The sequence below is a fragment of the Myxocyprinus asiaticus genome, chromosome 7 (assembly GCF_019703515.2).
Source record: "Myxocyprinus asiaticus isolate MX2 ecotype Aquarium Trade chromosome 7, UBuf_Myxa_2, whole genome shotgun sequence".
In the NCBI taxonomy this organism is placed as follows: Eukaryota; Metazoa; Chordata; class Actinopteri; order Cypriniformes; family Catostomidae; genus Myxocyprinus; species Myxocyprinus asiaticus.
The window spans coordinates 29596780-29660539 of record NC_059350.1 but is presented as its reverse complement, the minus strand read 5'-3'; the positions used below and the strand labels follow the sequence as shown (position 1 = coordinate 29660539).

Sequence of the window (63760 nt, the reverse complement as noted above, 5' to 3'; positions counted from 1 at the left end):
TCGTGGACTGCACCAGATTTGCCAGTTCTTGCTGTGAGATGTTACCCACTCTTCCACCAAGGCACTTGCAAGTTCCCGGACATTTCTGGGGGGAATGGACCTAGCCCTCACCCTCCAATCCAACAGGTCCCAGACGTGCTCAGTGGGATTGAGATCTGGGCTCTTCGCTAGCCATGGCAGAACACTGACATTCCTGTCTTGCAGGAAATTATGCACAGAACGAGCAGTATGGCTGGTGGCATTGTCATGCTGGAGGGACATATCAGGTTGAGACTGTAGGAAGGGTACCACTTGAGGGAGGAGGATGTCTTCCCTGTAACGCACAGCATTGAGACTGCCTGCAATGACAACAAGCTCAGTCCGATGATGCTGTGACACACTGCCCCAGACCATGATGGACCCTCCACCTCCAAATCGATCCCGCCCCAGAGTACAGGCCTCGGTGTAACGCTCATTCCTTTGACGATAAATGTGAGTCCGACCATCACCCCTGGTGAGACAAAACCACGACTCGTCAGTGAAGAGCACTTTTTGCCAGTCCTGTCTGGTCCAGCGAAGGTGGGTTTGTGCCCATAGGCGACATTGTTGTCGGTGATGTCTGGTAAGGACCTGCCTTACAACAGGCCTACAAGCCCTCAGTCCAGCCTCTCTCAGCCTATTGCGGACAGTCTGAGCACTGATGGAGGGATTGTGCATTCCTGGTGTAACTCGGGCAGTTGTTGTTGCCATCCTGTATCTGTCCTGCAGGTGTGATATTCGGATGCAGGGCCGGAGTGGCAATCGGGAAGATCGGGAGAATTCCCGCTGGGCCGGTCAAAAATTGGTCCGGTTAGGTCCGCATGTTGATTGACAAACTTTCATCATATGTCGCATAACAATTGCCAACAGTCCGTAACATCCGGTATTTAAAGGATCAGAATTGCGTTCTGTATTATAGCGGACGCAGTCTGTATTTTATCATCTCACACCCAAACAAATGAGAGAGTAACCTGTAAGAGACGAAACTGATGTTGCGCCGCTTCACTTGACAGTGCGGGAAGGATCACGGAAGATCCATCGAGAACAGATAGGCTACTAATAGCTGAATGGATGAACATGCTTCAGGTGGCCTACAAGATCATCACAAGTTTAATACTGACTGCAGTCTCACAATCTCAATCAGTCTCTGAATCCTCTTTCCTAGCAGTGCAGAATGATAATAGCAAAATTATTTTTTGTCACAAAATAACAGAATACTTAAAGTAAATGAATACAGATGCAACAGCACGACACGGTACGAAAATAATGGGACTATACAGCTCTCAAAAGATTAAACTCAACGAAACAAACTGCACAGAGTGCCTTCAATGTTGTATAATGCGATAAATCCCTCTTAAAGAGACGGTAACCATTTTGCCTTTGTCCGGAACATTTACATTCCAAGTAAAAGAAAAGTACAAATGTGTTATTTTTAGACTTTTATTTCACTCTTATCATTGTAAAATGGCACATTTTTGAATGGCGTGTAAAAATTTTAAAACAATCACTCAAACCTTAATTGTTTCACTGGATCTGTTGCTATTTTAATGATCTAAAATACAAAGCACTGACCATTTAAAGTGTGAGCCTGTACATCCTGAAAGAGTTACAAACATTTACAGTTCTATCGTGTTATTATGTGCCTAGATAGTCTTTAAAATAAACTTACTTTACCCAAAAATGAAATTTCTCTCATCATTTACTCACCCTCATGCCATCCCAGATGTGTATGACTTTCTGTCTTCTGCTGAACACAAATTAAGCTTTTTAGAAGATTTTCTAAGTTCTGTTGGTCCTTTCAATGCAAGTGAATGGTGATCACATAAATCACATAAATGCAGCATAAAAGTAATCCATATAACTCCAGTGGTTTAATCTATGTCTTCAGAAGCGATATGATAGGAGTGGGTGAGAAACAGATCAATATTTAAGTTTTTTTTTTTTTTTACTATAAATTCTCCTCCCTGCCCAGTAGGGGGCAATATGCTTATGTAAATCACCAAAAACAGAAGAAGAACTTTTAAGAGAGAAGAGTGCTTATGAAGTGGAGATTTATTTATTTATTACTCATTTACTTGCATTGAATGGACCAACAGTTCTTCTAAACATCTTCATTCATGTTCTGCAAAAGAATGTCATACACATCTGGGATGGCATGAGGGTGAGGAAATGATCAAATATCCCTTTAACATTCACTTATTTTTACAACACATACAATGATGTCTTATGACAAAGTGAAAATCTTAGTGAATGCCGTATGTGGTATAATGACATGGAGAGCTTAAATAATTTTCAAGTAATAACATAAATTGCATATTTTTGCTGTGATCTTGTTTTATTGTTATCATCTTCACTTCCAATCCCCCTTTTGGGTGTGGGCTGACTTGGACATGACATCCCGGGCTGAATATGAATCCCACTCCGGCCCTGTTCGGATGTACCGATCTTGGGCAGGTGTTGTTACATGTGGTCTGCCACTGCGAGGACAATCAGCTGTCCTTCCTGTCTCCTTGTAGCACTGTCTTAAGCGTCTCACAGTACGGACATCGCAATTTATTGCCCTGGCCACATCTGCAGTCCTTATGCCTCCATACAGCATGCCTAAGGCATGTTCATGCAGATGAGCACGGACCCTGGGCATCTTTCTTTTGGTGTTTTTCAGAGCCAGTAGAAAGGTCTCTTTAGTGTCCTAAGTTTTTATAACTGTGACCTTAATTGCCTACCGTCTGTAAGCTGTTAGTGTCTTAACGACCATTCCACAGGTGCATGTTCATTAATTGTTTATGGTTTATTAAACAAGCATGGAAAACATTGTTTAAACCCTTTACAATAAAAAAAAGTAGTTTTGTTCATTTTGTAGGATACTTTTACACAATTACTGCTTTGTTCATCAGTATGCCTCTTATCTCTTTTTCTGGCAGTGAAACGGTCGAGCCCCTTGAACGGCATGTCCAGCACTGAAGGCCTTGTATCCCATACTAGGGCTGCAACTAACGATTATTTTGATAATCGATTGTGGCATTGGGGGGGTGGCGTGGTCATGTGTCTGTCTGCGGTAGAGGGAGAGCGGAAGGCTCGTCACCTCGGTCGTAATTATCTCTAACACCTGTCTCTCATTATAGTGATGGTGGAGGGAGACCTGATAAGGCATGCCAAAGCATCAGTCGGGGAGAGAGAGTGACCGGCAAACCAACAGCCAAGCACAGAAAGTGTTTTGACCATTATTTTTGTGAATGATTTATTTTGAATTGACGGTTACCGTCAAGTGCCTGAAAAGTTGAAGATTAAATGTCTGAGCTTGAACCTGCTTCGTTGTCTCCTGACTCCTCCATTGCCCATGAACTGAGATCATTTTACATCGATTAATCTAACGATTATTAGAATGATTATTCGACTATTCTGCAATTATTGCAATGATTAATCATTAGCTCTAACTGATTATTCAGCTTGTGCCCCAACGTCAATGGTTGTATTAAACGTGCTTGCTAACAATAAAAAGGACAAAATCATCTTTTAAAAATACCTCTAAATGACATATAAGATAAGAAATGCAAAGTGACATATATTATGATTCAATAAGCCATAACATTATAATCTAGCTGCATTAAGCATGTGTGCTTGAGGGATGTGTGTCCCTGCGACAGAGTGAGCATCAGCCGGGTGCAGTTTCAATCTCTCCCCCTTAGATCGGGACATTCGCGCACCAGTTTTGGAGTTTGTAGTTATTTACATGATCTGCTTCCGTATTATTTGAACTTTAATAAAGCTATAACGCATTAAATATAACTGCATTTAAGATGTAACTCCGGGGTGTTTCCTTTAAAGACGCTCGACACGCAAGTTTTGCTCCAGCTCCACTTACTCCACAATGAGAGTGCTTCTGTATTTACTTATTTTGTATTTTTGCATTATAATTCCCTCATACTTTGCGATCTACATCACCTGAAGCTGTTTGGAAAATTTAGATTGCATCTGGACTGTGAGCTGTGTAATTATTCCTCTCCTCAGTCAGGCGCGAACTGCAGTGCTGCTCTCGTGCGTCATCATTAGAGTTTAATGTGATCTCATGTTACGTTAAATAAGATCAAAGGACTATTCAACAACAAAAAATGTTGTTGATAATTTTGTATTAGACTAAAACGTCGACTGATCATTTCAGCCTCTGAAAAGGAGATGCCATTCTCCTTCATTCAGCTGCTCTGCCTCTTGTTGTTTTGAGCACAATCACGTCATGGACGCTTTCTTTCGCACATCTGCACTATTGTTAATTGTTGTAAACATGAACTAGATGGACGTCTTTGAGCGTTTCAGTGTGTTTCTGGCAATGTGTGCCTACAGTATGTGTGTGTGTCATTTCAGCATGCTTTGGACTATGTGTGTGAGTTTTTTTCAGCATATGTCAGCATGGATTGTTTGTGAACCAGTCATAATATGATTCAAGCTAAAGGAAATGTTATTGAAGAATGGGGCGGTTAAAAACACTTGGAACATATCAAAAACATAAGTAAACTGTTTAATTCATGAATATTTCAAATGTCATGACTGTTTAATAGTTTATGGTGCTGAGTTTTAACAGTTGTGCTTGAGATGAACAGTTTAATATATTCAGATTTAGTTTTAGAATGTTGTGGGGCTTGTTCATTCTCTTCCGATTGAGTTTCAAATGTAGCTGAATTTGAGGGGCTGCATGATGTTAGCCAATCATAACAGTGGGTGTTTTCATTGACGCGGGTGCAGACGGCATTCCGAGCCTCGTCATCAGAGCGTGCACGAACCAACTGGCTGGTGTTTTTACGGACATTTTCAACATTTCCCTCTCCTTGTCTGTAGTCCCCGCATGCTTCAAAACATCCACCATTGTGCCTGTACCAAAGCAATCCAAAATCACTTGCTTAAATGACTGGTGTCCTGTTGCTCTGACCCCCATCATCAGCAAATGCTTTGAGAGGCTAATCAGAGATTACATCTGCTCAGTGCTGCCTCCCTCACTGGACCCATTGCAATTTGCATACTGCAACAACCGCTCCACTGATGATGCCATTGCATCTACACTACACAGTTCTCTCTCTCACCTGGAAAAAAGAACACTTATGTGAGAATGCTGTTTGTAGACTACAGCTCAGCATTCAACACCATAGTGCCCTCCAAGCTAGATGAGAAACTCCGGGCTCTGGGCTTAAACAGCTCGCTGTGCAGCTGGATCCTGGACTTCCTGTCAAGCAGACGCCAGGTGGTTAGAATGGGCAACAACATCTCCTCATCACTGACCCTCAACACTGGAGCCCCGCAGGGCTGTGTTCTCAGCCCACTCCTGTATTCCCTGTACACACATGACTGTGTGGCAACACACAGCTCCAATGCCATCATTAAGTTTGCTGATGACACGACGGTGGTAGGTCTGATCACTGACAATGATGAAACAGCCTACAGAGAGGAGGTGCACACTCTGACACACTGGTGTCAGGAGCACAACCTCTCCCTCAACGTCAGTAAGACAAAGGAGCTTGTGGTGGACTTCAGAAGAAAAGACAGAGAACACAGTCCCATCACCATCAATGGAGCACCAGTGGAGAGAGTCAGCAGCTTCAAGTTCCTGGGTGTCCACATCACTGAGGAACTCACATGGTCTGTCCACACTGAAGTCGTTGTGAAGAAGGCTCATCAGCGCCTCTTCTTCCTGAGACGGCTGAGGAAGTTTGGAATGAACCGCCACATCCTCACACGGTTCTACACCTGCACTGTGGAGAGCATCCTGACTGGCTGTATCTCCGCCTGGTACGGCAATAGCACCGCCCACAACCGCAAAGCACTGCAAAGGGTGGTGCGAACTGCCAGACACATCATCGGAGGTGAGCTTCCCTCCCTCCAGGAAATATATACAAGGCGGTGTGTGAAAAAAGCTCGGAGGATCATCAGAGACTCCAGCCACCCGAGCCATGGGCTGTTCTCACTGCTACCATCAGGTAGGCGGTATCGCAGCATCAGGACCCGCACCAGCCGACTCCATGATAGCTTCTTCCCCCAAGCAATCAGACTTCTGAACTCTTGATCTCTCACGATCAAAATACATCAGCACTGCACTTTATTACCCTTACTCTTATATCTCACACCAGACTGTCATAAATTATATTATTATTATTATATTATGTTCTCTCTTAACAACTGACTATCAACCGACAGCCTGAATGTCAATACAGTACAATACTGTACATTCTATATATATATATATATATATATATATATATATATATATATATATATATATATATATATATATTCTTTTTTATATATTTTTATTTTTAATTTTTATTGAATAATGTGTATCTATATATAAAAAAAAAAAAACAAAAAAAAAAAACAAAACAAAAAAACAGCGTATTGTATACTGTACAGTGTATGTTATTATTTGTATATTGTTGAGTGTAGTTATGTGTATAACAGATGTTTAAATTGTGTTGTGTTAATTTCATGTTATTGTAAATTGGTATATGTCTCATCACTGTCACGACTGCTATGTTGATCGGAACTGCACCCAAGAATTTCACACACCATTGCACTTGTGTATATGGCTGTGTGACAATAAAGTGATTTGATTTGATTTGATTTGATTTGCAGCCAAATATATTCCATTTACTACTTTATTATAATTTTCTTCAATATTACTATCCAAATTCATGTTACAAAATATTTCTTCACAAAGCATATTACATTTCCCCCAGTTCGCTTTCTTATAGTTCCAACTTATACCAAAATTATTAGTATGCTGTTGTAGTTTCATCTGTAAATCACATGACACTGGGAAGTGATCACTACCCATATTATTATCTACAACTGACCATGTATATTTGCCAGCTAATGTTGCTGATACTATTGTTAGGTCCAGGCAGGATGATCCTCCTCTGACTATATCCATTCTAGCTGGTTGTCCATCATTCAGACAAACCATCTCACTAATTTCCATAAATTCTTCAACTATCTCCCCATTTTTATCAGTATCCTTACTACCCCATAAGCTATTATGTGCATTAAAATACTATAACTTTATTTGACACATCTCCAATCACTGCTATTAACAGATCCATATTAATATATATATAGCACATCCACATCCTCTCCCATTTTGTTGATCTTTCCTTACCACTTCATGTCCAGAAATTTTAAAACTTAAGAACTTGCATAGCCAAGTTTCTTGTACACATATTATATCTGGGGGATTATCCAAATCTTGTTTACACTTCTTACATTCTTGTCCATTTGCGATTAGACTCCTAGCATTCCACCAAAATATTGAAAATGGCATCATATAATACAACTCTGAGAGGTTTCAAGATGTGAAGACTTACTTCCCTCTATTAAAATGAGATATCTAGCTACACATCCTACCACTACTTTCAGCTTAACAGATTTCCTTTCTACTTGTGTTGTTACATTTATTACTGCACAAATGAATGCCACAAAGTCCATGTAACAGCTCACAAATAGAAGGGAAGGAGAACACAGGGAAGCAGGTTTTTCCAGGCTCAGGTAGGACTTTTAATCAGCCACTTCAATGCTTTACAACTACAAACTTGTCAGCTTCCCAGGCACATAGACTTAAACACATCAGCTTCACAAACATAACAGATTAAACATAGCAGCTTCAGGAGCACCGTGGCCTTCCTTGTGCCAGACTCTCTCACTCTCTGCTGGTGGTGTGGCTGCTTATATGCCTGTGGCAGCGGGGGCGTGGTCAACCATTTCTCCGGAGAGAGAAAAAGTGGTAAGGGTGCTTACACCTGAGCTAAATTATGTCTAACACCTGTTTCTAATTTCAGTGAGCACCGGGAGAGCGGCTTAAAAGAGCCACGACCCCGGACATCCACACGCCATTGCCCCCGCCTGCATTACAGAAGATTGGGACGGCGGACGACCCCGAGGTGTTCCTCTACTTGTTTGAACGCACCGCCGAGATCTGGGGCTGGCCGCTCTGCCAGTGGGCGTCTCGACTTATTCCGCTGTTGTCCGGGGAAGCCAGCTCACGGCTCAGCAACTGCCGGCAACAAGCCTCCTGGCTTATGGAGATTTGAAAAAAGCCATCCTACAATGGGTTGGGCGGAGTCTGGAGGAGAATCATCAACTCTTCCGGAACCCGAAGCTGGAGAGCTCTGACCGCCCGTTTGCCTTTGCCCAACGGCTCCGTGATGCCTGCCGAAGATGGTTGCTAGCGGGGCATTGACGGGATCATCGACCAGGTGGTACTGGAGCAACTAATACATTGACTGCCAAAGGGGACGGCGGAGTGGGTCTAGTGCCACTGCCCGGCGTCACTGGAGGAAGCCGTCCGGCTTGCGGAGGACCACATGGCGGCGATCCCGAGGGCGGAAGAGCCCTCCTACTCTCTCTCTCTTCCCCCTGTCTCATTCCCCTCCTCTCTCTCCTCTCATTCTGCTCTCTCCCCAGGGCCCGTTCCTGCCCCACACAGATGTGGAGGACTTCAGCCATCGAGACCAGCTCCCTGGGCATGGGAGGCAACACCTTTCCCTACCCTGATGCCCCGCCGCTCTCCCTCTCGGGGGGGCGCCTGCCGACGCAAGTGCGGGCTTAGCGCCTGGGCCAGCCTACTGGAGGTGCGGGGATCCGGACCACTTCCGGGATCAGTGCCCTCTGATGGAGCTGGGGACAGTGGTGCATGTCTCGGACCTCCCGCAGGCTGCCCCCGACCGGGCCGGAGCGTACCGGATACCGGTAAGTGTCAAGGGGGGTACTCACCAAGCGTTGGTGGACACCGGGTGTAATCAAACCACTATCCACCAATGCTTGGTTCAACCCGAGGCTTTGGGCACAACTAAAATGGTTAGGGTGAAATGTGTGCACGGGGATATTCACAAGTATCCGGTAGTAACCATGACGATTAAATTCCGGAGGAAAAAGCATAGAGTGGAGGCCGCGGTTAGTTCCTGCCTCACCCATCCACTGATTTTGGGGACTGATTGGCCTGACTTTAGAGTTTTATCAAAGGGAATTTGTGCAGATGGGTCCTGTATGAAATTAGGGAGATGTGCAATGTGCGATGCTCTGGCAGGGGAGGCGGAGCCGGGGCTGTCCTCGACAGCGCTACGTCATAATGACGAGAGAGGGGGATACAGACTAAAGAGGATACAACCCAACTTTTGATTCCACGGAGCCGTCAGGAAATGGTATTCCAGGTGGCTCATTATAATCCCATGGCGGGTCACTTATGAGAAAGGAAAACACTGAACCGTCTAATAGCCCGCTTCTATTGGCGGCGATGTCGGCGAATGCCAGCTGGTTAACCCACCGGCCACCCCAAAAGCACCATTGCACCCTCTTCCGTTGATCGAGGTCCCCTTTGAGAGAATTGGAATGGACCTCGTCGGGCCATTAGAAAGGTCAGCATGCAGACATCGCTTTGTATTGGTCCTAGTGGACTATGCAACGTGATATTCGGAAGCAGTGCCTCTTCGCAACATCTCAGCATGCAGTGTTGCGGAGGAACTCTTCAAAATAATCTCCCGGGTGGGGATTCCGAAAGAAATCCTCACCGATCAGGGCACAACGTTTATGTCACGGACACTACACGAGCTGTACGAAATGTTGAATATTAAATCAATTCGCACCAGTGTGTACCATCCTCAAATGGATGGCCTGGTGGAGCGATTTAATAAAACTCTTAAAAATATGATTCTTGAGTTTGTGCACGACGATGCTAGAAATTGGGATAAATGGCTCGACCCCCTGTTATTTGCAGTACGAGAGGTCCCGCAAGCCTCCATTGGCTTCTCCCCATTTGAGCTGCTGTATGGGCGACGCCCACGCGGTGTGCTTGATGTATTGCAAGAGGCCTGGGAGGAGGGACCTTCAAAGAGTAAGAATGAAATTCATTTATTTTTTGAGAGTGAATGACTGAACTGAGAACCCTGAAAGAGTAAATCTGTCGCACAGAAGAGAATAAAATGCCTACCTGAACCAGGAAACCTTGCTTCTTGCTCCTCCTTCCATTGAGAAGTGTTATAATGCCGCTCTCCCCATGCTCACTGGAATTAGAGGCAGGTGTTACACATAATCTAGCTCAGGTGCAAGCGCATTTACCGCTTTCTCTCTCTCCGGACGGACGCTCGACCACGCCCCCGCTGCCACAGTCCAATTTCTTCACAATAAGGGAGTCTGCCGAGTTTGTTTCAGATGATTCTACTTCACTCACTGGTTTGTCTTTATAAGCCAATTTAGGATTATCTTCATATCTATTCTGCCTCTTCACATCTTCCATTTCAGTACTTCATTTGACTCTACGAGCAGCTTCTGCATATGTTAAGTTTTGTGAGGTTTTTACTTTTTGAATTTCCAGGGCCTGATGTTGTACTGGACACCCTACATATGCAGCGCTATGTCCACCCCCACAGTTGTAGCACCTTACTTCAGCTCCCTCCTCACATTTTCCATACTCATGTTCACCCCCACACTTTGCACACCTCATTTTCTCTTTGCATACAGCCGCAGAATGACCCATGCACTGACATTTATAACAACGAAAAGGTGGAGGAATATATTCCCACACCAGAAAGCTTATGCACACTGATTTCACTCTTGTTGGCAGAAGAATTTCATCAAATGGAATCACCTCTGAAAGGCTCTCACATTTTTCTTTATTCACCCATCTCATTAATCTTCTTGCTGAAGTAACTTTGCCCCCAACCAAATTTGTTCTGATATCATCCATAGTAACACTGAGAAGCACCCCAGAAATGACCCCACTCTTTTTCTCTTCCACTTCCTTGCAAATTATTTTACCACCAACTTGTGTCTTTATTTTCATAATCTTAGCTTTCTGCTTGTATCTTTGCATTTAATTAATACCCTTCCATTTGTGAGACATGCTGCTGATTTCACCACACCTATTTCTTTCTCAATCGCCTTTGACAGTCTAACCGGGTGCATGAATTTTTCTGCTTGTTTAACGAATGTTATCATAACTTTAATATCCCTCATCTCAACCTCATTAACTGCACCCATCATATCCCTAGGCCCACAATGATAACTTTGTTCTTAATCAAATTCATCTCCCATGCTACTTGCTTTTTTTCCGCTTGTGGTAGCGTACTTCCTGAAACTCCATTTCTGTCTCACTTTCCGATTCTGCCATCTCTTCGGGCTCGATTGCCGATCCTCATGGAAATGGTCTCCAAAGCGTTGAAGTTGCCAAAGGATTGGTTTATTTACACAATGAACAAAAAAGGGTTTGAGTGATTAATAATCATTATAATCTTATCTGCGTGTTTTTATGTCCATCTACTGTATTTGTATTGCTTATGGATGTTCTTGTGTTTTTAAGAGATTTCTTTCTTGAACATAATCGTTAAGTACAAGTGTCAGCACTATGTGGATTTAAAATGGAAAAATCTCAAACAGAAACTTTAATCAAATTAACAAAATTGTATGTTCTCATTTTATTTTTGACATTTATTGCATCACACTGAAATATAGCAGAGATCAGATTCCCTTTCAGTGGACTGTTGAATGATGTAACCTTACGTGATGCTTTAAAAAGACAAAAACAATAAATAAAGTGATCCAGCAGTGTCATACATTTGTCCAGTCTTTCTGAATTGGTCATAACATTCAAGATATGATAGATAAAACATTTTTTTTTATTTCAGTTTATTATCTCATTGTTAACTTGTTAAAAATTATTTAGCTAAATAAATAATTTTGGCTTGCATTAAATACACATTATTACATGCATCATATGTACTGTAAAACATCAGCGAATCTCTGCACGAAAGACCCGCAATCTTTAACGCCATGCTGCTTCTTCTCTCCAGTATAGTAGGAATCATTGTGGGGTAGCATAACTTAACTGAAATAATGAATGAATGATAGTAAAAATGAAATGAGGAACATGTATGTCATGACAACTGTAACAGGATGATTGCCAGGTCGGTGTGATTACAGGATGCATTGCATATGACTATGTGTCGAAGGGGTCTGTAGTTTCAAGACGCAATTTGATGACGTGATATGTGTCTCAATACTTGCACACTCTTTAGCTACACACTCAAAAGTGTGCACTTTTCCATAAAAAAAAAAAAAAAAAATGGATACTTAAGGGCGTAGTATAAGTAGGCCAATCGAGATGCAGGGTGTGTCTGAATCAGCTCCCTAGCTTCCTATGTCGTGAATCAGTATCCACCTTTTTCCTGACTTCTCTATGGGTGGCGCCATTATTGCGAGAGTCTTCCTCTTGGATGCTCTGCACTACCGCTTAGTTGTTGTTATCAGTTAGACAAACATTACTGGTGATGGTGAGCAGTGGAGGCTCTGGAGAAACATGGGTATAATAGAGGGTGTAATAACAACTACAGGTGGCTTAAAAACTACTGGAAAAAGAATGTTACAATGATAAGTCCCCCCAGAAGCTGCCAATGCCCAAAACATTTTGAGTCATACCAGATGTACTGTAATATGCTGAGGTTGCATTAACCTAATTTTCCGTCACTTGCCTATTTTTTAAAACATTGACAGATGATTCCAAATACTGTCCGTAAATTTGGCAGATAACAAAGATGAAAAACATGTAAACCAAGCTCCTCATTTTTTTATTTTAATAATCTTTACGAGGTTCATATATCTCATATGCTATGAGTGTATGTGACAGCATTTTCTCAGCAGTCTGCATGAGAAGGCTGCACTTGCTAATGCAGAAATAATTCAAAGGTATGTCCATTATTTCTAAAGATTTTCAAATGGAACCTATGGTGAACATACATCCTCTTTTAACATACATGCCCTCATTTTCTAACCTTAAAAAGCATCTGGTCGGGTTTCTGGATTCCATAAATGTCCAAGATTTGGCTGTTCTCATACTGAAGTGCTCAACAAGAAACCTGATGAAATCTAGCACATCATATACGTGGATTCTCCATCTATGCATGCTGTATGCCTGTGTGTCTCTCTCTTTCACACACACACACACACACACACACACACACACACACACACACACACACACACACCTGTTGGTGCAGCTATCATTATGAGGACTCTCCATAGACATAATGATTTTTATACTGTATGAACTCTAGATTCTATCCCCTAACTCTAAACCTAACCCTCACAAAAAAATTTCTGCATTTTTACATTTTCAATAAAACATTGTTTAGTATGTTTTTTTAAGCGATTTGAATTATGGGGACACTAGAAATGTCCTCATAAACCACATTTATAGCATAATACCCTTGCAATTACCAGTTTGTAACCTAAAAAAAAGTCCTCGTAAACCACCCATTTTTTCAAAGACCAGAGGTGTTTCGGGCTCCCAAGAGTGACCCCTAGTGTCACTACATCGACACAACGTCGTGTGAGTGACAGATAGGGAATGAAAATTCTTTCATTTATTCACCCTTATGCCATCCCAGATGTGTATGACTTTCTTTCTTCAGCAGTACACAAATGAAGATTTGCGACAATGCAAGTGAATGGGTGCCAATATTTTGAAGCTCCAAATATCACATATGCCCATATAAAAGTAATCCATATGACTCCAGTGGTTAAATCAATCTGATAGGTGTGGGTGAGAAACAAATAAATATTTTAGTACATTTCTTACTATAAATTCTCCACCATGCTCAGTCGATTTCCACTTTAACTTGTATTTTTGGTGATTCACTTTCTTCATGCATACAACCCCTACTGGGCAGGGAGAAGAATTTCTAGCAAAAATGTAACTTAAATTCTTAAATATTTGATCTGTTTCTTAACCACACCTATCACATCACTTCTGAAGATATGGATTTAACCACTGGAATCATATGAATTACTTTTATGCTACCTTTATGTGCTTTTCTGAGCGTCAAAAGTTTGGCACACATTCACTTGTATTGTATGGACCTACAGAGCTGAGATATTCTTATAAAAATCTTAATTTATGTTCTGCAGAAGAAAATAAGTCATACACATCTGGGATGGCATAAGGCAAGACTTAGCTAGTAGGTGAAAAGCTCTCTGTAAAGTAATGCATAGTCGCATAATATGACGTTTACCTGTATTGATCCAATAAGCAGCCTTCAAATTTGTACACAGAAGTGTTAAAAAGCTGTGAATTTCAATTTAATCTTGTTATGGTTGATGTTCAAACCTTGTTTGCTCTAGTAACTGTCGGCCGTAAGAAATTATATCCCCATTAAAATATGACACGTAAGATTGTGTGGAGAACAGCCTTTGGACACTCCTGTTTGTCTTTGAGAGCAAGTCACATCTGGAACATGCTGCCTGTTTACAAAAAAGACTATAAAACCAAACACTTACCTTAAAAGTTACCTTAAAATCATAATTTAAAAATAATCAACAGATCATGTTCCATAATTGTCATGTCTCAAAATGTATTGCCATTATTATACTGTTTTTGCTTGCACTTTAAGCAACACATTAATCCTGCAGTAACACAGTAACGTAATGACTGATGTATTCGGGCTCGTGACCACAGATATTGGTGGGGCAGATCTTGCTCTGAGCGCTAGTTTTCTTTCTTCCTCTTTTTTCACATTATTCAACTCGTTCAAGTCTTCTTCAAACACAAATGGATGACACAATATGTGATGTCCTTGCATTATTTCACCACAAGGCTGCACTCTAAGAACATAATTATTTTATTATTTTAAATTAAAAACACTTTACCATAGAATGTTGATTTGTTGATTTGTCTAAATCAAATATAGTTTTATAATGTCAAGTGTTATTAAAAAACCCCAGGGAGAAGAGGAAGAGGAAGAGAAAGCTATGAATAGAAATGTCTATGTACATACAAAAACAGCCATTTTATGTATGTAGATAGTCCATATGACATTTTATGTATGTAGATCTATCTACATACATATGCCATTTACAGGTTTTCACAGAGCTAACAATAAATACAAAACATGAATTTAATAATAATAATAACAATGTTTAAATCATAGTAAGTTTCCAGTTGTAAATAGGTTCGCCGTAGAAATGTTTCAAAATGCATAAACTGTATACACGCTACTGTATACATCCCCCTGTCCCTTGCAAAATAAGAACAAAAAAAGTACGCTACATATGGGAAAAACAGAGAGCTAAGGCTTTTTGACATACAATTTTTCATCATACAATCTTATCACCTGCCCTTGTCTTTGGATTTTTAAACCATTTTTTTATGTCTGGCTTGTCAGGACCAAGTTGTTTCATGGACAGCTTGTGTGAATTTGAAATAGAAATGACACACCGTCACACACAAGTTTATCAATAGCGATCACCATATTTGCAATCTATAAGACTGCTGGAGCACACTAATACTAAAGTTACCTTTGGTTTAATACTTCATTATGGGCAGACTCATTTCTGCCCCATTGCATCTCAATGGGGGCTCATTGCAGTACCATATTTGACCACAGATTTGACTAATGATTGGCGCTGTGGTGTTCAGGAGGGCAGCAGTTTCTCTGCCCGACATGCACGTAACTCTATCATACAAAGTGTAAGAGAGTTTTCAGATAAATTATTTACGACTTAAAAAAAATATTCTAGGCATGCTTTTAAATATCTATTTCAGCATTTTGAACACATTATGGGTTAACAAATTACATTATTGGAAATTTATAGTGTGGATCTTTGTTTTCAAATGGATAGATGTTTTGGTGGGGCTCTGCTTGTACACCTGTGTATATAGTAATAAAATCAGAGACCCTCTCTTCCATTCACATTCATTGTGCATATCGCCAGAATGTTTATAGTAAAAAAAATACTTAAACATTGATCAGTTTTTCACCCACATCTATCATTTTGCTTCAAAAGATATGGATTTAGTTTATGCTGTCTTTGTGCTTTTTGCAGCTTCAAAATTCTGGTACCCAATTAACTTTTCAACAAATTTAGTTTAAGCAGGATCTATTCTGTCAATTTGTATTATTTGGTATCCACTGGATCATTTCTGTTGATTCTGATTATTTTGGTCATTTCTTCACATGTGCTTGAACCCCGATGATTGCCACTATATTTAGGGGTCCAAGCATCAAAGGTGCAGGAACCCTATTGTATTTGTTCCGATTTTGTTATTATTCTTATTAGGGGTTCAAGCGCGAAGTGCTGAAACCCTATTAATTTTGTAGGAATTTTTATTATTATTTTTCTGTCCTAAACTGATCGTGCAGACCAAACCGTAAGTCATAGAGAACTGAAACTTTGAGGGTAGGTAGTAATCCCCCAGTCTACAACGGCACAAAGTTTAGGCTCGATCGGCCAGATGGTGGCGCTATAATAAAGGAAAACGCGTTTTGAGCCATAACTCCTAAACCATTTGTCGTATTATCAAGTATATCACTGAAATCCTTGACTCGAGACAAATTAATTCCCACCATGATTTTTTTTTTTTTTTTTTTTTTCAAATCACATATCTCTGCACAAGAACATCGTAGAGACTTCCGGTTACTTTCATTTTACTCAGGGTAGCAAGGAGCCTTTTGAGTATCACCTTGGTAACTGCCTAGCAACCATATGGGGATACCCTAGCAATCAAGTAACAAATCTCATATCTCTGCACCAGAACATCATAAAGACTTCCAGTTTTGTTCATTTGACTCAGGGTAGCAAGAAACCTTTTGAGTATCACATTGGTAACTGCCTAGCAACCAGATGGGGTTACCCTAGCAACCAATTTGTCATTCAGAAAAACAGTCAAGGGGTAGGGTTGCATAGGACTTCTTGCAGCTGGCTGTCTATCTGTATAATGTTCCTTCTGTCTGTCTGATTGCTAACTCTTCAAACTATTTTAAACTTTCATACAAGGCTTTGTCAAGTTTGTCTTCAAACTTTACTATCTAGCAAATACTTAATATGTGTTGCATGTGAACTTAAAGGACCTTAAAGGTTTTAACCCCGTTACTCGCTGCTTGCAGCTATATTTGAGATTGTTTTTGTGCCATGCAGATTAACTCAAGAATTTATAGATTTATAGTCAAATTAAATAATAGCCTATAATTTGATAGTTAGGGGTGTTGTATAGTAGAATTTAAAGTATTATTTGATAGTACAACCTATTTTATTAAAATATTTTCTGTTTTTGTATTCTTCCTTCTCTCTGATATCTTACCTATTTGAGTCAGGTCTGCCTCTGTGACATCACTGTATGTCCTCACTGGACATTTAGAACATTTTGTTGTTATTGTTGTTGATGAGTGAGTCAGGTAGTAGGGATGAAAGTATGACAGCATTTTTTGTGTGTTTTCCTATCATAAGTCTTGGATTAAGATCTGACTAGTTCAGTTCAGTGGTCTAAATTAAATCATAAATACTTAAAATTCTGAAAAGCAGCCCCTAAAGTACGTTTGTTCTCCCAACACAGAATGTTAGAAATCATTAACCAATAGAGTGGATAGTGACCCATAAACCCTGTGGCAATGTGGCTGTGCTGTGTCATGGTAAATTATCTGTTTTCCTTTTTGGTTTGTTTGTTTATTTATGCCTTGTTCATTTATCTATATAAATATATATAATTCTTAAGGAACCATTGACTTGATAACTTGCTGGGAAGGAAGAATTAAGACCTATGCTGTGGCTGATCTCACTCTCTACCTAAGTCATAAATCAGTATATCATGGTGAACATTTATCCGTGCACTAGCGTGTTCATCCACTAAACTTTTGGACACAATTACCTGCGACATGATTATGAGATCGTACATTAAAATGCAACTGGTTTTGATCAACAACATCACTGTATAAAAGACACTTCTCCATTTTCGTTGTAGAAATTAAAAAGTTGGCTACTGTGCTCTTACTAGTTAACATAGTTTGTGGCCTTTTTTGTTTTGTTTTTTTGTTTATAGTTTATTTATATAAACGCTGTCTGCATTCTGCTGCTTTCAAACAGTTGTTTTTGTTTTGACAATTTCAAAAGCTATCTGCAATTTATCTGTATAAGCATACAATGAAACATCTGTATTTTATTTTTTATAGCCTTCAATTTGCATTTACTTTGAAGTATAACATTTTGCAAGATGTGGAAAGCATGTGTTTCCAAAAAAGATATGACACAAAATGTGGCTTTTTAAAAATAATTAATTGATTAATTTAAGAAATAATCAACCAACAATTATTTATTACCAAAATAATTGTTAGTTGAAACCCTAGATTTAATCCTCAAGGACTTCCAATTATGAAATACTCATGTTCTAGTTGTCTCTGTTTGTACACTACCATGTACTTAGACATTAGGATGGACAAGTTGACCAAACTCAAAAGCATTTACGGTCAGTACTATGAGTCAAGCAGTGAGCAAGTATGAAGGTAAATAAGTAGAAAAACTCGAGAGCTTGCATATTTGGATTTAAGAACAATAAATAGTTGAATGTTGCAATCTGAACTCACAGACAATAATTCAAAGCTTGTGTTCTGAATTCACAATTGCAGACAAGTAGTCACAAATGTGTAAAATGATATTCACATAAATACAACTACAGACACAAACTTATATTACACATTTAACTTTTGTACTTTAATTCATTTTCGAAGTACAACCGCAAATCGGCACTTACAACCTCTGAAATAAGGCACTGCAACTTTAAATCTTCATGCCTTGACTTTTGCAACTACTTTTGTGAAAAACCTGTAGCAAAACTTACTTGTGCACTTGTAAAATCCTGATGCAAGAGAGAAAGACTAGTGTTAGGCATGGGAGGGGGTAAATGAAGTTGTTTTATTGGTTGATGCCTAGCCAATGAATGTCACCGGTGTGGACTGTGTTAACTGGGGATGTGTGCGTGCATGTGAATAATTTCACTTGTCTTTTCAGCAGATTCATTTCCTGTTGACTGTACGAGCCAACAGGAAGGGAAATTTCCAACATTCATCTGCAAAATGACAAAGGGCCAGATTGAATGTAAAGAAAATGGAACATAACTGGCAGTGAAATGGTATGACAAGAGGGATGTTCACCTTCTTAACACGGTCCATCCATCCACCATGTCAGCCACCGGAAAAGTCGATCATATCACCAGAGAAAGAAAGATAAAGCCTATCTGTGTGCTGGAATATAACAAAAAGATGGGGGTAGTGGACAAGGCTGACATGATGAAAGGCTTTCTTGATTGTACCAGAAAAAACACCAAATGGTACAAGAAAGTCTTCTTTCACCTCCTTGACACTGCAGTACTGAACAGCCACATTGTCCACCGCCAACTTACGGGTGAGAAATTTGCACATCAGACTAAGAGCAACATATAATTTACATATAAATAAACAAATAAAGACAGAGTTTATTTTAATCATTTTAATAATTTTTTCATGTAAACTAATGAATGCATTTAAACTAAAAAACAACAACAAAAACAACAACAAAACAACAATGTCCATGCTGTCATATTCCACACTCCTCCTCACTTCCCACCCATGTGCTCTGCTATCAATAGGAAAAGTCATCACATCCCTGCAATTCAGGATGAACCTGATGAGAGGACTGCTAGAAGAGCACAGCACACCTCTGTGTCCATCCAAAGCAGGCCGCCCTGCCTTGGACACTCCACTGCATCTGACAGCTAGGCATTTCCCCTCCGAAGTCCCTCAGACAGCTTCCCAGGGCAGCAGGACCAGGCGGCACTGCAAGGTCTGACTATCCAGCACTCGCAGGACAAAGCAGAGGCGCCTCACCAAATTCATGTGTGTGCCATGCAACACTCCCTTGTGTGTTGCCCCATGTTTTGAGGAGTACCATTACTGAGAACTGTGAAATAAAATAAGCAAATTTTAATTAATAGTTGTTACTGTTGTTATGACATTTGTATTGGTTATTGTTATATTTCCATTGTTATATATTGTAAATTGTGTATTTTTTCCTTGTAATTGGTTTATCATCTATTAAATGTGTGCATTGTGGGCTTTTGTTTACAACAAATGCAATGTAACTGAATGTTATGCATGCTATTTAGTAGCTGTTATGGTTATGTTGCTTGTATTTATTAAAATATTTATACTGTTATTCATTATATTGATATTTATTTAAAAAAATATTATCTATAAACAAATGCATATAAAAAGCATAGATCAATAGATACATTTAAATAAAATCTAATTTTAAGAATAATGCTAATACTGAACTTATCTCTTGTCTCTCACAGAGCAAAGATACATGTTTTGTTTTGGATTTTTTTTTACATCATGTGGCTATTTCTCTATATTCCCTATGTACTCTAGTAACACATTTGAGCATCTAATGGTGATGGAAGGAAACGGTGTGACTATTACTGCGTTACAATTGTCAAACATAGTAACTATGCCAACACAAAAACAAAAATGGCTTCAAACTTTTTTAATAGTCCAGCCAATTGTCACACTCTGTTTGTTGGAATATGAGCACAGTTGAGCCAAACCAATCTGACACAAGACAGATCATAATCCAAGAGACCCGATTTCAGTCATAACTCAATTTTGGAAAATGTGTATTTAAAGCATTTTGCCTTTGCATTAGAGTATATTGCTGGTGAATTGTATATCATTCTACTTTCAGTTGCAACCCATTCCTATTATTAGCATTAGAATATAGACTATACCTCACACAATAGCATTTGATCAAAGTGAACATGATAAAACATTAAATCACGCATGTGCAATATGCCCATAACATTACACAAGCAGTGAACAGCACGAGCCATTATGTAAACTACAGCAAACTCCGATAAATACAGATCATAAACATATTATTCATGCGTTTATCATGGTCTACGTGTGTTTGCAAACAATTTTGTGAGCTTCTCAATCGAAAAAGACTTAAAATGTACTCACCAGTAGCAATCCTGTAATGCGTTGGCGGAAAAGTTGCATGTGGGAGTGAAATTCAAAGCCCCAGAAAATAAAAGAAATAAATGTCAATATAAACCATTAGTTAAAACATTTATTATAGTTTATACATGTTTTAAACCAATTAGGAAGGTTTTAAAGTGAAGAGAAAAGCAAAACGTGACTTGCATCACTTACCTACACTCTGTCCACCAGCTCCAAGCGAGACGAGTCAGCTGTGAACCATCATGTGACTGCCCAGTGTCACGTGACAAGCGTGATGCATCACAATGGAGTTTAAAATGTGATATGTTGTATAACCGCCGAAAAGAAAATCACGCTGGTGGGATCAGTTAAATCATTTAGAATTTACATGCGAAAGGGTTAAAGTTGCAGTGCCAGATTTGAAAGGTTGTAAATGCCGATTTGTGGTTGTACAGTGAAAATTAATTAAAGTACAAGTACTTTACAAAATTTGTGTCTGAAGTTGTATATATGTGAATGACATTTTACAAATTTGTGACTACTTGTCTGCAATTGTGAATTCAGAACACAAGCGTTGAATTATTGTTTGTGATTGCAGATTGCAACATTCAACTTCAAATTTGTATTTTACAAGTTTTCACATTGGTGCTGTGAGTGTAAATTTCAAATTACAAGTACAAATATTTATTGAACAAGTTCTCAAATCCAAATATGCAAGCTCTTGAGTTTTGCTACTGATTTACCTTCATAGTAAATTGGGATGGTGCTAGCCCATTATCTCTGTCTTTGAGGAGGACCTTGATCTGATAAATATCCTGCAGAAGTCAACAGTCCCTTACAATTTCAAGGTACAGCACACAGACTGCAGGACCAACATGGCCCCATTTATACAAGTGGCTGCTTTCATGCTGCTAATGTCTACATTAACATCAGCGGTGAGAAATACACCATTTGACTGTCACTCTAATAGCAAATTTGTTATCATGCTTTTTAGCTAATTGTCTTTTCACCCTTTGTTAACCTTAGCAGTTGAGAGGGGACTACTCACCACCACAAGACACGTGTTACCCAAACGACGGGTTTGTAAGTATACATGCGATATAAGTATATCTGCTCTGGACCATTTTAAGTAATAATCTTCCATTTAAAATTATCATGGTAACAGTCAGTGATTTAACTGTGCTCACACTCCATCCCCTCTTCCTCAGGGGACATACTGCCCAACCACATGTGGAGTCGCCGATTACCTACAGAGGTACAAGCCTGACATTGACAGAAAACTGGACCAAATGGAACAGGATTTGAAGGAAATCGCCAACCTTACCAAAGGAGCACAGGACAAAGTGGTCTATCTAAAAGACTCAGAAACACAAGCACAAAAACAAGCACCAGGTAGCACAACTGATTATTCATAGTGGATTTTAGTTAATGAGTGTGTACAGAGGTTACCATAGTCTTCGGTCAGATTTCAAATAGATTTTAGATTTTGGATGTTGGCCCTGGATTAATGCAGGTTTCTGTTTTTTGAAATATTAGATTCCGAATGCAAGATAGTACAGGACATAAAGGCAGCCTCCGCTCTGACCTGTGCTCCGTGCATTTTCCAGAGAGAATTCTTTGTCCAAATAAGTTATTTTTACTTTTAGTGTGTATATATAGTGTGTTTGGACACACTATATTTGGTGTCTTTAGCTATTATGAACTAAAATACATATGTTCAATACAATACAATTTACTTATTGTGTAACTACATGTTGTTCTGCAAATTTCTCACAAGATTCACATTTGCTGCTACTGAGGTTGAGGTTCGGATAAAAATAAATTATATATATATATATATATATATATATATATATATATATAATTTATTTTTTGTGAAACTTCACTTGATTTCCACAAGGTTGATCTTCATCTTTTTGTCAGATACATACATCAAGAAATCCTCTAGCATGCTGGATGATATTTTGCGATTTGAGAAGAGCATTGTCGCTCAGGAAGATCAAATATAGTGAGCACTACTTTTTTAATATACTGCTTATCTTCATTTTGGTCCAGTTAGATTTTTAGATGTAATTTAATAGTTCTGTTTGTATTTGTATTTTATTCCACTCTCCTCAGTCAACTGCAGACAACCCTACAGGATAATGAGAGAAGAATAACCGATCTGAAGCAGATGTCTCTCCAGCTGGACCAGATGTGCAAAGAGCCATGCAAAGACACTGTGGAGATACAGACAGTCACAGGCAAAGGTTAAAAACCCTGCTAGGTGTTCAATAATTTGGAATGATTCAAGCATCTTTGTGACTACTGGCAAACTGAAATTACTTTAGAGTATACATATGAAGTATACATGTGTAATCTTTCCCCAGATTGTCAGGACATTGCAAACAAAGGTGGTAAGGTCAGTGGGCTATACTATGTGAAACCAGCCAGGGCTCCTGAAGCGTTTCTGGTCTACTGTGAGATAGACAGCTTTGGACGTGGATGGACTGTACTTCAGAGGGTATGTAGACAACAAACATGTACAATGACATAACTTTAATTAAGAAAAATAGATAAAGAAATTTTTTTAACCTTACAGATGAATGACACTGACTCACAAATGTTGAATGTGTGTAACTTTATCGATCAATCAAAATGTATCTGTTTTTCAGAGACGGGATGGTAGCGTTGACTTCAACAGAAACTGGATTCAGTATAAGGAAGGCTTTGGGTATCTCTCACCAAATGACAGAACAGAGTTCTGGCTGGGGAATGAGAAGATGCACCTGTTGTCTGTTCAGTCCAGCGTGCCTTACGTGCTGAGAATAGAGCTAGTCGATTGGGAAGGCAACAAAAAGTAATAAGTCACAAACTTTGTTCTGCAACCATAATGGATTCCAGCCAAGTAACATTGCATAACCTCTTCAATTAGATCAAACATGTCGCTGAACATTAGGGTACACAGCAATCAATGAATAGACATATAACCTGTTTTGAATAGTTTGTCACAAACTCAATCATATTTGTCTTGTAAAACTTGCTTTCTCAGGTATGCCGATTATTCCACATTCAAAATTGGACCAGAAATTGATGCATACCGTTTGACGTATGCATATTACTTTGGTGGAGATGCCGGTGATGCTTTTGATGGTTTTGACTTTGGCGTTGACCCCAGTGACAAATTCTATACATCTCACAATGGCATGCAGTTCAGTACACCTGACAAAGACAATGACAAGTTCCATGATCACTGTGCCTTACAGGAGGGCTCTGGCTGGTGGATGAACCGCTGCCATGCTGCTCATCTCAATGGAAAATACTACAGGGGTAAAACCCTACACCTTCACATAAGCTGTGTTTAATATGTTAATTATATGGGATGATTAGATATACTTATTAACTATATAAGTCAATGGCAAGTCACTGTTGACTGTCCATTTTTCCGCAAGAATCTAATCGGATTTATGATACGTCATTTAAAAAAAAAAAAAAAATTGTGTATATATATATATATATATATATATATATATATATAATCCAACAAAAGACAGGTTTGTGGAGTCACAGTACTGACTCAAAATCTTAAACCAAATTCACAATTTTGGACTTGGCTAATGTCAGTATTATGAATGCAGGAATCTCTTTGCCGATGTTTCTTTCTTCACAGATGGCAAGTACACGGAGAAGGACACACAATACGGATACGACAATGGAATTATCTGGGCCACATGGCACAGTCGCTGGTATTCTCTGAAGGAGACCACCATGAAGATCATTCCAGTCAACAGAATCGGTGCTGGAGGGCAGCAATCTGGTGTCAAGCAGTTTGAAGGCTTGGCAGACATGTAAAGACCAAACCAATTATGTTCCCATAATTCTGAGCTATTACTTTGTTGTTCTGAATCTAATGTTGAAATACATTGGAATGACATGGGCATGACATTTTCAAGTGAGTGCAAACATATGTCTATTGGTGTCTGATATTTTCCATTTGTCATTTTTCATATGACAACCTCCTGCTAATTGTTTTCCATCTATTCCAATTTTGTTTGCAAAACACATTATGTCTTTGTACAAAAATCATGTTGTTAAATTTGATTCACTCATTTAAATTGCATCTGACAATGAATGAATAAAAATCTCTACCTTTTTTTTAGTGAAAGGTATTCTGTAGTCATTCTGTGAGCACTGACAATTTAGGCCTAGGTAAGGGTCAAATCAAAATAGTAAGGCTATGCATAACAAAGGTACACAAACAGAACAGAAAAATAAGGAATGTGTGAAAGAAAATGGTGTAAAAGAAAATGATTCCTGATTAAAAAGCATATAAGAGTGTTTTAATAACATTTTTCTTTGGTTGTCCTGAATACAATCAATAAGAAAAATATTGATTCCTTATTATATTAGGCATTTTTTTATTTTTGCAAATTTAAGACCCATGTGCCCTTTGATATGAGAGCGTAGGAGTTTGTTGGTGTATGTTTGTTATTCAGGTTTTGTGTGGGTGTGTTAACCTTTGTGTCTGAGTTGTGGGCAACATGGTCAATAAGTCAATATTGCCCCACTTTTACCTTGATAGAGCACCACCATGGGGTCAACTAGGCTGCACTCCAAGCTCTGCTGTTCCCTGATGTAAGAAGATTTCATCATCTGTGCTGTGGTACATGAATCGATAAAAACCAAGTCAGCTATTTCAGTGGAGGAACCAAGTGTTTGCTCTTAAAGGAATAGTTCACCCAAAAAACAATAATTCTCTCATCTTTTACTCACCCTTATGCTGTCTCAAACACTAATGACTTCTTTCCTCCGCAGAACACAAATGAAGATATTTGAATGGAGTTCAATTTGTTTGTCTATAAAATTCAAGTGAATAGTGACCAAACTTTCAAGCTCCAAAAAGGACATAAAGGCAAACAAAGGTAATCCATGTTTTCTGGAGCGATACAATCAGTTTTGGGTGAGAACAGACCAAAATGTAGCTCCTTTTTCACTATAAATCTTGACATCTGCAATCTTCTTGGAGCAACTATGATTTTAAGCTCAATACACTTCCTCATGCTTGACGCATGAGTCTTGGGTTGTTGTTTTGGGATATTTTTAAAATGTGCGGTCACCAAAAGCCTGCACCATGTTCTAACTGGGCAGGATTTCAAAACCTATAGTTAAACATTTGTTAAATTTTGGTCTGTTCTCACTCAAAACCAATCATATCGCTTTAGAAGACATGGATTAAACCACTCACCATATGGATTACCTTTATGTACTTTTTGAAGCTTGAAAGTTTTGGACCACACGGACTTGCATTGTATGGATTTAAACCCATCAAATCGCTTTTAAAATATCTTTGTGTCCCGCAGAAGAAAGTCATACATCATATTGCAAGACCCAATAAGTTTGCGTCATGACGTCACAACATTTATTCACAAGAAAAAGTTGAACAATTACATTCTCAATTTTCTACCTTAGAACTTATAACATTATAAATCTGAACAAGCTTCTACTTCTGTGAAATAGGGTAGGATCCATTACATAATTAGCTTTTTTCTGCATGTATGCTATTTATTTTAAAACTGGATACATTAATTGATGATCAGTTCAACATGATGGACACCATTTGTTTTTTGAATTTCAGTGCTCTTTATTTAAAAAAAAAATTGCCACAGCAGGTAATACAACACATTTTTTACAAAAAAAATAAATGCTAAACAGTTTTTGTCTGAATTGCTTTCCACCTGCATTTGTTGTGAACGGACCAAAAATGTTGTGAATATCAGAAGTAGAGTTTACTTGGAAACATGTACATCCATCACTGATAAAGCTAAAATGTAAAAATGTATGTATAAATGAGAAAAAAGAAAAGAAAATGACATTTGTTTTATCTAGCACTCTCATGTGCACACTGAGTATTTTATCCTGATGGCAAACAATGATCAGATCTAAAATAGAAGTCGCCATTACATCTTACTCTGGACGATTTCCTGCTGTTCAGAATGAATAGTTAGATGGACTGGTCACATATCAATTTGTAAATAGTTGGCAAATGGTGTTTGGAGTTGACAGCGAATGAAAAATTATTTCCATGTATACAACTGCAATTTACCTTTTTTTTCTTTTTTTTTATAAATAGGCAGATAGAACCAAAATGCAACCTCTTATGGTAAGTCCCCTGACAATTTCACTTAAATCGTGGACATGCTGTTTATTTATGTCGGAACAAAAACAGATGAAATACAGAAGTCTAAAATCTTTTTCTTTTCAGGATCTCAGGTTTCCAATTAACTGGGTGGGATTCTTCAGTCTGAAGGAAAAAAAAAAAAATTGTCAATGAAATAGCCAAAAATAAACTTTTTGATGAGAGAATCCTTAATTTGACAAGTAATTAAGCTGAAGTGTGAAACTTTTTTAGTGTTAAAATACTTTCTCATATCCCAGCTTAATATGCAGAGACATAATTACATATTGTTTGAATGGCCCAAAACTGATTAAACCAGTGGGTGCGAGTATTGGGGAAAGCTGTTTGAAAACAAGTGTTTCCTTTTACAATTTAGTTTGGTGGTGATAGTGACAAATTACACATTTCAGCTTTAAATGAACACCCCAAAATATTGGCCAGTTACATTAACTGCAGCACATTAAAGCAAATATGTTTGACCATCTAGAACATACAGGTGTTCTGAGAAGTCTTGAGGATTTTAAACTTACAATACACTTTATCCATCATAACCATTTAACATTGAATGAATTTCATTTTTGTAGTCTTTGTTAAAATTACATTAGTTTTCTGTTAGCATAAGTAGTGAAATTAGATTTTCGTACAGCTGTGTCATCCTCTTTGTAGACTTTAGTGGTTTTGTCAGCCTCTGCGGTTATTAGCCGACTCTCAGACTGATCAAATAAACACGCAAAGATCCCTGACTCGCTATCCAGAGAACCAGGCTGCACTGCTGCATGAATTCTCTGGAAGTTATAGCCAGTTCTCCAATCCCACATGTGAATAGTGCCGTTATCAGCTGATATGATTGAGGGACATAAGGGAGGATAGACGGAAAGAGAGGGAATAAAGCTGAGTGTAGAATAAACAGAAAACAAATGATGAAATCTAGATCCAAAAGAGTGTTGTTCCAATGTAATCCAAAAGATAAAACTCCAAACACTCTAGGTACAACTAGATACTACTGTAGAACATTTCTAGCAAGACTGGCTCTGTAATGTAACAATGGGAAAGAATATTTCACCTCCTGACACAAGTACTCCATCTGAATTGACAGCAAGTGTGTTGATAATGGCATTATGTCCTGAAAGATTCTGGATAAAGTTCCCATCAGGAAATTTCCACTGTTTAATATTGTCTGGAGACCCAGAAGCAAAGGTGTACCTGTAAAAAAGAAAATCAAGACTTTAGAAAGACAGAAATACAGTGAAATAGATCTTGCCTGACTGGGGTGCCTTCAATTAGTTTATTCTGTTTTTTAGTTTTCTAAATGCATGTTTGTTCGTTACTTATTAAATTAATTTCAAATTGAAACATACTGTCTGGGATGTAGCACTAATGCTCTGACAGATTTCTTGTGGTTGGCAAGTGTGGCTCTCGTCTTTCCAGCGATCAGATCCCAGAGTCTAATTGTGGTGTCATGACTGCTTGAAAAAGGAATGTAAGGCATGTCAACAAAAACACCAGACAATTCCTTGGAAAATGTAGAGAAAATAGAATAAGGTTTAAAAGTGTTTAATAATGCTTCAGATCTAAAGGCAGTCCAAATAAAATGGGTACTTACCAGTAATCACCTGTGGCTCAGCATTCTGACATTTGACTGTAGCCACTGTGTTAGTGTGTCCAGAAAGGGTGTGGACATTTGCTTTGGTCCAGATATCCCAAACCTTCCACACATAGACAACATACATTTACTATTTTTGTACATTATGTCCATCATAATTAACCATCATCAAGACCATTAAAAAAAAGTTGGTGTCTTGACAGCTTACTCTCGCTGTGGCATCTCGATTGCAGGTCACCAGCACGTCAATAGTAGGGTGAAGGTCAAGGTCATAAACTGCACTCAGATGACCGTGATAGTGTCTTATAACCTGAGGACAACACAAAACATGTTCATTGGAGCAGCCTGCATAACCAGAGGAGGAATGCATCATCACATTCATTTTATATACTTGCACAGAAGGATGGCTTCATGGACACTTTGAATAATAGTCTCTGTTTTTATTCTGTAGTTTAATATATGCCTATGTTTTGTAAGTAAAACTCAATACAAATACCAGTGAAATTATTCTTGATATCAATTTCGATTTACATCAGCAAAATTTGCTGGTCACAATAACATTTGCATTGTATGGACCTACAGAGCTGAGATATTCTTCTAAAAATCTTTGTTTTTGCTCAGCAGAAGAAAGAAAGTCATACACTTCTGGGATGGCATGAGAGTGAGTAAATGTTGAGAGAATTTTCATTGGATGAACTATCCCTTTAAGGCTAAAATTAATAAAAACAATTCCAATAAGTAATTAATGGAACATTTTAATGCTTGAAGTAGCTCATAAACCAACAACAACTTGAAGTATTCCTCGGGACTCCTAAATCTTAGAGAGTGTATCACAAATGATCCGAAATATGTCCGCTGTCATGTCAATTTATTATAATATTATAATGACACCGACTTTTAAAAAATGTAAGATTTTCAGCTGTATTTACTATGAAATATACTAATGTTCATTAAATTATAAATCAACACTGGCATTTTCTACAATCTGACAAAAGGCTTCCCGTCTTTCAGGATCCCCCTTTTATAGCATTTAAAAGAGGGCATCTGGTTAAATCTGAAATAATACCTTCTTCAACTAAAACAAACTACTGTGGTACATGTACACAGTATTGTAAAAACATGTATTGCGGAACATTGTAGTACTATAAAGTGTAGAAATATGAATAACCATTTAGCAGCGCATCTTATAGAATATAATCATCCAGTTGCATCATTCATTACATAGGAATTGAGAAGGTGTCACTTCCAAGAAGAGGTGGAGATTTAGATTAACTTTTATTAAAACGATAAGCCTTTTGGATACATTAAAAACTTTGGCGCCACATGGTTTGAATGTTGACTTAGAATTAAACTTTTTTTTATTAATGAGAAAATGGAATCTGTTGTTGTCTTGTATACATCTTGAATTGATGGTGCCGCATGATTTAATGTTGATTTTGAATTAAAATCTTTTTTTCCTTTTTTTATAAATTTGAAAATGTAATCTGCTATTGTTTGTATGGGTCTTGAATTGAGGATGCCACATGGTTTCAATTATTGTTTATAAATGAGAAGAAAGAATATACTGCTATTTAGTAAGGATGCATCAATACCACTTTTTCTATTCCGATCCGATTCCGAAATCTCAGTATCGGCCGATACCGATTCCAATCCGATAAGCAGTGTTGTTTTTTTTTTCATAATAAATTTAGAATACCTATGCCTCACTGTGTGGAAATAATTGGGGGTACACTTTTATATGTAAAGAAACACAAACCTCTAACTACACATTATTTCAATATGAATATCTAGCCTATTAAGAAAACTTTTATTGTTAACTAGTCTACTGTATAATGTAGCGGCAAAATTAACAGTAATACCAATCTAAGTCTTCAGTAGAAAAGAAGCCAGTTTTCTTTGCACAATTCTTTCAACTTGTACCTGGACTTAGAACTTTTTTTAATTATTATTATTTAGTTGTAAGATATCAGTCCAATTTTCATTCACACAGTTATTTTTTGGAACCCATTCTACTTAAATATTGTTGTAATTTGTAAACAAATAATGATGCTAATAATAATAAATTATAATTATTAATATCATAGACTTTTAGAATTTTAAAATACAACAGTAATATATTTCAGTCATGCACCTTTAACTTTAAAACCCTCAGGATTTTATTCTGATGCCCAGAACACTCCAGGAAGTCCTGTAAGTGTCTGTATGTAGGCTAGTTCACAGTAGTTTAATTCACTTCTTATTCAAATTCTGGTAAAATGCTCCTCTGGTTCCATTCTAAATGCATATGATAAGTCAACCAAACTATTGAGTATCTACATCTGTGATGTTGTTTGTGAGTAGCGCTCAAATATGTAAATGTGCCATGTATGCGTGTCAACAGAGCAGCGCCATTCCCTAAAATGCACTGCGCATACATACTGTATATTTACTTATCTGTATCAGATTTGGATCGGGCTCATTGGACCAATACCCGATCAGTCTAAAACCGTCAGTATCAGAGCTGATACTGATCCAGGTATAGGATCGATGCATCCCACCAATTTAGTATATTTCTTGAATTGATGGTTAAGAGTACATTTAGAACATTTGCTTATATATTATATATGGTGTTTGTATGACATGGTAGTCTTGTGTTAGAACAAGATTAATCTCTCTTAATGATCTGGCTGTTTTTCCGAGTTTTAAATTTAGTAAACAAATGGACATGCTTGTTAGCCAAAAAGAAACATCTATTGTGATGCAATCACTTCCACATGTTGATAACGCTGACTATTTATGTTTGTTCTCCATTTTGATGAAAATGTACCTTGAAAAAGGCTCATAGCCAAAATGCTGGTAAATAAATTAACCTGTATGTTGTGTAGATGTAATTTTTTTCCTCTATAATTTTTGGCCATCTCTGAATTTAAGGTGTGCCTTTACTTAAGTATCTTCGAAATGGTTTTATGTTATGCCATCTGGCAGTTGGCAAGGCTACATGCAAATCTGAGACAAGAGGAGAGTGAAGAGATAAAGTCTCCTGAGAAAGTTTGGAGTATTTTACTTCACGATGACCAAGAGAGAAATGAAGCGCTTCAGGCAATGGACCAAGATAGGTTAATATTACACTAAAATAATACAATTAGTGCGATCCTCTGTGTAACAGCCACAAGTCTGTTTACTTATATATGGCTGCTGACTCTTCTTCATTCTCATTTGTTTGCATGATGTAAGACATAACCGACTGGGACAGGAATGAATGAATTTTGAAGTGTATTTAATCATTCAGGTGTGTATCTGCATTACAGTGAAGTGTGAGAACAGAGCGAATGCACTGGTACTGTTACATCTTTATAGTATTAGTATCACCTTGGTACCAAAGTACTGGCACTTTTGACATCCCTAGATTACACAAGAGATGGTACCTTGTTATATTCCAGATCCCAGCATTTAACCTGTTTGTCCTCCCCGCATGAGAAGAGGTAAGGACTGCGTGTGCTGACAGCCACCCCTCTCACCGTGCTGATGTGACCCGTCAGAGACAACTTCAGCTTACCGCTGGCAAGATCCCAGATCTGTCATTATGGAACAAACGCTTAAAACTAGCCACTCACTATTCACTTATATACACTGCATAAAATACTGGTAATAAGTTAAAACAGAAAACGTTCTGTGACATGTTGATGAGACATTCCTGAACATGCACCCGAGTCTCTAACAGTGGCTGTAGCCTTGTACTAAAATGAAACCAATCAATTATCTTAAGTCACACAGCTAACCTTTATAGTTCTGTCTGCTGATCCAGTCACAAACCATTGGTTACCAGGCTCCACTGCTATAGACCTGACCCATCCCAGATGCCCACTGATGACCTGAGAGACACAACCAGATGATATGCTTTTCCAACATACAACATAACACAATGTACAGTGAAATCTTATTTTCTTAAGTTGTAATATGAACAGGCTTGCTGAATAACTCATGGAGGAAAACAAGAGCACTCACTCTATAGAGTTTCCATGGTGGATGCCATTGAGGTTTGGGCATTGTAGGAGCCTTTTTAGCCACCAGTGTAGAATACTTGGTGCCTCCTCCTTCCAGAAGAGACTGCAAGAGATGAAAAATGAAAACTGATACAATAAATGTTATCTTTGAAAAAACACTGTACAATGTGTAAAATCTGTGAAGTTAAAATCAATGTAATATAAAACATGCGTGGGATTGTCAAGGACTGACAATATCTAGGAATCTAAGAAACAAATTTTTGAGAGACAGAATCAGAGTTGAGCAGATGGGAGGTGCTCACCAGTGCGTGCTGTGGAGGTTGAGATCTCTCTGCACCTCCTGCATGTCTGTGGATATCTCCCACACTGGCTGCAGTTCGACAGGCATCCTGCCTACAGAGCAGAGAATAAAACTTGTAATTCCAAATGTATGAATCTACAACTAACACATCCAAATGATCCATAAAAAAAAAGGAACTGCAGAGATACTGTTAAGGGATTTCATTTTCTCTTGAATTGCCGGCTTACCGGTTCAGATAGGAACCAAAACACTTCACATTTTATTTATTTTAAATCTGAATCAGATTAACGAGGAAATGAGAGGCTTGAAGTGACCAACACATGGTTGTGTGTAGTTTAGTACCTTGCTTGAGAGGGAGGAAGGGCCAGAGCTATGGAGTGAACACCTGCTTCGCTGGGCATCTTCTGCATCTGTGTGTCTGCAGTGAGGAGCACTCCTAATGATATTAGTGCAACCTTATCACACCTTTGAAAATATATGATTCAATGCAATTAATTTCAATGTTTAGCATCTAGGTTCTCCAGCTGAAGAGCAGCATAGTTCTTCTGTCAGTTAAAACAGGGCAGGGTTTTGTTAAAAATTGCAAGAATGTCTGGTTATTGTCAGAGACAGTGCAGGATAGTCTTAGAAGTATAAGTTTAAAACAGGTTTAAAATCGCAAATTAATCAGCAATGGTTGCACTGTATGTCATCATTTTCTAGCAATGCTAGTTTATATATAATTTTAATGCAAATATCTATCTAATATATATATAGAGAGAGTGATGGGGCCAGTGAAAATGTTGGCAGGGCAAGAAATCTGAAATACTGGCCTGACTGGGCCAGCAGAAAAAAATCCTTACTGTTAAGCCCTGAAAGGGACTGTAAAGGCTATCTGAGTCTTACCTGGAGCAGATGGGTACAGATGAGTTCCTGTCACCAGGTAATCTGAACTTGTGTCTGCAAGAATTAGGGGAAACAGTTACAGGCATGAAAGACCAATAACCTAATGTGTAAAGTTTATGACTGTCTTCGTATTTTTGTTCTGATGTTGCTCATGTCCCAAGCTGAGCTCAATAGCATGCATCGTGGCATTGCTTTAAAATTTACTGCTGATGATTTCACTAACAATCTTTGAGCTGGTTAATCACTTATAAGATAAATAAAAAAAACTATAATTAAAACATCAGACACCATACTTTGGTTTGTTTGAAGAAACACACACACACACACACACACACACACACACACACACACACACACACACACTCACCAGAGAGAGGGTATCCCAGCTGGCCATATGGGTCAGAAGTGTGGAGTGGCCCTTTATCCCTACCCTCCTTCAACACAGGTCCGTATTCTGTCCTCATCTTCGCTGCCATCTTCATCTTGTGGCTAAGGGACATGCAAGGTATTAAGTGTTTATTAATGAATCATTTAGCAGATGCTTTTTATTCACAATGACTTAAAGGTTCAGAAGTATCATTATCAAGCACCCAAACAGTGTTAGATAGCTAATAAATCAACAATGCTATGGTTTGAAAATACAGCCTTTCAGTTACTAGCCCAATGGTACACCACCGGGTTTAACAAACCTCGCAAGGTTCGTTGGCTACATTACATTGCCATAATTACAGCCCATAAACGCAGGTCCTTCTGGAATACGACACAGAGAAAGCTGAGTGTGTTTACCTCTTCTCGTCCAGCGATATTGATTCGGCATGATCCGACACAAACATATCATGAGTTCTCTTTAGAGAGCGAAAAACAAGCGTGTGCACTGAGTGTTTCTGTACATCCTACAAAGAGAGAAAAAAACACACAATCAATATCAAATGCTCCGATCAGTCAGGCAGAAATGTGTGGTAAGTATGCACATAAAACACATTAGAAACACATAACTCTGCTCTCAGTCCGGATTATCCATCTGTAGTAGCGACAAATAAAGAAAGACCATGTTTACCTCTGTCATGTTTGTTTTAACTTCTAACAACACGACAACGGTGATCAAACTGAACAGTAAATACTTTACAAAACACCACACACAAAACAAGAATGATGAACCGAACGTGAAAAACAAGACTTCCGGGCGCGTCAAGTCAAAGTCTTTCTAGCAAGTCAGTCCAATATCGGCCATCTTTTGAAGGATCTCGGGAAGCTATTTCCAATCATGCCAGTGCAGCTCCTATCTAAATGAATGGGGAAAGACCAATTTTCTCGGCTGTATAGCTAATGCGCATGCGCGTTCTAGAGTTGATTGACAGTCGAAATCTGTATCTAAAAGATGATTGGCTCTTTTAACTGCAAACCGGGACTTCCTTTCTACATCAGTTGACCGTTGGGCGCTCAGAGCTTCTTGGTTGAGCGTTCCAATTTCTCCCATTCATTTTAATAGAAGTGGCCCATCTCTGCTAAAGACTCTCTGTTCAAGCCGAGCCGTCTTCCGGTAGCACGTTCCGTCAGAATGACGCATAAAAGCAGTTTATGATGGTTCACTCAAAATAAAGATAGTTTTTGTGTTATTATATGTGTTTCTTGTGTATTCATGTTGTCTTTGCATAGTAATTGTTGCCATTATTTTATATCAGCTTTAATAAAGAAAAATAAAGATGACATATGCTAACATATGTGTGCCTACAATATTGGGAAAACTCCCCATTAAAATCTGTAGCACCTCAAGCCAAAAATTGTATCCTAAAAGATTTTTTATTTGAAACAGTGGTAATATTTTGTGTGTGTGTGTGTGTGTGTGTGTATGTATATATATATATATATATATATATATATATATATATATATATATATATATATATATATATATATATATATTAGTTATTTAATAATTAATTGTATTTGATTTCTCAGACTTTGTTTTAAAATCTAAAATACCAATAACATTGAAAGAATTGAATATAGTTATCAGGGCTATTCCTATGGCAATTTGTCTACTTTTTAGACAATTCATTATTTGTTTGCCCTCCTGGACCTCAAACCAGAGATCTTCTATGCTGATCTATACAGCCTTCTCCTTTTAACCATATATATACATATATAGATGATACATACATACACTATAGGGAAGCCATCCGCCATATTGAAAAGGTCAAAGTCCGTACATAAACACACAAAAGCAGTTGACGGTGCGTCTGTAAAAGTCTTTGGCAGTTGATTTTCAAAGATTTAGTTTGTCATTAACATCAACGGTGCTGGGTAGTAACGGATTACATGTCAGAGTTTAGACCTGTTAGCTTTGACCTAGCAATGTCATTGCTGTTGATTTCAGGTTCATTAATGTTTGTCCATGTAATATTTCTATTATTTTATGCACTTAAAATGAACTATATATACACATATATATATATATATATATATATATATATATATATATATATATATATATATATATATATTATTTCTCACTACCTCAGTAATGGTGTGCAGCTCACACATTGAACTTAATTGCTTCAAAGGATAGTGAATGCCATCTCTAAGGGTCTTGCCCGCAAGGTACACAATAGTTCAACTGCAAAATGTGGAGCAATATTGAACAAAACCCATCGCTCTACAGTTGCTGCTGATGCAGTGGAGTCCACTGCGTGAAAATTGACATAAAACTTGACACAATTATTCCTTGTGTGACTCGGTGGAAATATTCTGCTCTTTTACAATATTCTTGCTGTTTAAAAGATAATATCTTGCACTTCAGCTTTGGAAGAGGTGATGGACTATCAGTAAGCAGTAAGGGTTAAAAGTGTTTCAGTGTTTTTAGATGAAAGCTTTGACCTAGGCAACGCCGTTGCTGTTAATTTTATGGTAATTCATTTTAGTTCATTTTATGGTCGTTTTATGTTGATTTTATGGCCATTCATGTTCGTAATGCTGCTATTGTTTTATGCACTTAAAATGAACTTGATGTCTCAGTGTTTTGAAATATAAACTTTGGCCATGCACTGGCATTGCTGTTAAATTTAATGTTTATTTCATTCATGTAATGTTTAATGCACTTTTTAAAAATGTTTTAAGGAGCTCTTTTTGTGAGGCTCTTTTTGTTAGTAATAAAGAATGGAATACATTTTCTTCCTCTTTACTTTTATGTTAAAATGATTATCCTACTCAAATGCATGTGGCATAAAATAAAATGGAATTAGACTGAAAGTAATAAAATAAATTATCCAAAAGTAATCGGATTAGATTACCCCAAAAATATAATCTGTGAGATTACATTACTGATTGCATTTTTTGTCATGTAGTTTTTTTGTAGGGCTTCCCCCTGATAGTCGACCAAATGTTAGTCGATGAGAAGAGTCTTGGCCAACCAAGTTTTGATTGTTCCATTGGTCACAGAAAAAAACTCCATAGAAAAACGACCGGTACTCAAAACTGTGTTATATTTTAGCATCTTCAAAGTGGCCACCCTTTGCCTAGAATTTGCAGACATTTTCTCAACCAACTTCTTGAGGTATCACCCTGGGATGATTTTTAAACAGTATTGAAGATGTTCCCATCTATGTTGGGCACTTATTGGCTGCTTTTCTTTATTATTTGGTCCAAGTCATCAATTTAAAAAAAAAAAAAAAAATATTTAAATTACATTTTAGTTTTATAATGAAATAAATTAATATGGTGGCACAATTATATTTTTGTCTACAAAACTAATTTCAAACATTTAAGCATAAGCCTTCAGATCAAAAGATTTTTAAGATCATGAGAAACATTTCATATATATATATATATATATATATATATATATATATATATATATATATATATATATATATATATATATATAAATATATAATTGTGCCACCATATTAATTTATTTCATTATAAAACTAAAATTTAATACAAATTAAAAAAAAGTTTTTAAAATGGATGACTTGGACCAAATAATAAAGAAAAGCAGCCAATAAGTGCTCAACATAGATGGGAACTCCTTCAATACTGTTTGAAAAGCATCCCAGGGTGATACCTCAAGAAGTTGGTTGAGAAAATGTCAAGAGTACATTTCTGCAATATCTAGGCAAATTGTGGCCACTTTGAAGATGCCAAAATATAACATAGTTTTGATTTATTTTGGATTTTTTTAGTCACAGCATAATTCCCATAGTTCTATTTAGGTTATTCCATAGTTGTGATGAATTTATTATTATTCTAAAATAATGTAACTGTGCCACAGTATTGGCTTATGTAAGGCACATGAAAATTCATAAAAATACACCAAATGTAACTTTTATGTGTGTTTTGCCAGATTGCAGTCAGACTTTTCAAAAGTTTTTTGCTCTTAAGTGTCACATTTACAGACATAATGACAAATCTGTGGTTAGGTCTAGGTTGTGTCATGAAGTTGAATTAACAACAACCAAAAAAACGTGAAACATTCTGAGAAGAATACAAATGACATACAGTATATTCAGGAACTCTGCTGCTTGATGCCCCTGTTTGATCTATCTGCATTTTGAAAATATTATGCTAGTGTATTACTATACAGTGGTGCTGATTTTCAAATCACATTGCCTATAACCTTGAATAGAGGCGTAATATGTAAACTGGCTCCAATGCGCAATAATACACTGGCAATTTTCAACAAATAAAATAGTTCCAAGATATAGAAAATCAGGCAGCAGAATTCCACAAAATACCTCATGATATCAGTACTAGTTATTAACATAATGTTAGAAAACCCAAACTACCCCTTTAAGATTACAAGGTGTTCCTAATAGTTTTCCTTTCATTCTCTGACTATTCTAATTTCAGACGCTTCATTGGTATCAATCCCGAGAGAGGATCAAAGGCCATCTGGGGAAAGGTTGTCTCAAAGAAGACAGGGGCGATTGTCCAGAAGAAATATTCCACAGTCAATACACGCATCTCCACACTTCTGAAGAACCTCATTGACTTTGAATGGGACTTCATATAGGTCAGGCAGTCCAATTAAAAAAAAAAAAAAAAAAAAAAAAGGAAAAGTGTGACAAAAAGAATTAATACAGCAACTACTACTAAAACAACTACACTTAGGTCATTTTTTCAAAATTCTTCACACAGTGAGCCAACAGCAGACTATGTGGCTAAACTGTGGATCATTTATCATTGCTTTGGCACAAAATACATTCAATGACTTCATCTTTCATATGACATGAATTCTTTTCTCATTCAGACAAAATCACCATCAAATCTCTCAGTACCTACAGTACAATGTTCATGTTTACATACTATTTTTAAAACTGTTAAACTTTAGTTCAAAACCTAACATAACACAAAATGGAATAAGACAGCAATTTACTACATTTGTACAGTAAAACCATATTGAAATATATTCCAAATCTAAAAAATTAAATACTATCAAAACAATTAGACCAACCACAGTTGATACCCATTGTAGCTGAACATCTGTCCAGGTGCTTGTCGTTCAACTTCATTACCATCTATACAAACGGGAACATTTTAGGAATAATTTTGTACAGTAATGTCAACATGGATCATTCTCAGCCAGATTTACTATGCTGCACGCAAGTTCACACTAACCCAAAAACTTGCGTACACGAGTTGAAACCTGACGTGAGATTTGATCATAGCCACCGCTCATGTCCATATTTTTATAATTAACATTTTTTATTGATTCAAAGAAAATAACACAACAGAGAAAAACATATACATATACACACCGAATCAACATTTAACATTTAACCCTCATTAATATCCCTCCCCAAACACCAACCCCACCCTACCCCAAAGAACACCCCTGTGGTCACATAAAATAATACACACACACACAAAAAATAAAAAATAAAAAATATATGATATATATAATAAACATGCATAATTAAACGTCTCTCTCCTCATCCCTTCCCCTAGAGTCCCCCAAAACCGCCAAATACCTACCCCACCTCTTGAAAAACAAGTTCTCCAGCCCCAGCCTTCTATCTATCATCTTCTCAAAAGCCGCCACCCTCCCAATCTCCGCACACTACTCAGGAAATGGTGGCGCTCCGTCTGACTTCCAACCCCTTAAAATAATTTGTCTGCGAATCATCACGCCAGTCAGAACCCAATTTTTTTATATATTTGTTTCCCAAATTTATAACTTCCCCATCGCCCAAAATACAATGTCTGTGGCAAAGTAAAATTTGAGTGCCTAGAGTGTCACACAAATCATTCTGAACCTTTAACCAAAAATGTTGGATCTTAACACATCCCCAAAAAACATGGGTTGTGTCTCCAACTTCTGATTGTCATCACCAGCAGGTGGGTGTGTCTTTCAGACCAAGCCAATATTATCTAGAGGGGGTCCAATAAAATCTTTGTAAAATCTTAAACTGCATAAGGCAAACCCTTGCATCTCTAGATGCAGACTTGACATTTTTCAGAATCTTAGTCCACACTCCATCCTCCAATACCAAGTTCAAATATTTCTCCCATAATCTCTTAATAGAAGTTAAAGCTCCATCCCCCAGACTCTGAATCAGCAGAGAGTAATACACTGATGCCTCATGACCTTTCCAAAAAGCAGTAATCACCTCTCCCAAAGTATCTGCCATTTTAGGGGGGTGTGTGCTACTCCCAAAAACAGTACAGAGCATGTGGCGCAGCTGTAAATGTCTATAAAACTGAGATCTGGGAATCCCAAAATGATGACCCAAATTCTCAAAAGATCACAACACTCCACTCTCATACAGGTCGCCGAGTGTAGCAACCCCCCTCACAATCCACTCTGACCAACAGAAAGGGGACTTGTTGATACATAATTTTGGGTTAAGCCATATGCTCGAGGCAACATTTAAATAAATGTCCGAATTGAATACTCTGGCCACTCTTGTCCAAATCATGTGCAAATGTGAGATAACGGGGTGTGACTTCTCCGATTAGTTTGATAGAAATGCTTCGCAATGGCAAAATAGGGGCAAGGACTTCCTGTTCAATAGAAAACCAGGGAGGGGCTCTTTCAGGTGGAAGCGACCAGTGAGCCAGATGCCTGAGACCGAACACATAATAATAAAACTAAATCTTGGGTAGGCCTAACCCACCTTTGTCAATCGGCCTGTGTAATTTGTTAAAATGTAGTCTGGGACGTTTACCATTCCAAATCAAGGACTTCGCTATGTTATCAAATTGCTTGAAAAAAGAGAGGGGGACATCTATAGAGAGTGACTGTAGCAGGTAGTTGAATTTTGGAATACAGTTCATTTTAATAACATTAACCTTCCCAATCATCGATAAATGTAATGAAGCCCATCTGTCCACATTGCTTGAAAATCTTTTAATTAAAGGGTCAAAATTAACTCTAACTAATTCAGACAAATTTGCTGGGAATAAAATACCCAAATACTTAATGCTCTGTTTGGGCCACTGGAAGGTGCCCGGCTGGAAGGCTGTTACCAGACAGTATGCTGTCAGAGCCAAAGCTTCGGATTTAGACCAATTGACTTTATATCCTGAGAGCTTGGAAAAGGAATTAATAATTCTGTGGAGGCAAGGCATAGATCTAGTAGGGTCAGAGACAAATAATAAAATATCATCTGTGTAAAGCAAAAGCATATGCGCCATACTTCCCGCCACCACCCCTGGAAAATCCTCCTCCTTTCTTATCACGGCTGCTAATGGTTCCAGGGCAAGACAGAACAATAATGGGGAAAGAGGGCAACCCTGCCGAGTGCCCCTATTCAGAGTAAAATAATCTGAAATTAATCCATTTGTTTGTACCGCTGCTACAGGGTGTCTATAAAGTAACTTAATCCATCCAATAAAAGTACTCCCAAACCCATTAATTTCCAAAATCTTAAAAAGATAATCCCATTTTACCATATCAAATGCCTTTTCGGCGTCAAGTGAGATGGCCGGAGACTGATCATTCGCTACTGACCACATGATATTGATGAAACGCCATATGTTATCAGAAGAGCTAAGGCCCCGAATAAACCCCACTTGATCTATATGTATAATAGATGTCATAACTTAATCGGTTAGCCAAAATTTTTGACAACATTTTTACATCTAGCTGGATCAGGGAAATTGGACGATAACTCTTACACTCGCTTGGATCTTTGTCCTTTTTAAGAATCAGATCCGGGCTTGTGTCATGGTTGGCGGAAGATTTCCATTCTTTAATGATTCTGTATAAACTTCTAACAAAAATGGAGCCAATTCTGTAGCATAAGATCTGAAAAATTCAGCAGCAAAACCATCTGGCCCTGGAGCCTTGCCTATAGGTAAGGCCTTAATTACCTCGTCAATCTCCTCCAAGGTTATCTCAGAATCAAGAGAGTATTTTTGCTCAGTCATCAATTTAGGAAGTTCTAATGGTTCCACAAAGTTTCTAATATCCTCATCAGTAGACGAAGACTTGGAACTATAAAGATCAAGAGAGAATTCTTTAAAGGCATTCTAAATATCAATGGCTGAGGTACAAATTTCACCCCCAGCAGATTTCACTGAGGGAATGGTATATAAAAAGACTCTCTCTGTTTTATATATCTTGCCAAAAGCTTCCCTGCTTTGTCCCCAGGCTCAAAATATGACTGTCTTGCCCTGAATAACCAAAACTCCACTTTCCACGACAAAATAGTATTATATCTGTATTTCAATCGTGTCAATTGTCTGAGGCCATCAGACAACATTCAGCGCTTCAGCTCTGCCTCTGCACTTTTAATATTCCCTTCCAATTCCACGAGTTCTCGTGCTTTGGACTTTTTGATGAATGAGGCATACTGTATGATCCGACCCCTAAGAACCGCCTTAAGTGCCTCCAAAGCCACGCCCACAGAGGATACTGAGGACCAGTTGGTCTCCATATAGACACTGATTTCAGTCTTTAACATTTGTTGGAAATCAGGATTTTACAAAAGGGATACATTAAAGCACCAACTATATGATCTTTTTCTCCATATGTTGCACACCAGGGCGTGATCTGAGACTAAGATGTTTCCAATTGAGCAAACAACAACAGATGAAATGAGGGATTTAGATATAAATCTATTATATATCTATTCTAGAATAAATCTTATGAACTGATGAAAAAAATGTATAATCCCTACCAGATGGGTTCAAAAGTCTCCAAATATCTGTAAGACCAAGATTTTTACACATCCTGTGAAGTGTCACTGTTGCTCTAGGGGGCTTACATACTTTTGCTTCACTATGATCCAGGACTGAGTCCATCAAAAGATTAAAGTCTCCTCCCAATATTATATCATGAGGGGTGTCAGCATCATGCAACATCCCTTCAAGATCTATAAAAAAAAAGCCCTGATCATCAGTGTTAGGTGTGTAAATATTAGCCAAAATCAACCTTTGCCCCTGAATTTCTCGTAAAACAATAATGACTTTTCCTAATTTATCTTTAATCTGTTTATTTATCAGTATATAATGACTCCCCTGCTCTTCCTTGAGCCAGCATTAAAGAAAACATGTCCACCCCATATCTTCCCAAATTGTTCAGCTTCCTGCTGAGAAAGGTGCGTTTCTTGAAGGAACCCTATATCATATTTCTTACGTTTAAGAAAAGAAATAACCTTCCTTCTTTTTATGGGGTGCCCCAACCCATTCACTTTCCATGTGAAGAGAGATAACTACACATATTAACATTTGACATATTGATATAATTAAAAAAAATAAATTGTGTGTCAAAAACAAGGTTAAACAGACTACATTCCCCATTAGTGCAACAATCAAACCCCGAACTTCCCCCTGTACAAAACAAACAGCAAAAAAGAAAAACATGCACACTAACCCCGCACACGACAGCGCCAACCAGCGTCAATCCCTCTAAACTCAAAAGGTCCTTGTACGCCTACGAGAACCCCTGCGACAGCTTTGCCATCGGATTGCTCAAGTCCGGTGCTTCTGCACAAATTTTGTGAGGCAAAATTACATAACAGAAAATACTTTGTAAAACAGACCCCAACCGATAGGCAGAATAAACACAAAGAACGTATAGATTCATTCACAGAACTGTCTCGAAGGTGTGTTCCTCCACAAAACAATTTCCTACCGATATAAAGCCGTTCAGTTTCCAGACAGACAATTGTTCAGTGAGCTGGTTGTTTATGAGTTCAGCAGATGACGAAATCATTCTAATGTCCCTTAAAAATATTCCACAAAAACAAACTCCAGCCAATAGGAGGCATAAGCACAAAGAGCGAACAGATTCATCCACAACTGTCCCAAAGGAGTGTTATTCCACAAAACAAACTCCAGCTGCTAGGTGGAACCAGCACAAAAAGAAACAAAACAGGCATCCCGGTTCCTCGGATGATCAAGTGTGTATTGAGTGAGTTAAATTCACTCGGAGGCCGTGTAAAAAAAAAATACACCATGACTTACTCAGTCCATCAACTTTATAAAAGACATCCTTTATGTGAGCATGTAGATATTTTGCGGTTATCCATAGTGTCCATTCTCAATCTGGCTGGGAATTTCAGTGTAAAAACGATCTTCCATCAGTGCAAAAGTTTGTTGAAGGAAGTGTCATTCTACAAAACAAACTCCAGCCACTAGGCAGAGCCAACGCAAAAAGAAACAAAAAATGGCGCCCAGCTTCCTCAGACAATCGAGTGTATGTTCAGCGAGTCAAACCACTAATCTAAGAAACATCATATGGCCTACTCACTCCAATGTATTTATGAAGGAGAGTGCCTGTTTTGGACACGTAAATACTTTGCGACCATCCTTCGTTTCTGTTCTCAGTTTGGCTGGAAACATCAATGCAAAAGCGATCTTCCGTTGATGTAAAAGTTTCTTACATTCCTTGAACCGATCGCGTTTCTCTCTTGTTGAGTTCGTAAAGTCCGGGAACAAGAAAATATTGTGATTCTTCCAAGAAATCTTTCCTTTGCACCTCACCTGGCACAACACAAGATCTTTATTGGATGATCTCAGAAATTTGGCCAGGATTGATTGGGGCCTCTCTCCCTCAGCAGATCTGCGAACCGGGACTCTGTGAGCTCGCTCGGTTTCCAGCTTATGGCCTGTTATGTTGAGCAGACTCAGGAAGAGCTCGTCCAGGAATTTCACCATATCTCTGCCCTCTTCATGCTCAGGAATTCCAACAATCCGTATATTGTTCCTTCTGCTCATAATTTCAAGATATTCCAGTTTTACCAAAATGTGTTCCAAGTCTGTTTTGGACGCGGCAAGATTAGTGGATAATTCCCTTTCCGATGACTCCAGATAATCGATCCGTTTCTCAACATGGACACTCTTGTGATCAACTCAGAGAATTTTCTTTCCGTCGCCGTAATTGATCGACATATTACAGCGAGATCCTCCAAGTCAGCAACAACCTTCATCAGCATCACCGAGATGTTGGACAGTTGACGCTGAATTTCTTCTCCCGACGTACTTTCCAAATCGAATCCCTGGCTCGCGGCCTGTTCGGGTGTGTCAGCTTGAGCACGTAAGTGTCTTTTAATGTCTCCAGAGTCTGAGGATTTTGACTTCTTTGCCATGTTTACCTCAAAAAGCAAACATGTAATTTATTACATGTAATAAACATATAATATCAAATCTAATAACATGTAATATCAAATATCAAATCTCACCGGATTATAACATGAAAATAATTAAAAAACTAGCAAAGTGCGCAGAGCTCGTGATTCACACGTCTGCTTCTCGCATGGCGTCACGTGTTCCCCCGCTCACATCCATATTGATAAATGCCAAGTTTTGCGTGGAATGACCGTACGCACAGTTTTCTGTCATACATTCGTTTTGTAAATGTGTAAAAGTGTGCTTGTTGGGTGACAAACTTTGCTGATGTTATGGAAGAATGAGTTGATTTGAGACCTACATGTGTGAATTGTTTTGTTATTGATACAGTGTTGACTGTTACCTTGCTGTTTGGGTTGTTATTGTACATTGACAATTCTAGAGTTATTTTGATCAAATATTTTGTTTGCTGCTGTTTTACAGTGGTACCCTGGAATAAATATGGAAGAGGAACAAGCAGCCTGGTGATGGTCACCTTTAACGTAGGAAAAGATTCATCTCTGTAAGCATGCACCTACCTCAAAAGGCTCTTTTATAACATCCAACTTGTGCCTCCTTCACAGGACTCTTAAAAAAGTTTAAAAAAATTATACAAAAAACTTGAACAAATGTTTTTTTTTTCCCCATATTGATGTTCACTATGTTCATAATAGTGCAGATTATTAAAAAAAAAAAAAAAAATATATATATATATATATATATATATATATATATATATATATATATATATATATATATTAATATTTCAACTCTCAGGTGTTTTCATGTTTGTAAGGCCTCTGATATGCAATTTAAGATTTTTTTTTTGTATTTTTTTTTTTTTGCCATTGTTTCAAGCAGCAATTTTTAAAATTGTATTTATTGAAAGTTTTTATTTTGCTATGTTTTAGAATTTATGTTGACTCTGCCCTTTTATTTAAAAGTTTATTTTGATTTATATCCTTTCTAAAGTGTTTATTGTTTTTTTTATAGATTTTTCAATATAATGTATTTTAAGCAGCTGTGTGTAGCCCACATAACAAAATTATTTTATTATCAATTATGCCTTTGTACAATAAAGAGTAAACATTTAAAGTAACCATAATGTTATTGTAAATTGAAATAATCACAGAAATGTACTGCATTTAATTTTTACAGAAAAAGGCTGTAAAATAATTCACAGTATGAATACTGTAAAATTACAGTATATTGCTGGCATCTCTGCTGCCAGTATTTTACTGTAAATTGAAAAAATACAGACATACTGTATTTCATTTTTACGGTAATACACTGTAATTTCACAGTATGAATACTGTAAAATTACAGTAGATTGCTGGCGTCTGTGTTGCCAGTAGTTTACCGTTATTTCACAGGAAAATGTTTACAGTGCGGGGCTGAGGGATCGGTGAATATTCTTGCTTTAGTGATTTTGCATCGAAAATTACATTTATTTAAAAAACTAAAAACTTAAATCAAATACATTTCTAGATTCAAACGAAACGAAAAAGCAAATAAAATAATGAAGTGATAAAAGAATAATATATATATATATATATATATATATATATATATATATATATATATATATATATATATATATATATATATACACACACACACCTTTCCTTTTACCGTCAGGCAAGTATTCACCTATACATGCATGCAGAAAATTACTTACACAAATGAAGAATTAAAAACAAATATAATTGTAAAAATAATAATTATAATTATGATAATAATCACTGAAATATACATCATCTTTCAAGGTGAACGTGTTTTTGTATTATTTTATGTTTTAATCACAGATGTATAGGCTGCAGAGTTGTGGTCACAATGAACTGCTCTGTGGAAATAAAGTGGACTGAACTCAAAGCACCTCCTGAGCTGAGATGTCTGAGATCATTTGCAGCATTCGTAAACGATACTGTTCTTGCAAAAAAAAAAAAAAAAAAAGATTTAGAAGACAAAAACAAAAAAGAGTAAGAACCTTTTACAGCTTTACATTCGCTCCACGAGACTGCACGCCTCCGAATAAACATACATGGGCATAGACAGCTTTTCTGTCATCTATTCTTAATAATATAATAAAGTGTGTTTCTTAAAGTGCGTGTCTGTGTGTCTACGGGCAAATTATTTGTAATATTAATTTGATAATAATAATAGCCAATAAATAATAATAATTATTTAATACATGAGAAAACGAGCCAAATATCGTCTTGACATCGTCAAAGGCATCAGCTACATTCAGAATCATTACCGCTTTTGCCAGTGTCACTGAGGCTCGCTTCGTGCGTGCGCTTGTAAAATTTATATTTTAAAGGCTCATTATCACGGTTTAGTATTTCTCTGTAATGTAGAACAGTGTTAGCAATGTTACTTATGACATTCTTTCTTAGCCCTGGAATTCAAACCATTTTATGATGCCCTCCAAAATGTCTATATTTAAGTGATTAAATTAATATCATTAACGTGCGACTAGTCAACTAATGGTTTAAATTAACGCCTACTAGTCAACTAGGAAAATCTTTGGTCGGGGGCAAACCAAAGTAATTTGTAATCAGTACCTGATTACAATTCACAAGTAATCCGCCCAGCCCTGAACGTCAAATAATTCTAAATATTGTAGATAATAAAAATGACTTTAAACAGAAAATAAATGGTTAAATATCTTATAAATATTATTAATTAATAGAGAAGCCAACAGCCTGATTCCTTAAGTTCACATTCTCACCTGTGAAAGATTATCCCATTTTGTCTGGAATTAATATGCGGTTCTTACAACTATAGGCAGCAGAATGTTTTGGCATTTTTAGTAAAAATCATTACTGTGGCTGGTGTGAGTTCTAAGCCGCAAAATGTTGACCGTTCCAAGAGGGTGAAAGCATTGACATGTCCTGAGCGGTCTAATGCGGTGTCTAGTATAGATATCTATTTTATCATCGTAAACACCACACATAATTAATTCCAAAAGGATTTTTTTATTTAAAACATGTTGAAGTTTAGCAGACAGGCGGTCAGTTCATTAAGTGTTTCCTCACAAAAGCAGTTTATTTAGCACACTGAAGCATCTCCTCAATAGACATCCATTAAAAAATAGCCCTTACATTTTAATTTACAGAGTTTATCAATGATTTGATAGTGAATAACATCATAAATTTTGTTCATTTCAACCTGGACATGTTTCTGTAAGATTCTCCTGTAAGTGTTACCTTTAGAAATACTGTAGAGATTCTGAAGTTCCCTTTTTTAAGTCACTTCTACACTGCGTCAGTGGCTGACGCTATGGGGAGCTCCTGTCAGGAGTGATGATGCCTGAAGCCTTTTATAATCATGCCTATTTATTGGCAGATGGCGCTACTGGGCTGACTGGCTTAAAGAGAAAGACAAGAGTGGTCCTGATCCAGAGCTGTTCAAGGAGATGTGCCGCACTACAGATCTAGCTCTTTGGGCTACCAAGGTGACTGCCCAGTCCATCGGCAAATCCTTGGAGCGTCATCTCTGGATCAATTTGACCAAGATACGTGACAAGGACAAAGCTGTTTTTAAATGATGTGATCCAAAGTGCATTTAAACAGCAGTGAAACACTTTCTTATGATGTGTTACATTCATACGAGCAGACAAGTACAAGTAAGTTTGAAGTAAGTTTGAAGCAGAAGAAATAGAAGTAAACCTTGTGTAAATTGTCAGCTTTACGCTAAGCTAAAATTTCTAGCCATTTTACATGCACGTTACCAGGCACGATCATATTTTTTTATTAAGAAAATTCATGTTAGACATTTGATATTAGGGCAAAAAATTGTATTCTTGATCATTTTTTTATTGTTTTCTTGTAAAAATATCTAAAAATCCTTAAAACAAGATCAGTTTGATTTATCTTGTTTTAGAAACAACACTGCATAAGATATTTAGGTTTTTCAGAGAATGTATTTTTAACATGTGTATTTTGTCTGACTGAACTGGCAGTCAGTTCAGTTTTTATAGTCAAAACAAGTTAAATAAATCTACCAGTGCTGAAGAAGTAATCCAAAGTATTTAGTAATCTAACAGAATACATTACAAATGACATTTTACAGCATGTATTCTGTAATCTGTAGTGGAATACATTTCAAAAGTAACCCTCCCAACCCTGTATATAGTGAACAGAAAATTGCCACAAAATGACATCCATAAAATTTTTTAAAAAAAAAACCTGCAACAATAAAACAAACCTGTGGTAGTTCTGTAAAAACTCAAGTACATAACACTACAAGTTCCCATCTTCTTGGCAGACATCCTGTCGCTCTTGTTGGTCTGGCCAGAGATTTAGCAGACATCACAAACATTCCATGTCATAGATATTTATGGAATATATACATGTATGTCTGAAAGATGGATCATTTTGCATGTGATGGCTCACACGATGAAAGAATGTTTAGAAGCTGTGAAGAGTATGACAATTTCACTGAGAATCAACTCATCAGTTTTGATCAGCATGCCATGTGCATTTAGTTATTGTTCAAATTGTAGACAATTGTACTTACACTTTTGCACACGTGCCAAAACACGTGCAGTTTGTTTAAATGAATAAGAAATTCAAATCTGGTATGAACAAGAAACTAACTGTTGAGAGATTTTAACTTATTGTTTTGAAAAAATAATTCTAATTCGAGAATTGAGCCAAAGCGATTGAGAAAAACTGTAATACATGTTTTCCAGTTTTTCCACCATACAGTGATAAAAAAAGCAATATTTACCTACAAATATTTGTACAAAACATTTTTTTATTTTTTAATGAACAGGGTGCGCAAAACCTACTACTTTACTCACTAACATTTTGGAATTCAGTTGTTAAGGCCCAAGCACTGAAAGTACGGAGACCATATTTTTCTTCTAAGGATTATTATTAGGGCCCAAGCACTGAAAGTGCGGAGGCCCTAATGTTCTTCTAAGGATTATTATTATTATTATTAGGGCCCAAGCACTGAAAGTGCTGAGACCCTATTGTTCTTCTAAGGATTATTATTAAGGCCCAAGCACTGAAAGAATGGAGGCCCTATTGTTCTTCAAAGGATTATTATTATTAGGGGCCAAGCAGCAAAGCTGCTGGAACCCTATTGTAATTGCACTGATTTTCTTCTTTTTCTTTTTTTTTTTTCTGCCCTAAAAGTGTCTGGGCGTCAGAGACCGTAAGTCGTGGACACACCAAACTTGACAGGATCCCCCCCACTACTCAGGCACACAAACACACACCCATCTGACCCTAGGTGTTGCTGTAATAAACACTTTTACATTTTGACTCATATCTCTGGGGCTGTAAGGGCTAGAATCAAAATATTTTTTCCTTTGATTCCTTGAGTAAAACCCTACAAAATACAATATCTATGTATCTACTCAACGCAAACTCCAAAAGTAACGTTTAGAAGACGTCAGCAAAGTTTCGTACAATTTCACCCCTAGGGCGCGCTACAACTAAAAAAATCTGTCATAACTTTATAGCTGTTTGAGTGACAAAGTTCAAATTAAATATGCATCTTCTTTGGTTCAAATGCTACGATATTCTTAAAAAATCAATTCGACAAATTAACAAAAATGGCTGCCAATGGCTAATCAAATTTCAGCACCTTATAGCTCGTATTGGGAATGGCCGAGTGTTATGGAAATTACTATACACAAGCAGGGTGTCAACTTGAAGCCACATATAAAATGTTGTGACAATTGGCCACATGGTGGTGGTATAATTAGCTAATTTGCGTTTTTGCTTATAACTCTGGAACCGTATAGGCTACAATACAAATTTGTAGCTTCTCTGAATCCACCAGTACCCCACAAAGATATGGCCACAAGGATTTCCAGTCCTGCAAGAAAATGTTTTTTTTGAAAACCTACTTTTTCGAACTCGTCCTAGGTAGTTTTTTTGATTCGCACAAAAATTTTTATACATCATCTACAGACCCTCCAGACAAAAACTTATCAGAACAATTTTGATATTTCAAATCGTTCTGAAAATATAATAAAATACGTTTTGGGATGTGTGCCATAATAACTTGTCCTGTATCTTGTTAGCACAATTTTCAAACTTGGCAAAATAAATAATAATAATAATAATAATAATAATAATAATAATAATAAAACATGGGAAAAAGGAACATTCTGAGGTCACATGCAAAATTACATACATCTGGCTAGAGCTATAACAAGAAATAGCTATTTATAAAACTGCATTTTTAGCTATTAGAAATATGGAGATAAAACAGGCTGTTTTACTGTTTGTTCACCAGAGGGAGCCCCACAACAAGAAATGCCTTCAAGGACAGCCCATTACATTCTTCTATTCAGCCACTCTTTGTAAATCAGATAAATAAATTATTAAATTAACAGCTTTTTTCTTAATTTGTCCTTTGGAAGAACAGTTTTTGTTGTTCTTATTTGTCAATTACCAGAGCTTCAGTCATTTTAATTCCTTGTCATCTCATTTTATTTAGACTTTTTAGGGTGTGCACGTTCCTGCACTGGTAAAAGAAAAAATACATATAGCGTGTTTTATCTACTATAAAATGCCATGTAATAAAATGCTTTGGTGATATTAATAGCCTGCGAATTTACACGTTGTTAAAAAGCCTGTAAATCAGCACATTCAAGCGATGCTGGTTAACAAAATGCCAGAAAATGTAAGCACTGTTGAGTTCACTCCACGAACCTACATAAGGTTAGAGTTGGGGTCTTTGCGTCATTATTCAAAACTGTATGCATCCATATGACCAAAGTAAGTTCATAGTTGTTGCTTCTTTCCCGAATACAATTTAATATGTTAATATTGCAATTGTAGATTTTTCACTCACGTGTGACACATATCTGTTAATTGGTTGATCGCTAGCAGCTAAATGCTCTTTGAATCTGACATTTTCAAATCCGATTTGGGCCACTTTTATATGTGGAATTAAATCGGAAAAGTGTCTGATTTTTTCCATTGTGTCTTCGGTGTGAACAGCCAGGTCAGATTTAATGTGACTTTTACATTCAACATTCGTCATTTGCACGCTTGATTTCCAGCGTATATAGGCTACGCCTGTTATATTTTTAAACTTTTAAGTGCGAGTCATATCTGTCTAGTTAATGCATTCATTTTCTTTTTAAGGAAATAAAATAAAAGTATTGGCTTCAAAAGTTGGGTTCAATGATTCGTTTGGCTTGCACGTTAAATATGCGTATGAAAAGATACAGATGTAGATTTATATAATGGCGCTCTTTGCTTGTTCATCGCTCAGAAAACAAAGTTTCTATATTTCTCAAACTGTATCAAAAGACGAATGCAAGCCTGGAAATATGAAATAAATAAAGATAACTCTTCTTACCTTACACATATGTAATGCCGTTTTTCCTAACGTCTTTCGATTTTATGGTGTGTTTTGCTCGTTGGTAATATTACACTTGAACTTTGATGATTATTTAAATTCCACCATACCAAGGCAAATGACTACATAAAAATAATTTATTTATCAACGGTCTTTCACTTGCGGACATATTATCAGATAGGCATGTGTTCTATCTGCGTTAAAAACGGATAATTACATTTTTTTTATTATAATTTAATTCATTATTCTTACTATAATGATGAACATGAAGTAGTTTGTTATAGGCTACGCATGCTCAAAGACAGTTAAACACATGTGGGTCAGTTTAAGAGTGTCGGCTGCTCAGACTAGTGATATGGGCTACATTTAAAATTTCATGTGAACAACCTAACAAAAACAAACAAACAAAGAACAAAAACAAAAACAAAAAAAAAACAAAAAAAAAACAGATTTGAGCAAAAAATCAGATCTGGGCCACATTCAGCTGCGGTGTGCACGCAGCCTTTAGAGCATCAGTGCTACAGCTTCTCTCATAGCAGTCTGCGGCTCAATTGACACGTGTGGAGTTTAATAGTGAGCGCGCTGCCGCATTTTTGCTGAACTTCAACCTGTTAATTTGTAATAATGTCGATACACCTATATAAAAAGAGCAATCATTGCAAACAAGCGACATGATTAAGCTTTCACTCCTGTTTTTGAACAACGAAGCACACTAGTGCTACGCGTGATTTTGGAGTGATCTGATTTTGCCTCATCACATCGTGCGGCTCATATTACAGGACCTATCACTTGAGGCAGAAATATCAACAACAACAACAACAACAACAACAAATTTGTGAACCACTGAACTACTCAGCTGCTGGTGAAGAGAAACTCTTAAAACAGACAACTTTATCCTTAAACACCCGTTACATCTCTCGTCTCTGTCTCTCTAGAGCTCCATCTGACATATAGAGGTATTTGTTTTTTCCTTTTGAATAATATAAGTAGGCCTATGTATGGATTTACTTAATATAAATAATATATTAATAATATACATACATCTTTAAAACATCATCCTATTATCTATCTTTAACACACACACACACACACACACACACACACACACACACACACACACACACACACATATAATGTTGCAGGGATAACATAATGGTTAAACAGCTCCTTTTTAACATGGTTAGTGATTTAAAACCGCTCGTAAATGTCCTTTGAAATGACCAATCAAATCAAAGAAGGCTGGACTCACCTATGGAGAGGAGCAGCAAGGCTCCATGCAAAGCAAGTTGTTCAGCAGTCAGTGGCATGTACGATGCAAGTAGTGAAACTATATGGCTTTGTTTCTTTCAACATACCCTCTGATATTTTCCCCTTTTTTTCATGCTCGACGTTGGGGTGCGGAAGCATTTTGCCCTGCTCCATTTGTTTTTGTGCATATTCACATGTTTTGAGTTATTTGGCATAATTGGATTTTAAAGTTTATTGTTAATAAAAATATTTCTTAATTTTTATATATATATATTTTTTAAAAAATATCAACTGAAATCTAAAAATAATAGAAAACTATGTCATAAATGTAACCCAGGTCTGAGTGGCAATTACAAGAAATGTCCAGTAGAGTGCATCCAAGCTCCATGATTCCCAAAATAACACAGAGAAGATTTTTTTTTTGTCCTGTCTAGAAGGGATCCCTCTTTCGTCCGTTATGTATATAAGTATGTGTAACTACGTTCTTCAGTTAACTATATTTTTAATTTCATGTGTTAAACATCTCCAGTTCTTGAGTTGGAGGTTCTGTTTAATCTGATCTGTGTATGTTTTGATTGCTGATCCGGCGCTGGAATGTGTTATTTTGAATTTATGAAAAATGTTTATTCTGGCTGTTATCAATGTCTAGTGTCAGCAGTTTTTTCTGCAGCTCGCGCTCTTCTCCAAGAAATAGAAAAGTGAAATATGTCCCCCATTGTGATTGCCTTCTGGGCCGTATTGTTTGTAGAGTGTGTTCTCTCTCTCTCTCTCTCTCTCTCTCTCTCTCTCAGGTGTGGGGTAACCAGGTGATCTGATTGTTAATGTGCAGCACCGGCACACAGTGTGTTTCCTGCTGGAGCGGATTTTCCTGCTTTTTTTTTTTTTTTTTTTTTATCTACACAGTGTTGATATGGCAACAATTAAACAAATTAAGTTTCGTCTCACCAGCGTGTGTGACAACTAACCCCGCGTTAGTTTGTTTCCCGCGCTCCTCTAGGCTACGAATCTGAAAATGGCAATATATGCTGAACACTTGTATGCTGAAAGTAAGTGCTCATACATGATTTACTGATATAAAAATGTCAATTATATACAGTAGATACATGCAATATACAGAATATGACAAATGAGAATTTTCATATGTATCTTGTTTTTAAACACTTGTGGAATTTAAATGTGTGCATAAATGCTCAAATATATTAACTCTAATTGTATTTGTTCATGTATGGCCAGTGGCAATTTCTCAGGGCCAGCAAAGTCTTCTCTGCTGCCAAAACTTGCCTAATAAATATTTTCATCCTTTCATTCCCGTTGACCTTTTTTTTTTGCCTATGTACTTTCAATCGCTTTCCACTCAATTCATCTATAAATGAATAGCAAAAAAATGTATCTAATCAGAATTTATTACTTGATGCTTCCAAGCAAAGTGTTACAACTGTTTCACAAATCGCATGCCAAAAGCCATGCTGGTTAGCCGAAGCAGGGCTTGAGTTTGAGCTCCACCCCATCATGCCTCAACAGTGCACGTGAATGGGCATTAAAGTCAGATTGTCAGATTCATCAGCCAATCAGATTGATTTAGTTGTTCTTGTGGGTGTGGTCAGTGTGAACATGCAGTATTCTAAACTAATTTATGTCCTCACTTGCTCTACATTAATTTAGAGGCTATTTAAACAATTGTGCGTATGAATAACGAATGCAGACTCTAATGTACTTCATTTATTGACTGTGCACAGAGGACTTCTGTGCTCCTATTCAAATCTGCTTAGATTACCTTAACACCTAATGCCATGAATTACATTTGTTAATTTAAAGCCGGTTTATGGATAAAAATGGTAAATTTCATTGCAATATAATCTTTAGATCTACTCCCCCCCCCCCCCCCCAATAATTATAGCAAAAATGTTAAATTAATCAGTTAGCAAAAATTTCAAAGTTATAATTAAAAATTTATTAGATACAGAGAAAAAAAAAAAGTGAAAACTGAATGAAATCCCAGATGCAGTTTATTGTGCTACTCCAATCCCAATCAATAATTACCAGAAGGAAAAAAGTGGTACATAATACGGGACTTTTAATTATCAATAAGCACCAAATACACAGGACTCTTATTTTGAAATGTCTGCACTCTCAGTTGTGAGCTCACAGCATAGATTCAAACTGCTAACCTGAGCTCCTGAGTTCAAACCCTCAGATCTTTTCGGGTGATTTCATGGAAAAAGATCTGATTTAAAAGATTCATTTGGTCACGACTCTCTCGCGCTGGATTTGTTGTTGCGTGCGGTGCAGCAAGCTTGCACAACAGAACGGGTGAAAAGCGGCGCGAGATACACTGGCGAAACCGCATATGAGCGCACACAACCCGACTGTTGCAAATGGCGACTAGAATTTAAATGATTGTCACAATCAATTAATTTTGGTTGCAGTCTGGAGCCCTGACATGCCAACTTTAATGGGAACTGCTTACACAACCCACCCTTGCTGGTGCTCTTCCTCTAAAGTAATTGGAGTGGAATTCATGATGTTTCCAGGTGGTGGTGTACACTTTCAAGTGGTATTACCAACTTTATCATCACCAAACTGAACAAATACTACATTCACAATTGTGTTGTTTGTATTAAGGGTCATGTCTGTTACAGTACCACAGACACCATTTACAAGCCCGTCAGCAATGTCAATATTCTTAACATGACTCGCACACCTTTACGCAATTGAAATGTTTCCGGTAAACAGGAATTAAATACTTTGGAAAAGTGTCCCTTTTGAAGTGGCATTTGTTCAGTTTGTGTTTTTTTTTTTTTTCTCAATCCTGAGCCTCTATACACAAATGTGGTCTGAGCAATATGCAATTATCTCTTTATGCTCTTCCACTTGCATATTTGTTGGGAAAATGTGTAAAGCAGAAGAGGTTTGCCCAGTTTCCCTACTTTTGAGCATATTTAAGACACTAAGTGATAGTGGGGAACTCTTGCTACATGTACACAGTCTATTCAATATTTCTGCAAAAGCAGAGTCTTTTTGTCTAACAATGATCGTTAATTCTGACAGTGCAAATGTGCTGTTCCACAAATACAATGGAGCATTTTGCAAATACAATGGTTTTCCTCTCACAGGTGGCAGTTGGAAAAAATCTCCCACAGCAATTATACTAACTTTACAAAATGGAGAGTAGTCACCTGTGTGCTTTATTTGTCTAAGCCTACCATGGACATAGGCTAGTAGGCTGTGGTTTACCATAGAAATGTCATCTATAATCAGTATATGCAAGTCACTAAATACCACACTCATTGTATTTACTTTTTCTTCTCCTAAAGGTGTGTAAGGCAATTTTACATCTGTCCCGATTGAAACTGTAGTATGGATTGTCTTGGCACCCAAGTTGAAAGCAGCAATTCCAGTAGGTGCCGTCAATAGAACAGAAGCTTTGTCTGGTGCAGTTGCAATTTGGGATAATAATCTGGTCGCTTCATAATGAATAGCTCTGATTAAATGTGACTTTCCTGTTCTTGCACCTCCAGTAACAAATACATGGAAAGGCTCTGGCTTTTTACCACTAACTTTCTCTAAGCACCACTGTCTTACTTGATAGAAAATATATTTTTGTTTGGAGTTCAGAGACCTAAGTAGATTGAGAGCAACTGATCTACACAAGACATTCAAACTAGATCCAAATCGATTGCTGCTTTCATTTTGAATGGGTAGATCAGGAATTCAAGTCCTTTTGATGAATCTCTAATTTCTTGTTGACATTCCAAGTGCTCTGACTCCTGCTCAGGACACATCTCAAATGTTTGCTCTGGCTACATTTTGCGAGGGCCCTATGTCCCCCTGTGACAGGGGGACCCCTCGTTGTTGTTATTATTATTCCACTATTCAAGGTTTTCGGTACTTTTGGGGTACAAAACGTGTGAACTCTTGAAGGTTTGCACACACATCAGACCTGTTGGCCATTAGGGATTGGCAAAGTTGCGGGGGGGGGGCTCCGTAGCACCACCTAGAACATGGGCATGTTTGGGGTACTCTGTAGCACATCCCTTTTGAGCTACAGTCACCAAACTTTGTACACATACAGATCTCATCAAGCCGGACAACTTTCATGCTGACAGTTGTTTGTCCTTGCAGGCTGATCACATTGATGTGGCTATTGTGGGTCTCGGTCGTAGTGCCACTAACTGGCGGAAGTGTGTCACTTTTAACAGACTTTGAAATATCTCTATTTTAACATGAATTGCTTCAAATTTTTTTTTGAATAATATCAAGACAGTGCAGATTGGGACTCTTGATGTCTTAAATACTGTTGCCATGGCAACGCATTAACGTCATCATTCTTTATGGTGTATATTCACATATTTTGAGATATTTGGCATGCTTGAATTTAAGTTTATTGTTAAGAAAAATATTTCTTATTTTTCATATAAATAAATATAATAAAAATATCAACTGAAATGTAAAAATACTAGAAAAACATGTATTGTCTATTGTCTATGTCTAACCCAATTCTGAGTGGCAATTACAAGAAATGTCCAATAGAGGGCAGCCAAGCTCCATTGTTGAATGATTCCCAAAATAACACTGAGATTTTTCGTGTCTTATCTAGAAATGATCCCTCTTTCATACGTTGTATATATGAAGTATGTGTAACTACGTTGTTCAGTTAACTATATTTCTCATTTCATGTTTTAAACATCTCCAGTTCCTGAGTTGAAGTTTCTGTGTCATCTGATCTGTGTATGTTTTGATTGCAGATCCTGCGCTAGAATGTGTTATTTTGAATTTATGATAAATGTTTGTTGTGGCTGTTTTCAGTGTCGTTTAGTGTCAGCAGTTTTTTTTTTTTTTTTTTCTTTTCTGCTGCTCATGCTACTTTCCAGGAAATAGAAAGGCGAAATATGTAGTATGTAGCGCGTGTGTTTTGTCTTTCTCTCTCTCGCTCTTAACCCTTGTGTAGTCTTAACATTCTGTATACTCCCCTTGTCCTAAGAGTCAAAAATGACCCACCTTCACCAAACCCCTAAAATAAAGCAGCTTAATTGAATTTTAAACCCCAAATCTATTTTGCATGAAGAAACAACCTGTCATTCATCACAAACTTTGTGAATATGTGGGTTTTACCTCTTCACAGTGCAGAAAGACTCCATTTAATCAGTGGACACCACTCGTTTTTATTACAACACCTGTCATAATTGTTTTCTTTACTAAAGTAGAGGTTTATTATTATTATTATTATTATTATTATTGCTAAAATAAGATAATAGATACAAAACAAAAACGTGAAGAACATAAATCAACTCTAATTAGCACATGTAGGACAGTATGCAAATGTGTGCGCAAGGACTTTGCAGATGTATTTCTCACATGTGCAGCACGTAGTTTTGTTTTACAGTCTTTCTTTGAGGGGCGAAATTGGCATCTCCTCCTCTTGCCTGCCCCAGGTGGATCAGGACAAGATTCAGCCCCCTGAACAGCTTTCACAAGCGCTGCAGAGGCTGCTGTGCGGGGAGGCGCTCCCTTCTTTGAATGTGTGGGGTTACAAGTGCCTTTCCCAGCTGCTCCAGGAACACCCTCCTCTTGTTCCGCTTATCAGGCATCCAGGTAGGGTTGATCTTGTTCCATAACAGAGAGTTTGTGTTCGTCGCTGTCTGAACTTCGGAGTTCACTTTTTTTTTTTTTTTTTTTTTTTTTATTTATATAGAACGGTCAGTAAATGTAACAATGCCTGTATCTTAGAAATAACCGCTTATATTCGGGAGCAATAACATCACTTTCCACCCCATGTGGTCCAAATCGCTCCGAACCGGTGTGTCATTAATTTGTGCTGATTTGTGTCGATTTGTGTCGTTAAAAGAAACACTTAACTATTTCTTCCTTAGAAATAGCATGAAACCTTTCGGGAGCAGTGACGTCACTCCAAATCGCTCTGAACCGGTGTCGTTCGTTTGTGCTGATTTGTGCTGTAAAAAGAAACATCATAACATATTCCTTTCTTTGTATTTAACAAGATAGCTTTTGGGAGCCGTGAAATTATTCCAAGTTTTTTCGCAAGTGAACAGTCACAGTATTCAGCTCGTCAGTGTTTTGGTCTTGTCATGTTTTACTTGGTTCACTAGATGTCGCCATTTTGTTATCCCTGTGTTTTCCATGCTTGTCTGTCATTATTAATTTCACCTGTGCCTCGTTTTCAGAGTTGTATTCAAGTTGCTGTTTTGTTTGTTCATTGCTCAGTTTTTGGATGCGAGTTCACTAGTCTTGTTCTCTGCGGATTATTGCCGCAATTGTTGGATTACTTTCTGTTCTTTGGATTTGATTTCTTGAAATACTCTTGTTCCTTGGACTTATGTTTTTTGGAAAGCTTTGGATTTTTCACTGCTGATGAACTTTGTTTTTTCTGGATTAACTTTTTGGAATCATTACTTAGTTTTTGTTTGGATAATTAAAGACTTATTTTATTTTTATCCCTAACTTTCCTGAGTTCTTTGCACCTGGGTCCACACACTCCCTTATTTCTCCTGTGCTAAGTGCCTGCGACCGTGAGTCGATTCTCGAGTCTTCAGTTCCCTCGACCTTGCATTACCCTGAGTTTGACAGCTCTGAATACGTTTTATTAGTTTCGATTCTGCTAGAAGCTGGCGCAACTTGTGTTGAAGGTGTTTGTGTAATTGCATAGTCCTATTATATTAGCTAATATTCAAAATATTTCTTTGAAATTTCAGCGCAATGTTTGAAGTCGTTACGTGCCATTCACATGCTTGAATGCATTTTGTTTTTGCATGCAAAATGTATGTGTCTCAACTCGAGACATTTAACATTAAGTTCTTTTAACTTGACATGGCTTCTAAAAACACAAACCATCAAAGATGTCTATCTAGCGCACGTTTACATTGAAATCATTTATACAACAGCACAGACGGACACAAATGCGCTCTGTTAATGGCCCCTCAGTGTAAGACTAGAACTCTGTAGAAAAATTTGATCACACTTGCCTATTCTTTATTATTTGTTACTGCACGTCTTCACCCTGCGTGCTGAGAATGAGACACAAAACCCGCATTTATACAAAGGATCCCTAAAATTCACTTAAAATCCCCAATAGTTGTGTAATAAATGATTAGAATTTGAAGTGCTATTAATACAGTAGGCTATGAATCTGAAAATGGCAATATGCTGAACACTTGTATGTTGAAAGTGTTTATTAATGTTTTTAATGCTATACAAATGTAAATTATATACAGTAGATATATGCAATATGACAAATGACAGTTTTCATATATGTAATTTTTTTTAAACACTTGTGGAATTTAAATGTACATAAATATTCTATACGAGCTCTAATTGTATTTGTTTGTATATGGCGAGTGGTGATTTCTCAGGGCCAGCAAAGCCTTCTCTGCTGGCATAACATGCCTAATAAATATTATTAATTTTCATCCTTTCATTCTCATTGACCTTTTTGCCTAAGTATTTTCAATCACTTTCCACTCCTAATTAATCTACATTCGAATAGCAATAAACAAAAAAACGCTTACAAGCAAAGTGTGACAACTGTTTCACAAATCACATGCCCGAAGCCAAGCTCCTTAGCCGAAGCAGCACGTGAGTCTGAGCTCCACCCCGTCAGGCCTTCAGAATGTCTGCAGAATCCCTCAACAGTGCAAGTGAATAGGCATCTAAAGTCAGATTGTCAGATACATCAGCCAATCGGATTGATTTACTTGTTCTTGGTGGGTGTGTTTTTAGGATATGTCCCAGTCCAGGCCTTCTAGCTGGCCATGAGTGACGCAGTCACGCTTTAAGTGAAGTATGTAATTTGAAAGCGAAGAGCATGAGATCTTGCTGATGAATCAGCTGTCACTGCCATTTCACCATCAGGAAAGAGATCTTTATAGATGTAAAAACCTGAGATGTTCTGCATGATGGTGCGATTTGATTAATTAAACAGGAATGGAGGGCTGATTGTCATTTCAAGCAAATTGGTAAGTGCTTTTTGCATTATAACAACATCAGGAGTTTAAGTGTAAATTAGGCTGTTTGAGCATTCAGTGTTGGATCAGGTTTTGAAAAGTAACAGTGTACCCTGGCAAAACAAAATTTATTGCAAGCAAAATTTAATTCGCGAATATTATTAGAGCTTTTTCTTGGTATTAGACCTCCTTGGTTCTAGCTTTCACGCGTGGACCTGTTTTTAAAATGTCAGTTGGTAATATTAGTTGACTGCCACGTAATATATGATGGGCATACAGTGTTTTATTCATTGTGAAACTGTGTTTCCTTAATAGCATGAATCGTACTGAAGGCCTAGATTTAAAATGCATGGGCCGTGGCTTTATATGGCCATATACCAGATTTAAATATCAAATGTAATTATGGCAAACAGGCCTAATTATTGAATCCTCATTTGTGTTTAGCTTACAGATTTTTTGTACATCTATTTTAAACTTGGATAAGTTTTTTTTTTATTGCATTCTCTGAGGCAGAAAATTATAATACAAAAATAAAGGGTCTTTCAATACCCACAGCTTTCACCTAAATTTTTTTTTTGTTTTGTTACTAACTGCATATTCAGTTATTATGCACTAAAATATTTACATGTAATTGCATTTAAAATGTAATTAACACAATTACAGATGTATATAATGATGATTTGTAAGTTTCCACTGCAAAACAACCCCGAAAAATGCAGCAAATTGTATTTCGAAATTTGAGAAAAGCAGCAGCAAATTCAGCCATTTTGTAATTCCAGCTAGCCAAATTTCGTGGCCATTTCCTAACTACACCGTAATTTGATGACCAAACTTTAGTTGTGGCAATGTAACTGATTACATTGTGACAACAGGAAAAGTGAAATTTCTGTATTCGTTGCCACAACGTAACTTTGGAGCGGTGCCATTCCGTCATGACAATGTTGTGGCAAGGTCATGGTTCAATAGTGTCATGGGGGGGCAAAGGACCCAAAAGCAGAGATGATGGTTCAATGGTTTTATTAACAAAGTTCTCAAAGTCAAAATAAGGCGCACTTGGCGCCAGCTGCAGAAGGCTGAAATCCAGCAAGCCACAATGAGCTAGTGAAGGGTGTGTTCGTATGATAAGTGTGTACTTTGGAAGTCAGGAACGATCCGAAGAGAGTCCATTGTAGCTGGTGTGTTGCGAAGCACAGCCCAGATGATATAGTCCCCGAGATGTGGGCAGAGACCAAGGAATCCTCATCCACATGAACTGGGCACAGAACTGGCGAGGGTGATGGCATACAGGAAGGTAACCACACCTCTACAGAGGGGCAACCAACAGACACACAAGCATGCTCCAACTACACAAGAAAACACAGTGAACAATAAATGGGCAAATAACAAGGTGACACAATAGGAATAAGTAGTGAAAGCAATCAGAATGAAGCAGAAGGTAACGGGCGAGTAAATCATTGCTGTGATCAGCATCTCCCCGAGATCGATCACCATTCCCATGGAAACACTGATCACGTGCTGGCTCCACCTGTGAGACACGAGGGAGAGAGAAAAATAAACAACAGTATGAGCCGGCACAAATGCCGGAACATGACAAATAGTTGTTTGTTGGTAACCAGTTGGTAATTTATGCTTTTTGAATAATTATTCTATGTGTGAACATGCAGTTCCAACCTAATTTATGTCCTCATTTGCCCAACATTAATTTAGATGCCGTTTAAACAGTTGTGCGCATGGATAACGAATGCAGACTCAAAGTTAATGTACTTTATTTATTTTGACAGTGAACCGAGGAAAAAAAAATGCAACAACAGAATTTCAATGAAATTACAAGCCTAAATGACTTCTGTGCTCATATTAAAATCTACTTGGACTATCTTAACACCTAATGCCTTGATTTACATTTGTTAATTTTAGCCGTTTTATGGATGAATACAATTGGTAAATAACTTCATTACAATAT

General features: G+C 37.4%; 3 protein-coding genes and 1 long non-coding RNA gene across 6 annotated transcripts; 3 read left to right on the top strand and 1 right to left on the bottom strand.

The window, feature by feature from the left end:
* The first annotated feature begins 18895 nt into the window (after window positions 1–18895).
* On the top strand, window positions 18896–19635 carry LOC127443747 (piggyBac transposable element-derived protein 4-like). Its single transcript, XM_051702605.1, has 2 exons — window positions 18896–19212; window positions 19436–19635. Exons 1-2 carry the CDS (start codon window positions 18990–18992, stop codon window positions 19633–19635), a joined length of 423 nt encoding a protein of 140 aa, XP_051558565.1. The 5' UTR covers window positions 18896–18989.
* A 1949-nt stretch (window positions 19636–21584) lies between these two features.
* LOC127443711 (fibrinogen gamma chain-like) lies at window positions 21585–24927 on the top strand. Of its 3 annotated transcripts, none has more exons than XM_051702529.1 (9): window positions 21585–21718; window positions 21810–21866; window positions 21992–22175; window positions 22707–22791; window positions 22902–23032; window positions 23153–23286; window positions 23438–23622; window positions 23815–24092; window positions 24433–24927. In XM_051702529.1, exons 1-9 carry the CDS (start codon window positions 21659–21661, stop codon window positions 24612–24614), a joined length of 1296 nt encoding a protein of 431 aa, XP_051558489.1. In that variant the 5' UTR covers window positions 21585–21658; the 3' UTR covers window positions 24615–24927. The 3 variants fall into 3 exon arrangements, with proteins under 3 accessions (XP_051558489.1, XP_051558491.1, XP_051558492.1); XM_051702531.1 differs by having other exon boundaries at window positions 21613–21718; window positions 21813–21866; XM_051702532.1 differs by lacking the exons at window positions 21585–21718; window positions 21810–21866; window positions 21992–22175 and adding an exon at window positions 22482–22588 and having other exon boundaries at window positions 22684–22791.
* A 1865-nt stretch (window positions 24928–26792) lies between these two features.
* LOC127443755 (uncharacterized) lies at window positions 26793–27132 on the top strand. Its single transcript, XR_007897696.1, has 2 exons — window positions 26793–26922; window positions 27025–27132. It is a non-coding gene; the product is annotated as an uncharacterized LOC127443755 (long non-coding RNA).
* LOC127443751 (pleiotropic regulator 1-like) lies at window positions 26916–35012 on the bottom strand. The gene is made up of 15 exons (XM_051702612.1): window positions 34767–35012; window positions 34496–34602; window positions 34077–34198; window positions 33710–33763; window positions 33167–33260; window positions 32826–32916; window positions 32525–32626; window positions 32299–32391; window positions 31945–32094; window positions 28749–28850; window positions 28537–28643; window positions 28296–28400; window positions 28001–28140; window positions 27582–27775; window positions 26916–27063 (listed from the first exon to the last, which is right to left on the bottom strand). Exons 1-15 carry the CDS (start codon window positions 34773–34775, stop codon window positions 27004–27006), a joined length of 1530 nt encoding a protein of 509 aa, XP_051558572.1. The 5' UTR covers window positions 34776–35012; the 3' UTR covers window positions 26916–27003.
* Window positions 35013–63760: the final 28748 nt, after the last annotated feature.

Excerpts from the sequence above, each read along its gene's own strand:
- LOC127443747 (XM_051702605.1), top strand. The coding sequence starts at position 18,990 with ATGTCAGCCACCGGAAAAGTCGATCATATCACCAGAGAAAGAAAGATA. Across the intron at positions 19,213-19,435 it reads TGTCCACCGCCAACTTACGG|GAAAAGTCATCACATCCCTG; the intron begins GTGAGAAATTTG and ends TGCTATCAATAG.
- LOC127443711 (XM_051702529.1), top strand. The coding sequence starts at position 21,659 with ATGGCCCCATTTATACAAGTGGCTGCTTTCATGCTGCTAATGTCTACA. Across the intron at positions 23,033-23,152 it reads ACAGACAGTCACAGGCAAAG|ATTGTCAGGACATTGCAAAC; the intron begins GTTAAAAACCCT and ends ATCTTTCCCCAG. Across the intron at positions 24,093-24,432 it reads CAATGGAAAATACTACAGGG|ATGGCAAGTACACGGAGAAG; the intron begins GTAAAACCCTAC and ends CTTTCTTCACAG.
- LOC127443751 (XM_051702612.1), bottom strand. Across the intron at positions 32,917-33,166 it reads CTTCCTCCCTCTCAAGCAAG|GCAGGATGCCTGTCGAACTG; the intron begins GTACTAAACTAC and ends TCTGCTCTGTAG. Across the intron at positions 27,064-27,581 it reads ACAAAGAGGATGACACAGCT|ACTGAAGAATCCCACCCAGT; the intron begins GTACGAAAATCT and ends TTTTTCCTTCAG.